Genomic DNA, 70,363 nt, shown 5'->3' with positions numbered 1-70,363 from the left:
TAAATATTTGCTAAAGACATTTAAACAAAGTTTTGTGTGGGAGTTTGTTATATTCCAAATCCTAAATATTGACAGAAATATTTTCATTTTTATTGTAAATGCATATTGGTTCTAAATATCAGCTATCTGTGTCATTAACTGCAATATCGATACCTAGTTCAGTGGGTTAAAATTTAATTCACTTCGACATTAAGAGTCTTTGTCTGGTCTCTTCCTGTAAATAAACTTGAGCAGGAGCTAAGAGCAAAGAGATGACGGATGCCTGTGAGTGCGCAGCCTGCAGGTGGACTGAAGAAAAATGCAAACATGCAGTGAGAGCAGTGCAGCAGCTGTAGGAGGCAGCAGAGCTTTCATAAGTGGGAAAATGTACTTTTACACTGAAATTGTTGGATATTAACCACAGCCTGCAGGCCTCCGTTTATGTAAAAGCTTTTTGTTTTGTCAGCTCCACAGTTACACTTCCATCAAATCACGGGACCAGTGTGGGGACACGCTTCTTCATTTCAGGGTAGATCACTGTGGTGTTTTCTGTTCCAGCAGTTCAGATCCTCCTGGATGTTGAGCGTGCGGGCTCTGTTTGGGATCGGCTTCCTGGTGACCTCAAGGGCCACAGCAGTCCTCGCTCAGAGAGGGACATGCCCGCTGTCCGCTGCAGCTAACAACCACAGGAAGGACTGTTATAGCAGCAGAGCAGCGTCCACCATGGCCCAGACCATCAAATATCTCGGGTAAGGATTTATATTCTGCAAAACCACTTACTCTGTGTGTGTGTGTGTGTGTGTGTGTGTGTGTGTGTGTGTGTGTGTAAAAACTGTCTGAACTAACATGTAGATGCTCCACAGGCAGGAGGAGGCGCAGCACATCGACGAGGAGCTCTTCAGTGAGTACGGCTTCAGTGTGGACCAGCTGATGGAGCTGGCGGGACTCAGCTGTGCCACAGCCGTCACCAGGGTGAGACATCAGTCAGGGCTCTTATTTTGAAATAGAACTGACTGTGTTTCATCTGTAGCTGCAAGAATTTGGCAACTGATTAGTCAATAGACCCAAAATCAATCGGCAACTATTTGATAATCCAATGGTTGTTTCAGACATTTTAAACATTTTTTGAATGTAAAGATTTGATACTTTTCTTTTTCATACATGATTGAAACTGAATATCTGAATTGGGTTTGGGATTTTTACAGGTGTTGTATTTATCTTTGAGTGATAAATAAAACCACAATAATTAGCCGCTTTATCAATTACTCCACTGAAAGAAAATTAATTGTCAAATAATTTGACGATTTATTGTTTTTATTCTTTCTTCATGCAAAAATGTCAACCATTAGCTGGTTCCAGCTTTTTGAATGTGAGAATTTGATGTTTTTCTTCATCATTTATGATTGTAAAGGGAGAGTCTTTAAATGATTAAATTCTGTGAACTAATAGATTAATTGATTAATCATGAAAATAAGAGAAAAATAGGAATAAAATGTAAGAAAGCTAAAAGCTCCAAACACAATATTCTCACTATACAAATATGATCGAATATTCTCATGTTTTTATTTTTCTCTTTATTTCACTAATCAATCAATTTGATGTTAGTTGAAGTTAGTACAGTTCAAATTTCTTAACAAGCAAGTGACTAAAAGCTTTGTAAACTAATGCACAACACATCAAAACAGCAACTTTGGCATGATGATATATTATTATTGACACCGTGTAATGCAGTCTTCCAAAAACTCTCTGCAGCCTGATATATCTAACTATGGATTTATGTTTTTTCAGTGCACATTCACACTCCTTTAAGACATTGTAAATATCAGGTATTTTTAATTTTTGCTATAAAAAGTCTCGCTGTGTTACACAGAAACCAGGTTTTACATTTACAGTAGACGGATGTGTCTGACTCAGATTACTGCCTGGAGAGGAGAATAATCTGATTACTGCGTCCTCTGACTCTACATCACTGGAGGCGTTTCTCTTGAGTAGCTGCTGAAAGGAAAATCCTCTTTTAATTGTCAAATAGCAGCTGTGGTTCAGTGCTCTATTGATTATTTTCTGTCTGTTTCTTCCTGCAGGCGTATCCGCTCACTTCTCTGGTGAAGGACAAGCCGTCTCTGCTGGTGATTTGTGGACCGGGAAACAACGGAGGCGACGGCCTGGTCTGCGCCCGACATCTCAAACTCTTTGTGAGTTTCCTTCACTTTTGTGACAGTAAGAGCTGTCTGCAGCAGAGGTGCAAAGGGATTAAAGTATAAACAGGAAATAAGAAAAATTAACACATTTAAAAATACAAAACCATTCAACTACTTAGCCTTCTAACTTACTTTTTTAAAACTAATTTTATTTAGTGTCAAAAAATACAAAAAAATACATCAGAGCTCACATTTTCAGATACCAATCGAAGTTCTTCAGAGAGAAAATAATATTATTTTAAGAAGACAGCATAAGCAAAAAAGAGAGAAAAGAAAGATCAAAAGAAAGAAGGAAAACAAAGAAAAAGGCGAACATATTCTTCTGTTCAGCCAGGTGGAGAATTACAGCTGTCCACCATCTCTTCTTTGTTTGCAGCTGTTCAGATATATTTATCCCATTAACATTAATTTAACATTGAAAATGACTTTCGTATCATTTTTTAATATTTTCCCCAAATTCCTGCAGTTTTGGGCAATCCTAAAAGATGCTGTATGATCCTCTGAAGTCTCTCCAGCTTGCTTTCTTACTTAAATTCTGGCAGGCTTAATGTTTTGCTTATGAAACACTCCCGCTGTGGTACGATGCCGTGTGGCGGACAAAACTGTGATGCAGCTGTCACGAGGAATATAACAAAAACTGGGATTCATTCATTTCATATTGTGCCAAACTTTAGCGCATCATAACATGTGAGGTAGGGAATTAATCTGCAGATGCTCTATCTGAAAATGAGACCAAACTTTTCAAGGATGTCAGTTTTTGAACGACCACAAAGGCCAAAATGCGTCCTGCGACAGGCGGTGAGGTTTGCTGTTTTTAGCTGAGCTAATTTATGCAGAACTTGTGGCCCTACCAGCTGGTCGAGAGGAGCGAGGAGTCAGCCGGCACTGAGAGTGTAAAACACTCAGGAAAACAGGCTTTTCAACTATTGTGAATAACTACAACCACCAGAGGTCCCTGAACATACAGTTATAGTGCATGTGCACACAAAACATGAGGCTTATCGGCCAGGAGTTTGCTCAACTGGCTGCGGACAGGAAGTTCAAAAAAACAATAAATGCACACACACTTCTGGCTCACGGAAATAATTAAAAACAGATTGAAATATTGCTCTGCAAAATAACATAGTATGAGTAATTCATATCAGCTACAACAAATCATTCTGCCCACAAATCATCATCAGTGATAATTATCCATTATTACAGTATCCATGACACTGTGAGGGGGCGTTTTGGGTTAACAATACTCTTACTTATATAGTTTTACAACGAGACATTACTACTTTTACTAAAGTAAAGGATCTTAGAGGATTAATGTTCCACCAGCTGCAAAGCATTAGTGAATTTGGCAGTTAAGTTGCTTCAACAGAAGACCATCTGAGGACAGCGTTAGCTAAGTAAATCCCCAGTGGCAACTTTGAACCAGACTCAAGACATTCTTTATGCTTTAACTTTAATTGAAGCCATCTGTGCTGAAACCCGAGCAAACAAAAACATGAAGACAAGGCAATAAACAACTTAGTAAGACACAGGCAAAAAAAAAAGGAAGGCACTGTTAAGAAGTTACAAGAAAATTACATTTAAAAAAAGCCAAAGAAAAAGAAGAAATTAAAATAAAAATGAAAAAAATGTATTTTTTTCCTGTAACATATTTAAAATATGATTATTGTAATTATAAACGGAATTACATTTTCCGGACATTTTCCAAGATTTTTTAAAATTCACCCCTAAAAAAAAGTCATAATTTTCGGGGCATTTTCTTGTCACTTTTCGCAAATTTTTTGCAATTTTTGGAGATTTTTTGCAGAGCTTTTCAATGCCTTTTCTCCCCTCGGCTCTGAAAGAAATCAAACTAGTTTGCTCACATTTAAAAGTGTTAAACAGCTTGTGAATGTTGTCTGAATGCAGCAAAAGAAAACTGATGTCGATCCAGGTTTCAAAGGGTTAACTTTGTCTGCTCAAACTTGTGGCTTTCAATTTTCAAACTGTGAAGACTTTGTGTGTCCTGTTTTTTAGGGTTACGAGCCCTCCATCCTGTACCCGAAGAGGCCGAACAAGCCTCTGTACCAGGGCCTGACCACACAGTGCCAGAAAATGGAGATCCCCTTCCTGACCGAGATGCCTGAGGTTCGGCGTTAATCAATTATGCAGCAGCGTTCTCCGCAGCAGTGAAGCAAATTCCTCTGCGTGTTGTGTCTATGAGCATTTTATTTCAGGCTGTGCGAGTATTGTATTACACGTGATTAGATCTGGCTAAATGAGGCTGCAGTTTAGAGGAGATGAAGCCTGAATTATCCCTGCGGGAGAATTAGGGTCGGAGTTTTTACTGCAGCAGACAACACAGTCAATAATATACTTAATAACTAACGATGCAGACTCATTTACTGATGCTTTCCAGTCACACACATGTGCTTTTTGGTCATAAAATGTTGATATTTGTTGGTCTTTTGAGGTGATATAAGAGAAAAATAACAATTTCCGTGGAACATATTGATTTCTCAGGCCGCTGTGATTGATGAGGCGTACAACGTGGTGATAGACGCCATCTTCGGCTTCAGCTTTAAGGGCGCTGTGCGAGAGCCTTTTGGTTCCATCCTGGACGTGCTGAAGAAGACGACCGCCCCCATAGCCAGCATCGACATCCCCTCAGGTCAGCCCTCACGCACACACACTCGGTGGTTGGCTGAGAATTAGTGTGTCATTTATAAAATTATGATACAGATATAATTACCTGTTGATCATTTGACACCCTTTTTTTAAAACTAAAAGGTCCAGTTTGTGGGATTTAGGGGGATATAAAGGCAGAAATGGAATACAATATGATTAGTACAATATGATTAGTATTTTTTCTTTAGTGTATTTTGTGTGTGATTTGTTGTGTTTTTGTCACCTCAGAATGAGGGAGCGGGTTCTCGTCCATGGAGTCCGCCATGTTTCTACAGTAGCCTAGAATGGACAAACCAAACAGTGACCTCAGACGGGGTCATTCGCATTTTTGTGTCAGCCACCATAGTAAGCAGCTCGTCCGCAATGAGATTCTTAGAAAAACACAGATTTTTCAACGTGAGACGGTTTCATTAAGTGTTTTTTTCTTTAAGATTATTTTTGGGGTTTTTCCCTTTATTGATGTGACAGGAAACGTGGGAGAGAGAGGGGAAATGACACGCAGCAAAGGGCCACAGGCTGGAATTGAGCCCGGGGGCGCTGCAAAGGTGTCGTCATATGGGGCGCACACTCTCGCACCTTTTTTGTATCGGTTGAAATCTCCATGTTCTGATTTGAAACAGAAACTGCTCTATTTTGCGTAAATCACTGGGTGTGTCTGTTTGGGAGAGGAAGAAACCTCTGGAGATATTTTAGGAAATTTCACAGGAAAAAACCCTCAACTCCAAACCTCCTGCTTTCAGAATAAGTTTGATCTGGCTGTAATCTACAATGCACACTTCAAGATTACACTCAATCCCCCTAAATCTTACACACTGCTCCTTTAAAGGTGTCTAATACTATACCTAGCCCTACATTCAGTGGGCAGCTTCCAGTGAATTACATTCAAGTCCTGCAGTGGCAAAAATGCATCAATGCACAAAAGTATTTATGCAAAAGTAATACACAAAAAAGACTTGATATGACTGCTTCCATTCATCTGTGTGTGACCACAGTAGTATAGCTTAAAATGTTATCGCTGAATTTGCATGTAAATGGCTGTTCTTGCTCCCAGATGGAAGAATCCTGTTGCTTTCAGTGACCCTTTGACTTTTCCTGTGGTGCTGCTGACCTGATTGTCATGACGTTTACTGAGCATATTCACCGAGAAGAAGAAGAAAAGGAGGCCTGGACTGGGTTGTGACATGATGTTTGTTTGTTTGTTTTTCAAGGTTGGGATGTGGAGCAGGGCAGCGCAGACGGACTTCAGCCCGACATGCTCATCTCTCTCACTGCTCCGAAGAAGTCTGCCTCCCTGTTCGGAGGACGATACCACTTCCTGGGAGGCCGCTTTGTGCCACCGGGCCTGGAGAGGAAGTACCAGCTCAACCTGCCTCAGTATCCCGGCACGGACTGCGTGTTACAGCTGTAGTGGGATGCACTGAAGGGTTAATGACAGGAATGGTGTCACCTTTGAAGGAATAGTTCAACATTTTGGGAAATAATTCTCAGTCATATTTTGAAAGTTGGAAATAGTTGAGAAAAATGTCGCTTTCTTGTCTGTACCGTAATTACAGAACTGGAGTCTGGAGGTAGCTTAGCTCAGGATAAAGGCTGGAAACACGTGGAAACAGCTCGCCTGGCTCTGCCTGAAGTTGGCAGGTATGTCTACAAGCACTTCTAAAGTTAACAAATTTAAGTGGAAATAGGCAAGTTTTTTTGCTTTGATTGTGAAGAAAATGTTGAGTCCACGATGTAATGTGTTTAGAACAGTGACATTATTAGCATTTAAACTGGTTCCCTGTTAGCCTCGCTTCCACCAAACAGGTCTGCCACAGCGTGCGATCTTTGGAAAATGAGGGCTTGATTAAGAGCACAAAGGATGTAATTCAACCATTAGGCTGAATTAGCTGTGGTTTACTTTTTGACTGCTTAGAGCAAAGTTAAAAACCACCTGCTTCTGTAAGATTTGAGTCGGGTACCAATGCAGTCTCTAGTTCTTTGCAGTTACTATCCTCAGTAGTAAAAATGGCAGATGGTGGAAAAACCAAATTAACTGTGAAAAACAAAATGCCATCTTCGTGACAGCGGCACCAACAATAAAATCACTTGCAAACAGCAGTGGGAGAGAAGCTGTCGGTTTCCACTTTCACACCTCTTTTGTCTCAACTACTCACAAACAGAAATGTAAAAATTTGTAGTTGCACAGGGAGTTATGTGCTGTTACAACTTTCATGTCCCAATTCTGGCTCTGTCTTTAACACACAGACATGAGAGTGGTATCAGTCTCCACAGCTAACCTTTCAGAAAGACAAATCCAGTATGATTATTTCCCGAAATGTCGAATTGTCCCTTTAAATATGGGAACGTACCTATTGATTGGATGGTGCTGGCTGTAAATCCAATAAGGTGTTATTATTAATTATTAGCTCTCTGGAAAATTTGTTTTCATGTGAAAGCACGTGGTGATTGCTTCAACTACATGAAGATAAAAAATAAAAAAAGAGATTGTTAAGTCTGCGTTGTTATTTTGGTAACATCATCCATCCATTCAACTCTTGAAAATAATCAGCAGATAAATCAGCAAAATTTCTGTCACGTACATCAACAGAAGACTTCACAATCACGTGCGTTTTCGGTTTTTATTAGTACATCTTAAGTTTTCATTGAATGTTCAACTAGCAACTTGAGAGACAGTCTATCATAGTCCATCACATTCTATTTTTTATAAATTACCATACACGTGTGTCGCATTAATCATACAATAGGTGGTGATGATTTAGTAAAAAGCTTTCTTTTACAATCAGCCTCATGGAGTCCAACAGACGCCCATAGTACCACTTAACATTTTATATAAATGTGTGACTACATATACTTAAAGAAATACTGTATGTACAGTATATGCTCTCGACAATGTGGCTCATTAATGCATAATGGTTCCTCAAATAAGTGCAGGACATGCTTTTGCGGCGCAGAATACTATATACAGTGCTGGTACCATGCTCTCTTTGTATGTCATATCCATGTGGGGTCTTTGTTAAGGAAAAGGTAAAATAGAGGCTCGAGATGAAGGGGAGCTGTTCCTCCAGGTCGTCTACATGCAGGTCAGAGGGTGGAAGGATGTTTTCAGTCCACGGAGGAAGCCTGAAGATTAAACAAACACAAGTGTTAATGGATTAAATGGCACTTATTCAAAACCACAGTGTTTATAGAGAATCCAGTTCATTAATAAACACCAGAACCTCTAAAATATACACTAAGTTGACAGTTTTGGACACACTTAGCTTAAACTAATGCAACCTCATATATGAAGTATGCATTAGAGGAAGGTTATGATGTTCAGTTTTTGTTTAAACTGTTGAAACTAGATTTTCAAATGACTTGTACCTGACTGCTCATAAGTTCTCAAGTTCACCATCATAAAGTTATATCGGGAAATATGTACAACTAAATTTTGCTGGAATATAATGACATTTAGATGAACTCAATTATGTCCAGTAACAAAAAACTACTCAGAAATGGGGAGGTTTTATATTCTGTATGCTTTCATACTTGTAACATGCAGTATTCAGACATCCTGTACATCCTGCAAAATCACACCTTTCCAAGTGAAACGTGTTTTTAGGGAGTTCTGAGTTCGGCAGGTGGTTAGTTTAGCTTAGCATAAAGAATGAAAACGGGGAACACCTAGCTTGGGTCTGTCCAAAAACCCCTTAAAGCTCCCCGATGAACACATTGTCTTGTTTCTTTAATCTGCACAAAAGTGAGGTGTAAAATAACACATTTCTCTCGTCTACCTCATGGCAAGACAGCAAATACTTAATTTTCCAGAGGAAATGTTCAATATTACTTTCCAAAATGTCAAACATTCCTGATAGAGATTAATATTACACAGTCTGAAATTTGCGAGATTATTATTTCAATCAGAAAACTGTTGAAGTGATCAAAGAAAAAGTAGATGAATATGAGTTAGTATTCAATGGCAGCTTTTGGTCCTTGACAGCTTTCAATTGAACGGCGTTGCTAGGCAACAGCTTATTGCTGTGTTCTATTCAAAGTCGAAGGTCGGAATTTTTCAGTTTAAATTTTTGACTTACAAGCGTTTCAGGTGCACAACACCAAATGCAAAGAAAAAACATTACAGACGGTGTTGAAGTGGTGTTTCTGTGGCTAGTCCATGGACAACTGTGCCACAAGCGAGCCGCCTCCTTGCACAAATGAGCGAAAAAGTACGCATAAGGTTACAGAAGGCATTTTTATACTTGAAAATGTATCAAAACATGTCATTCACTGGCCTATGTGCTAACAGCTAGGCTAATGTATTTTAGTACTTCAGTATACTGTGATGTCTAGTACGTCTTGTGGCCTTCATGCATGCTGCCATTGTTGAATGTGTTGACTTCCAGATTGTCTGAAATGCAACATTAGTCCTTTGTTTCATTGTGTCATTAACGAACACTGAAAAATATTCCAACAGGAAGTTGGACCCATTTTAAATGTTTCTTGTTGAGTTTGAAACTGATGAAGCTTAGTTGGGACAAAACAAGTATTAAATTTTAGATACCAAGCCTTAGATGGAAATGGGGTACCTGGGAGTGATGCTGCTGACATCATGAACATACCTGTGCTATTCTCCGACCTGCACCCCTGCACAGTTGTCTTTACTTTCTGATGCTATAGCTAAATACTCAGCATTTCTGAAAGGGAAAGAGAAAAATCAATATTGTGAAACAATGTTAAACCTTTTACTTTAGCATAATGAAAAATGAATGAAAAATGCAAAAACAAAACATCACAGCTATAACTCTATGACAGGTTTTTGTTCCTTTTTTGACTTACAGGAGGGAGGTTTTGGTTTTGGTTTTGGTTTTTACTAGGGAGGAGGATGACAGGACGAAAACATGACAAGTAGACGGAGGGAGCGTGAGACAAAGAGACACAGGTGAAAACACACTAACACAATGGAAACATTGATAATCTTAAAATAAGTGGTTAAGACGACAAGAAAATGAACCAAAGAGAGGATGCCACAAAGTAAAAGTTTAAATTATACTGTAGGACTGAAGTCAGCGAGCAAGCATGAATAACTTTTCCATGCATTATTTTCACATCAAATGTCTTATTTTGAAAACATCAGTAAGTTTGGTCGTCGGTTTTCAGAGTAAAGGCCCAGTCACACCACAAAGTGTCAAAGAAATTAAACAAAATATTTGCTTCTGGAAGCTTGGTGAGGGATTCCTAACAGAAAGAGTCACAGTTGACCTTGTCTGAAGTTCCTGATATGTTGTCAACAGTATTACAGATGTCTCTTTTATAATGGTGGTCAATCAGGTAAATGCTGTTTGGGCTGCAGGGGATTTTTTCGCTGCAATACCACGAGTGGCCTCTGAGAAATTTTGGCTGCAAGGCTGGGCGGCTTCCCTGAGGGTCTGGGCCAAACCTTGGAATTCATGTCCAGGTCCGTCACCTGAAGCCATAAGGCCCAAACAGCCTTTCCCCCAAAGACTTACATTTTGGATGTGTGGAGGGCTAAAACGGAAGTTACCTACTTGGCCGGCTAAATTTGGCGGGTTATAGTCTCTAGTGCGCTTGCTCTTTGTGCCCAACAATCTGGTATACCCAGGAAGTACTATCAAGGTGTTTTTATACATCCATGAGTAAAGTCCACAAAGTGAAACTCCAAATGAAAAATCTTGTCCAAGATGACTTTGGGTGAGTACACCTACAGATCACTGTGATTCAAATTAATAACTTGGCTGCAAAGTTTTGTTGTTTTAAATGCTTGTGTAACTGGGTCTTACTCCAGTTGTGTGTTGTATCAAGCTTTACACGCAATAGAGCTCAACCAATATATCAGTATCAGCATATATTCTGGCCAGTAATTAACAAAAAAATGCAGTGTGGAAAGGAATATGTTTTATGCAGTTTAGAAACAGCATAAGGTTTTCCAACAGTAAACTGACCCACTCAGTACAAATCAACTCTTAAATAACCAAACTGACAGAACCCATTAAAAATAATTGGTTTCTCATGTTAGGCGTCTGTATTGATACTAAAAACTAATAATGGCCAATATATCGCTGCTGGATTTTTTTTAGACCCCCAAATATCAATGCAGATATTTGCCTTAAAAATCCAGCACTTTTAGGCATACCTTTATGATTTTAATGCTAATGCATAAAAACCTTGTATCTCCAAAGTGTCTGCTTTTTAAGAACTGAGAAATACATCAGTTTTTAGTTTAACCAACATTTTTTTGGCTCATTGAAAGGTTTGCAGCCGTCAAAGAAAGAATTCCCAATCTATTAAAAAAGAAGAAGCTCATGCACTGTAATCCTTTCAATCAAACTAAAAACTGAATTTGGAGTTACAAGGTTTTCACATATGAGCATAATGTGCATACAAATGTACGTAACAAAAACACTTACGCTGCTTCTCGTAATGCTTCTTCCCCGGCTGCTGCTATTTTCCTGTAGCAGTATATCATCTCTATGAGGAGCCAGACTTGCAGGCCAATGATGGACACGTACATCATCACCTCAGACACAATGGAAGCCGTTCCTCTGGTCGCTGCACACGTGAAGACCAGGAAATAAGGATATCAGACCAGAGAGAAAGGTAAACTTCCAATATTGGGAAAACACCTAGTTTTCAGGTTTACTTCCTACTGTATAGGCAACAAAAGCATGTGGCTGGTTAAAAAAGAAATGGCTTAAAATGTCGACATTTGTTAGTAACATATGTAGTCACTTGACATACATTACAACCACAAGATGCTACATTCACAATTGCACAATTCTTGTCATTAAAATAACTCTATTTACTTTAGGTTTCATGGGAAATGGACCGTGGTCTCCCTGGTGAAAGTCCAGAGTTTGCTTGACCCATTCATCTCACTTCCCATCCAACCTATTGTGACTTTCTATCTCTTTATACTCTTTATAAAGTTAATCTCAATGTTAAAAAAACGCTGCTGCCCAGTGTGTTTCATACTGCCACCAAAGGTGCCTCTGTGCATTGTATTGACAACAAGGGCCACTGACCGAGCATCGGTATTTGATGGTTTCTGTAAATATTATTTTAGTCTGCCACAATGTACTTAAAGATTTTAACATCAAATTTAGTCATCCATTGATCGGTAAACATCAATCTTTCCAGATTTTCAATGGAATATAACTTCTTTCATTGTAATCCATATGGGATTTACATAAAAAACAAACAAACAAAAAAGCAACAAGCTATAGACTCATACAAACGTAATCCCTCTCAATCATCACTTGTGAACCACAAAAAGTGTGTGGCAGTGTATTTCCTGCAGAGATGATAGGTGGGTTTCCATTACAGATTTGGGAAAAACTTAAGTGATATTTTTCGAAATGTCAATAAATCACAATTGCGAGATGACTGTGTTTCCACTGACTGATGTTATATGACTTCTTCTTTTGCAATGACATTCCAAGAAGCCTGGCGATGGATGTTCAAAACAGCAGGTTTATTTTTATAGCAGCCACTGCACTAGCCGTCATTATTTCCAATCAAAGGCAACATAGCCACGTTATGCGAGCGATGATGAAAAGGCAAGCCCCTTATACATGTTAGCTGCCAAGTATGAAGGATTTCTGGATGCTGATAGTCCACGATTTCACAGAGGAATCGTGGATTCAGAACTACAGGATGATCCGCTCAACTTTTGAAGAGTTAGGAGATGCAATAACACTTCTTGTAGCGCCTGCTGCATCATGCACAAGGGAGCCGGTTCCTACCAAGCACATAGCCATAGCATCACTTCGAACAAAAAAGTGGAAAAAGTGTTTCCATTGCAGTTTTGTGAAATGTGGCTTTCTTGAATCACCCAAAATACATGTGAGGGTAAAAACTTTTTTTGCCATAAATGGGAATTTGTTTCGATTTTGACGTGTTTCCATTGGACGTATTTTATATTAGCAATTTCGGTTTATGCAATTTGAGGGCTAATGGAAACCAGCCTTATGTCGTCTGCCTGTATTTTCTTATGTTCTTCTTATTTTGCTGTGTTTTGAACATTTCTGGGCACAGAGCGCAGCTGAGGCTGGGACTTTAGAGGTAATGAGCAGGTGCCAAGGGGTAAGCAGCACACATCAAAGAGGGAACTTCAGAAATTGTGGACGCAGTGCTGAAAAATGCAAATATAGCAAAAAATGAGAGTGATTCTGGGGTTGGCATCCATTTTCTCTGTCAGTACTGTTTACAAACAGTGACACTTAATTCCTGCACAGGAAAGCCGAGTGGCAAAGTGATTGTGGACAACTTCAGTTGTTAACATCGTACCTTTAGCCACCACACTGAGGTGGACCACCTTGCTGACGACAGTGTTGTACTCATAGTTCTCATAGAAGAGGATGCGGTAGAAGAAGCAGCGGTATGTGCCCGTGTCGTTGAAGGTGACGTTGAGCAGGTATATGGATGCGTCCTGGATGTCGTTACTCCTCTTACTCCCGTTCCAATCCACACGATCCATAAAGTGGTCGTGTTCAATGGTTGGACCCTCCTCGTTGTAGGTGTAGATCTGGAACCGCAGAGACATAAAGATGAATCAAAATGCTGCTGTGACAGAAACTCCTGACGCCTACACTCACACTTTTAATGTTCTAAATAAAATGTATACAGCTTTTGAATGAATTTGAAGAATTTACTGTCTTCTTTTTTGGTAACACGAAAAGGTCTATTCAGCTATTCCGCTAAAGTTTGTATGAGTGTGAATTTAGAAGCTTTACACAACCTAAAACCTAAACATAATCATGAAGTCATCTAAGTCTATCTAAAAAATTTTTGTCAGCGTTGACGTGCATAGGACACAAACCACATTGTCTTGTGTTAATGTCCTGTACTTGACCCATTCATCCAACAAATAATCCTCAAATTGCACAAATTGAAAGTGAGACAAAATATAAAATACGCCTACTGGAAACACGTCAATTGTTCTGGCATGAATTAGTATTTCAGTCGATTCCAAAAAGCCATATTTCACAAAACTGAAATGGAAACACTTTTTTTTTCACCTCTATAGGTCACATGATGCACAACAAAGAGTGTGGGTTTTTTTATCGCTCGCATAACACGCCTTTACCGCTTTTGATTGGAAATAATGACGGCTAGTTTGGAGCATCCATCGTAAGATTATTCGTTTAACTTCACTCAATGGAAACGTACAATTTGAGATGTTTTTCTTGTAAATGTACTTATTTAATCTCAGCATTGTAGGGATGAATGTAAGTAGTCAAATACCTGCAGTGTGACTATCCTCACACAGATGCAAACAGACACTTTGTTCACATTTCCTACCTGCTTTTTTTGTACTGCTGTAAAATGTGGCTTTCCAATGAAGTACTTTTGTTACCTTACAAGCCGTTTTAATTTAAAATTGAATAAATTCTGTGCCATGAGTGCAGACAGGGAAGGCGTGAGAGTCGATGACGACCTTTAGTAATAAGAGCAGATGATCTCATGAGTCCCCAAAGCTTGTATATCAGGGTTCAATGTAGAATTTATTGTCTCCATATATAGTACTCGGGTAATGAAATTGTGTTCCCTCAGTGCAATGATGTACGCAGTAGGAGCAGATTCAATCTTTTAAAAAAGAAAAACAAAAAAGTACAAAGACAGTAAAGTAGGAAAGGGTGATACCAAACTAACTCAAAGTCATTATGATCCTGATAATTTTGTTACAATTTTAATGATACAGCTGTGGCAGTTCCTTATTCTTTGGTACTTACTGCAATTTCCCTTTGCCAGATTATTTAATTTTTAACTTTGTCGTCATCTGGTGTGTCTTTGAGATAATTTTATGTTTTTTTCTGGTTGATTTGTGTGTCTTTGTAGTCTCTTTGTGGCCTTTTAGGTAATTTTATGTTTGCTGTTTGACTGGCCAAGTTCGGTCCCTTTTTAGTCCTTATTGGTCTGTTTGTGGTCATTTGGTATGTCTTTTAGGCAATTTTATGTTTTGTTTTTCTTTTGCTGGTTGATTTGTGACTTTTTATTTTTATTTTTTGTCTCTTTGTGGTCATTTGGTGTGTCTTAAGTAATGTTATGTTTTTTTACTGGTTGTTTATTTTTGGTTATTTTGTGTCTCTTTGTAGACGGTTTGTGTCTGATTTTCATTTATTTTCAGGATTCATTTCAGCTGAATGTCACAGTTGCCTGGAGTTGATTGGAGGGTGATCCAGATCACCTGTTGCTCTTGCTGGGTGTGGAGACTGACTCCTGATTAGGAATTGACAGCAGCTTGATGCATTTCTCCTCTGAACCAATCAGGGTGTGATGACACCCTGATTGAGGGCATAAGAGAGGTGATGATGGATGCACTCTGATCTTTCCTCAACCTAACACAGACCTCATGTTAGCAGACATCAGCCAGATATTCTGGTCTCTGTGTTTTATGCTGTCCTGTTTGAAATACTAAAGCAAACCTTTCCACTGGGTCAACTGCATCAGGGCTGTCTTTGTGTTTTTGTGCAGGATTTTTTGTTTCCTAAAGATAACCTGACGCCCACAGGCTATATTTTATTTTGTTTATTGATTTATTTGAATTAAAACCCAATAAAATCCCTATAGCTACTAGGCATTTGTTTGCATGTTAGATTATTGTTGAAGGGGCATTTGAGGCAAGATCATTGCACTTGGAGGAAAATCACATGAAACATACTGGCCATTAAAAACAATATGTTACCCACATTTATTATGGGCATCTTCTTGTTTTTGGTCAGCCTCCTTGTAACTCCCAGAGTGTATTGTTGGAAGTGTTTGAAGAGGTGACTCATGTTGCTGCTCTGCGGTACTTTTCATTAATAGTGCATCTTGCTATATTTCTATCTACAGAGTAAAAAGTAGCACCACACTGCGCTATGTTTCCTTTCTGCTATCCTCTCATATGTTTCGATGTGGAAGTGTGCGACTGTGCACGGCTGCTCTGATGCCACATGTTGACATGAGCCAGCTGAATATGAGGGCTGCTTTGGCACAAGAATTACAGTGTCAATGTGAAGTAGCCACCAACGTTTTGTATTTATATAATTTTATTCCCAATATGTATTTTAGAGGAATCTATAAAAGAGCCTCAAGTGGCTGTATCTATTTTTTTTTAAATATTTTTTGTATTAAACAGCTACCACCCACATCCAGCTTTTTAATGTTATGGGAAAAGAAAAAAAAATTCACCTGGGTCAAATGACTGCAGTAGTCGCAGGCATTTATCATTATGCCTCGATCGGCATTGCTGGAAACGTAACACCTGGGTTTAGTGATAATTTAAGCCCCTAACCAGCGAGGTGTAATGACGCGTCGTCACAAAATACGGTCCGTCTCCGTACAAGCAGTGCTCAGATATCAATCCAAATAAGTCTGCACCGAGTTTGAAAGACAGACTGAATAAATAAGAGATGTACTAAGAGATGTGACCTACGGGACATTTTTTCTGGCTTATATGCTGCTTTCTGCTGTTTGTTTACCTGTTTTCTGGCCTGTCTGTGACATTGAACATGACACACCACAAAAAAAACTCAAAACAACCCCCCCCCCCCACCACACACACACACACACACACACATAGAAAAGCACACTTGTCTCCTGCAGAGCTGTACTAAGGTCAGGTCTGCTGGCAATGGGAGACGACTATTAAGCGTGTTCACACACATTTAAAAACCTGTGCACACGCTCTAATTTTGTACATGTGATATATAACACACATATGCATGAGAGAGATGTTTTTATTGCCACATAAAGAGGCTTTTAGAAAATATTTCAGCTAAAGTCGTTCACAGAAAGCCAGATCCTTTTTTGTTGGACAGGGTCTTGGTATAATTTGTGGTTCATTTTGATAATAAAACACTAAATTATATGTGCAGCGACACACTGCATCGCTGCATGCTCTCCAGAGGATTTAACACAAGGTCATCTCTGGAGCTTTAATAATGATCTCTGTGGTGTAAAATATCACAATCGATTGCATCTGAACCCCATGATGACCTCAGCACTGGGTGCCGTGATGTGATTGACGCCGTGTGTGTGTGTTTGTGTGAGAGAGACAGAGAGACGGGGGGAGGAGGAGAGCTTGGGTGTGAATCTATGCATACATATTTTGATAGCTTGTGTCTTGAGGAATGTAGCCGAAGACAAAAGTGATTTTAAGGAAGCTTGCGCTACTAAAAGTCCTCTCACAATCACAAAAACATCCTGTACTCCTCGCTGTGCAGATTTTGTGCTGGCATCAGACTAAGAAATTCCTCAGCGATGACTTGCACTCACATGAACGAAGTCGGCTTCTCCTTTCCCTCTAAAGTACCACTCGACGGTGGCAGAACCCTCCACCTCGCTCCTCCTCTTGCAGGAGATGCAGCCCAGTTTGAAGCCCCCGCCTGCCACCGCCTCTGTGTCAGAGTCCACCTCTGCACAGGCCCCATGACAGTGGTACACTGTTAAAATACAAAACAAAAAAGACAATAAGTAGTCTGGATTAACATGATACAGCAACAAATCATGATCAAATGACCAGGTCAACTCACCAAACACGGTGCAAAGGAGCAAAAAGACCAGAAGGTGTGTTGATACCATGTTACCGGAAGTTGAGCAGCTTTTTTATCTGACGAGGAGCCTCAAAAACTTTAACAACAACACTCTTGCACGGAGCACTAAAAGACCCTTATTGGAAGTTCAGATGAACCACATGACACTCATAAACCGAGCACCTTCACGTTGTTTTCTTTAAATAATTGAGCAGATAATTGCAATTTGGTATTGTAAGAAGACTGGCGCTTTAGTGTAAATAAAAGCTGTGCATCAGTTAAGTGCAGGCTGATGCAATATGTATGTGAGGCAGCTACTGATGCAGCTAAACATGCATTGTAAAGTGCAAAAATGTATCTGTCTACAGGCCTTCCTTATACGCCTAAATTTGATGCCTTAACAGTCCTGAAGCCAGCAACCGTTTCCCTTTGGTTGCAAAATTTATTGCCACAATTTATTGCTGCTTTTGACACAGCCTTTTGATTTATCTCTACTCAACAATATGCATTCGAGATGCAGCTTTTAATTACCAAGAAGCACATGAAACAAACCAGATATCTGGTGGCTCACAGTGCTCCCCAGATCAACACCCTGAGATTAGATTATCTTTTTTTCCCTGAGGTCTTAATGTGAGATGCACAGAGCAATCATTAGACCTGCCCGGGGCCACATGCTCTGCTATCTGCTGTTGGCAAATACACAAAAGATTATGATAAATGTGCTTTTATATAATGTGCAACATGCAAGCTACTGACTGGACGTCTACGATACACTTAAATGCCAGTGCATATATAATTAAATTGCATGCTCTATGATAATAAATGGCTACCTCTTACAGGCTACACGCTACCAATATTGAATACAGACCAATCTAATGGCCTAATGTTGATCCTTCATCGGACCTTTGAAATCAGAGCCTACTGTCCTGAAATAGAGGCCTCCTCTCCTCGAGTCGTCTCTCCGGAGAAAGAAAAAATACTGTCCTCTCCTGCAATGACAGCTGAATGTGGAAAGACTTCACCTATCTCATCACGGCGCGCTCGTGGAAGAGATGCCTCGCTCGTGCGGGCATTGCAGATAAAACTGCATGAGCGCACGCGAGCCCACAAAAAAAGAAAGCCAGCCCACCAAAAAAATAAAAAAAAGTATAAAACATAGAACAGATACGTCCTGTGCCGATGTTTCTTCCTACGCCACAGCTACCACAACGGCACCTCTGTCGCTCAGATCAGAGGATGCTGCAGATACACTGCGGTAAAAACGGCCGCGCGTGTATGACTGAGCACATCCAGTGTGTGACGACTGTAACAGCCTCAGTCCCGCTGTTTTCACATCGATAAGAGCTTAGCTTTTCCCAGAGACCACTGCAGGGATCTCATGTAGCGTTTTCAGCACGTTTAATTTAAAAAAAGCAGCTTTGTGGCAGCTGATATTAAGGGTGAACTGGCCCTTTAAGGGACTGTTCTTTACTTGTCCAAAAAGGGGGTGGCTGGGGTCTGTTTGTAGACTGTAAAAAAAAAAGATAATATCTTCTATTATCTTTTGTCTTTATCTATTTAGTCTTTTTTTAATATTTTAAAATATACACAATCTATGGGACTTGTTTTGTGTTTTTTTTTTGTTCTCTTACCCCAAAAGCTACAAATACACCCCTTTTACATAAAAAATAACACATGCATGCAGGTTGTTTTTTCCAGAATTAAAGTTTTGTTGAATTTTTAACAGGAAATCAGAAACAAAATCAGACAACAACAATTAGAAACAAAAACATACAAACAGGCAGGTGAACCTCTGCTGAAAAACAAACAAAAAACAACAACAGTTTGACTATTTTTAAATGGTAAGCTGGTTGCCCAGCTTGTTTGACCAGATTTTCGCATAATTTTGGATGGCTTAGCTGGTCATACCAGCTTGTCAGGGACACTCTGGCTGGTTTATACATTGTGAAACTGAAACCAAATCAATGTCCTTGAGCATAGACAAATGACAGTGTCATGTGGGGGACTATTAAAAGCAAAGGGCATGAAACAGTTAAGTCTGCTGTCATGGTATATGCATAAAGATAAATGTGTGCAGCTTGACAGGCTGGAAACACCAGCATATCCGACTGGAAGCCCACCCAGCTAAACCATCAAAGACCAGCAACAGATGGGTCAGTACCAACTAAGACCATCTTCAACCTATATCCAACTAAAACCAATTTTTTTTTAAAACTGCGTGCTTTTTTTTTAGAAGTTGTGACTATATAATAGTGGCTTGTCTTGTATGTCAGAACCAGGGGCGTCGCCAGGAATTCTGGGCCCCATGAAAACATATCTCATTGGGCCCCATCACTACGGCCCAAGCCAACCCTGTACAATTGTTATAACCACACCTGCATTACCCGATGACCCTTTAAAAGCAATAAACAACTATAACTTTGTTTTACACTCCTGAAAAATGTGAGAGGGGCCTCTGAGAGAGACTCCACATTTTTTCTAGAAAGGAATTCTGAATGTTTGTTCATTAACTCAGACAATTTTAGTTAACTTATTGCAGTCACTACTTAAAGAGAAAAAAATGAAAATAAAAAAAATATTTTTATTTCAGGCCCAATAAGGGCCCCCTCCCCACTTGGGCCCTGGGTAGTCAGTCCCACTTTTCCCCCCACTATGACGCCCCTGGTCAGAACCTGTTAGTTTAACTGCCTGTTTGTATGTTTTTGTTTAAAATTGATATTGTGTCATTTTGTTCATGATTTACTTGTAAAATAAAAAAAATATTTTTTTTCTTTGTAAAACTTAATAAAACATCAATAGGGAGTTAAAATGAATACAAAACGCAGCCATTTAAAGCTGTATGCCCCTCCCCTGAGCCAAAATACAAACAAAGTGCTTTAAAATATATTTGACATGCCTCCCCCTTTTAACATCACCGCCTCCCCTCTCATAAATAACGAACAGTCCCTAACGGAGCTCCTGTGGGGCGGGGTGATCATATCGATTAAATCCTCCTGTCAACAGAATATGGTCACATAACGCTGGTTGGATCAATAACTTCCAATAACCGGCCACACAGTTGTGGGTTCAGCTTTCATAAAACAAGTGAAATACTCTCGCAGCTGAGTCCGCAGGTCACCGTGAGCAGTGTGAAAGCATTTCTTGATAATTTAACACCAAACACCCACTCACGGTGTGTGCGAGCAGCGCTGATGCTGTTTTGTCAACCAGCTAGCATCAGCTACGCCTACGGGCAAGCTGCTGCTGGCGCTTTTTTTTTTACACAAACAAGCGATGGTGCTTTGTGTCCGGGAGTCACGAACAATGATGTGGTCCTGTAAATAGCCGGCGACGTCCCGTATAAAAGTAAAAAGCTCGACACACCGACATATCAAAGGTAAAGTAACGAAGCTAATGTTAACTGCTAGCTAGCTAATGTGGTGACTTCTGGTTAGCAACCGTTAGCTACATGCTAACGCAGAAACGAGCACACACGAGCAAATACAAACCGGACTTTGTGTAAATAATGCTGCTTTTAACGATAAATTTTAATGTGACAGGGCATTTTTAACTACAGTTATACATAGAGGGCTAATATCAGGTAGCTAAATGTGTTTGTGATCATCAGGTGGGAGCTCATTCAGTTCAAATCACAAATCAATACAGTTTGGGAAGTACACAGGCTGGTTATCATGTAATATCTTTATCGACTGTCTGCCTACTTTCATTTATTCTGACTGAAGTTATGAAATAAGTCGATTAAACGTCGAGTAACAGTCGATTGACAGGAAAGTGATCAAGCAATTTCAAATGAAGCTGTTATCAAGTTGTAATTGATTAATTGTCATGATCAAATTTTGAGCTTTTGTTTTTTGTACAGATTTTCAGTTGAAAGGGTTTGCTGCTTTTGTTAATCTTAATATATAGTGAACTTAATATAGTTAGATACTGCTGAATAGGTAAACAATAGGGATGACTGATCAATAGGTCTTTAGGACTTTAATCAAACGTCAAATTTAATAAATAGTACATGTCAAAATGTATGCAATGTGTTGCTGTGAGCTTTGTCTGAGGATAAAAATCATTTGGTATTGTTTGAAATAAAAAAATATAAATCTATTGTTAATTTACCGATTAATCGATAAAGGAAAGTGCTTACAATTTGCAACCCTAGTAAACAAACATTAGATGTCATCACCTTGACAGCCTTGTTTTTACGACATGGAAAATTTTACAACCAATATATTATAGTGCAATGTTTCCATGGCAATGCACAGAGCTGACTGTAAACAAGAAAGATGCTGTGCGTTACAAACAACGATAAAAACTCTAGTTGAGATACATATCCCAAATGTGCTTTATACATGCCCTAAAATGCTCCCAAAATTTGAATAATATCGGCATATCCCACATGTCTCAGTTGGAAAATGTAATTCCATGCAAACATAATATGCTGTTTACAGGGTCCATAACAATTTCAGAATATTGTCATCTTCAGAATGATGGTGGAATATTAGTATGCATGTAAACATACCTGATGTCACTGTTATTGTTTTCTCTATTGTTTACTATATTACATGCTTTTTGTGGTTTAGTATTATCTTAAATAAGATTTATAGACAATAGTTGTCAACACATACTGAAAACTGAAGTCTGTCCTTGATGCAAGTTTCTTACTTTCTGCACAACAACAACAACAGAAAACATTATTTATGACATATGATAAAAATGTAAGCGTCACTGCAAAAGGAAGCACAAGAACAGATGCATAGTTTAGATAAGTAGAATCCTATATACATTATGCACATCTACTGTATACAAGATAAAGCCTAAAAATTGTGAGCACCATTATAAAAAAAGTGTGTTGAGACACACAATATCAGAGATAAATGAACATTTTTTCACCTAGTAATGTTTTAATTCTCTCTCTAGTTTTGTGTGACCATGGATCCGACCTGCAGTGCTTCTGCTGCTCCAACTGGTTTGACTGTGCAGGTGTGTTTTCCCGGTGCCCGCGCCGCTGTTTTGGATAATCTGAACCACCAGCGGGAAGAGGGCAGGCTGTGCGACCTCTCCATCCAGGTGCAAGGGCAAGTGTTCAGGGCCCACCGCTGTGTGCTCGCTGCATCCTCGCCTTACTTTCATGACCAGGTTAGGCCAGAGTACATCAGTGTGCAATACACAGTGTGTACAGCAGTGATACTCAATTTATGGCCTGCGGGCCAGATTTAGCCCTGATAGTGCCAGGTGGGCCACTAACCATTTTCCAATTCACAATAAAAATATAGTGATTCATGCTGGAAGTTGTCTCTGTACTTTTTAGAACGTGCCAGAGTGCATAAAACCGCACCAAAACAGAGCTTGTTTATCAAAAAAAGTGGAGGATCCCCTGTCAGAGGTCCTAGTCCCAGTCCTAAATTGGTGTTTTTGGACATTTTTATGAAATTCTATGCCATGGCATGACTTGGCAAGCTATTTTATGCACTTTTCAGCTGTTTTAAGCTGTTTTTGGGACATGTAATTTTTTGACATTTTTGCCTTACTATAGCCTTGCATTTTGGGTCGTATTTTCCGCATGCCATAATTTGGTGTTTTTGGATGTTTTTGCATGATTTGCAGGACAGAAATGTCCTAAAATCAAAAATTCTCCTAAAACCCTAGAAACACCCTAAAGTCCTGGAAACATGTATGGGGCTGCTGCGACTGGCCCCTGGCCTCATGTTATTTTGCAAAAGTCGAGTATCGTTGCTGTATTGAGTCATTCATTTATCATATGTTGTTTTCACTGAGCCCATATTTCCGCCCAGATCCTAATCTCAGTATGTCTGTGTTCCTGTCTCTCAACAGGTGTTACTGAAGAATGTCACCACCGTCTCCCTGCCCTCCGTTATGGACCCGGTGGCCTTTGAGAGCGTCCTGAGTTCTGCGTACACAGGCCAGCTGAGCATCGTGCATGATGACATTGTTAACTACGTCACCGTGGCCAGTTTCCTCCAGATGTGGCACATTGTGGACAAATGCACAGAGATCCTGAAGAGGCCCCGGCCCTCAGCGGAGGTCACACCTGGAGAGGCGGCTGTCGCTCCACCTGGTACTGCATCTCGCCAGCAGTCGCCCAGCAGCACAGACTGCTTATACCTGGAAAGGGAGGGAAGACGGAAGGAGAGAAAACCTGACGCCTTGCCCCCCTTAGCTACGTGGAGACGCCCGCAGCAGTTTCCCAGATGGGGGCGCCCGCGACCCTCATCAGCCCAGCACTTAGCTGACTCTCAACTGGACACCATCCCCGGCTACGTGGAGTGCGATTACACCAACTGTGAGGAGACATGGGTATCAAGCCAAGCCAAAACTAGCCACTTTGCTCATGACGGACCTGGTCAGAATGGCCGACACCACGGAGGGTTCCCCAGTGGTGAAGCGTCAAAACAGAAGGTTAGGTTTCAACAGCGGGGAGCGCTGCCGAGTGCTGATAGGCTGCCTGATAAGAGCAGAGAGAGCGGAGACGGTGATGAGACTCAAGAGAAGAGGAAGAGGGAGAAAACAGAGATCGAGGCGGATGAGGGAGTCGGAGAAGCTGCGGTGGAGAAGAAGGGAGGCATTGCACAGATGGGACAATGCGGTAAGATACGAAAACCCCATTTCACTTTATACACCAATGATATGTCTATCTAACACAATAGTGTGAAAAAATGCTTAGTGTAACCACACTCAGAAAATTAGAGTTAGTGGCATTTTCTCACATGCCTCTGAGGAATGAAGAATCTAAAAATAAAGAAAATTCTTGATGGATTGAAGTCATAGGTGTCTGCCTTTAACAAAAGCAAAACTACATCAAAACATCCGTTCACAAACTTTCACACAGTCGTGCAGGATAATCCAAGTCTCATTTATCCATTTGTTTGCTCGGTGATTCCCAAACAAACGTCCTTTTGTGATTAATTTAATGTTTAATGTAATTTATATACATGTATTCCACACACTCAGAACACAGGTATAAAGTTAAAAGTTGCCCCTTTTATCAACTGCTGTTATGAATGTGAAGATCAGTTATTTAAAGCCCCCTTCAGATCAAAGATTTTTATTTTGATATTAAACTATTTTAAAATATTATAGAGAAAAGCTGCAGTGGTGGCCGGTCTTATTTCAACTTAGGCCACATTTAGACAAGAGCAGGCCTGCTATTAACGGAAAACAGCGCAGGTACAGAGACTTGTTTGCTGTGCACTAAAACCAAATGTAACTTTGATTTGACTTTGTTTTACATTTCTCCAGCAGACTTCCACCCAGTTTCAAATGAGAATGTAGCTGCAGGACAAGCAGCAGGGAAGGCAAATGTGGACGAGATGAAGGAAAAAACGCAGAGAAGTTTGGTTGGAAGAGATCCCTCCTCAGAGCTGCCCAGTGGTCACGCTTGCCAAACAGGTGAAGAAGTCCCGGGTCCTTCCTGTCCAGTCTCAGGCCGGCTGCAGTGGCAGGCGGCTCCCTGGTCTCAACAGGAGCAGCGGCCGCAGGAAGGAGAGGGCGGCAGCTGCAGCAAAGACGAGGACGAAGATGATGAGGAGGAGGACGTGGATTTTGAATGTTTCACAGAAGGGACGTTTAGCAGAGACACATATGATGAGATCGAAGAGGGCACGGGACAGGTTTCCCAGAGGCCTTTGGTGCCTGTGTCTCCTGACTTCACCATGGCGGGCTCGGAGGTGAACTGGCCCTCCACCAGTGTGGGACAGGGTGGCTCGTTGACCCCCACCTCAAGTCGCCATCAGTCTCCATCCTCTGCCGCATTCCCGCCACCTTCTTCGCCCCCGACACCATCTTCGTCATCCTCAGTGTCCCTCGCTGGCGCCCCCTACACCGGCAAAGTCCACTTCTGCCACTGCGGCAAAGCCTACACCCTGAAGAGTATGCGTGACCGACACGTGAAGATGCAGCACCTCAATCTGCGGCCGTTCGGCTGTCCCGTTTGCACAAAGTCCTTCAAGATGAAGCACCATTTGACCAAGCACCTTAAGACTCACGGGGGGCTGCGGCCCTACGAGTGCGGCCTGTGTGGGAAGAAGGTCATCTGGAGAGACAGTTTCCTCAGGCATCAGGCTCGATGCGAGAGACTCGCCTCCAGCTCCTCGGCTAACAGCAACAACACAAGCACCGCCGCAGCAGATATAGATGACAGCTACAGCTATGGGTTTGAAGACGGGGAGGCTTTCCTCGCAACGGGCGGACAAGTGAAAGTGGAGGAGGTTGATTTTCACGGGGAGATGGAGGACGGGATGCGCGGCCTGTTGGGCAGCGTGTCTGGGATTGTGGACGAGCTAAGAACTCAGTCACAAGATTTAGACACGGATCATGTTTTCAAAGAGGAGGCGAGTGAGAGCTTTAGCGGAAATTAATGTGAAACTGCATCTACGTACACAGGAAAGATAATGGATTACATGATGACTTTAAAAGTCTCTGGACAAAAATCGTCGAAGGCTTCTTTGAGCTGCCGCTTTTGTTTCATCCTTTTTATGTGCATTCTTTTCATGTCATGAGTATTTTGACAAAAAAAGGAACAATCATGCTTCAAGTGATCCTTTTTAATTTGCGCAGTGCCACGTGGCCTCAGTTCTTTTTAAGTGATGCTGTGAACTGTACACCTGTGCTGTGAATGTACTTCTTGAGCCTGAAAAAAAGATCATTTGCATTTTGCACATAAATTATTTGCCATTGATCTGCATTACAAAATAAATACAAGGGTATACAAATGTTTTTTTGGGGCCATATTGATGTCTTTTTCTCAGTATGTAAAGGATTCTTGGTATAATAAAAACAGTTGATTTTTTTCCGATGGATTGTGGAATGTTGGGATTCATTCTAGAACACTAATACTAAAAACTTCTAGAACACTGAGGCTCATTTTTGGGAATATTTCTAAAACATACATATTCTAAAACACTCATTTTTATTCCGGAACACCAAGGATTATTCTTAAACACGTTTTATTCTAGAACACTGAGGCTTGTTTTTGTTGATAATTCTGAAACACAGTTATTCTTATTAACACTGAGACTTACTCTATATTAGTGGATCCCTGTCTTTTTGGTCTGAGGTACCCTGTCAGATGAACTCACATAGCCCCTCACAGATTCCCAATGGATGTTCCAAATGTCTAACTTTTTAAATACAATCAAACTGTCAATCTTTGATGTCACATTTTGTGCTTCATAATGTTACATATTTTAATAAGGAGACAGGTCTAGACTGCAGGCAGGTCAGTTTTGTACCCTCACTCTTTTACTTTGTATCATGCAGAATGTGGCTTGGCGTTGTGTTGCTGGAATGAACAGGATGTCCCTAAAAAAGATGTCGTCTGGATGGCAGCATATGTTGCTCCAAGACCTGTACACTCACAGCTGTGCAGGTTACCCATGTTGCCATGGGCACACCTTTTTCACAGATGCAGAGTCGTGAACTTTGCACTTGATACAGTCTAAATGGTCCTTTTCCTCTGTAACCCGAATGACATGATGTCCATGATTTCCAAAAAAAACCCAATTTGAAACGTGGACTTGTCAGATCAGAGCACACCTCTGCACTCTGTGTTGGTCCATCTCAGATGAGCATGGGCCCCGAAATATGTGGCCTTTCTGGATGTTGTTGATATGTGCCCCTAACTATGCGTAGTAGAGTCTTAAATTGCATCCCTTGTAGATGCAACGATGAACTGTGTTTTCCAAAGTGTTCCTTAGCTCATGGAGTAATACCCTTTTTACACTCATGTTGGTTTTGTAATGCAGTGCAGACTGAAAGATCAAAGGTCACAGGCGTTCAGTGTTGGTTTTTAGCGTTGCCCCTTACGTGCAGAGATTTCTTTTTTAATCTTTTGATAAAATAGATGTTAATTGGGGAAATCACTAAATCCCTTGGTATTATGCATTGAGAAATTTCCTTGACTGTTCGACTATTTGTTCACACAGTTTTTCATAAAGTGGTGGACCTTGAGTCGTCCCTGCACATCCGTGAACACTGTGGCTCATTTCAGAACAGTTCATTTGCAGCACAATGACGGAGCACCAGAGGTCTCTCTTGCTCAACACTGCGGCATCCCTTTACAGCGATCAAACTGTGCAAAGGGTCATCAATATGTTTGAAGAATGCTTCCTCCATGAATTGTAAAAAAAAAAAAAAAAAAAAAAGACCCGGAGGCCCCTGAAAGATGCCGAGCTAATGAATGGGACTGTCATTTAATGTATTCAGGTGCATTCAGGGCTGGCAGCCTATAGCGATTTCCATTTCAATGGCACAAGATTGTGATGATCAAAGTGCAATAGCACAAAGAGGAACAAAGGTATCACATGCTGTATGACACCATATGTAACCAGTTAAATTAGGACACAGCACAGGGAATAATACAACAGTGTGTTGATATTTTTTCAATCAAAGAAAGGTGATGCAGGTTGATCTGATGCTTAAATCACACTGAAATGATCTATTTGAGGTTGAGATTTTAATACATTTGTGGGGATGTTTTCTCATATCTGTGTGGCCAGAATCAGTGAAAAGACAAACCATAAAGGCAAAGGCTATATTTAGCCATTTGTGTGACTGCTAAAATGCAAGAAAATTGCCTCTGTATGATGCAGATTTTAGACCAATGAGCCAATTATCACAGGAGCATGCAGGAGAGACGGAGCTCTTCGCTAATTGTGGTCTTAGGGGCAGTTGTCCTTGAAAAGTTCGATCTCAGCATCATTTCTAATGATGTGAAACATTGTTTTTCCCACTTCAGAGTATCATCCTCCGTGTTCAATTAACTGTAGGACAAAATGTACAGCTTGACGTAGTTAAGATCTTGTTTTCTGTAATCTGTAGAACACTTTGATATTGGGATTACTGTCTGAGATAGATGATTGGCCTCCAGAGGATATTTCAAGGGTGTGTGGGAGTCTTAAGTTATGAATCATGGGTTGAGCTAGGGGCTAATACAGTACATACTTTACTATTTCACTCTGCAGTCATGTTGCTGCTTAGTGAAAATGGAATAGTTCACCCCTCAAATGAGCATTTGTATATCAATTACTCATCCCATGTTATGCTGACACTTTTGTTTTTTACACCTTGGTTTTTATGGCCGTTGTGCTGGACTGTTGTGTTGAATTCACTCTGCAACACCTCTGACTTCACTCGCTGACAGGCTTCTCTGGGTCCACCACCAATTCAAAATGTGAAAAAAACAGCCGACAAAGGCTGACAAGTGCCATCACTGCTCGGCACACCGCAAAAACTACAGGGTGCCAGACGCTCACTGACAGCCTGACATTTACTGTCAGCTCGGTGTGACAGGGCTCTTAAATGAGCTGCATGTTCAACTATTTCTATAATTAAAATACCTAGGTTTGTATATGTGTCTCATTCAATTTTTGCTTAAAAATAGATGTAATGAACACAAGACGTTGTCAGATTTTAAAATATTTAATAACTGAGAAAGGACACATGTTTATTTCTAGTTAGGCTGAACATCAAAAACTGAGTTTTACATTAAGAGGAAACAAAACATTGTAGCACCACCACATCAGCAAGAAAACAAAAACAAAACAAACAAACAAAAAAAACTAATATCTTTACAGTTTTCAGTTACAGTGAAACAGATCATGTACAAATGAGAGTGGCAGTATAATTTATTATGAACAAAATGAAATAACAATAACCAAATTATGCATCAGAACATTTGAAATCAACATACTGTCCTTCAGTGCTCCTCATACAATCTCATTGCTTCCGCCATAAACCTTTGAACCACTTACTATCTGACCATCGGATAAATCAAACTGTTTTCTGTCATCTTTCACATTTAACACAGATAACATTAAAAAATCAAACTAAATTTAAGATGCAAACAAATACCTCACAATAAATGAAATGCATGCAGAAGCTACCATGTAGAAAAAAAGAGCAGACCAGTTGTTTTTAGGACATTTATAGTTATGTAACAGTGCATTTGAAAAGGGCATTTTATTTTATTTTTGGAATTAATTACAATGAAGCATAATGAAACAAAAACTGTTACATCAAAATAATATTAGAGTTCATACTAGGATACTGGAGGTTTCCAGTTGTGTTCTCAAATGCTTTGCAACATACGTTTCACTCAGCCACAAACAGCACCGCTCTCCATCTGGATTTCACATATGAAAGAAAAACATGTTTGGCGTGTGAGTTTCTTAGAAAGCAGCGAGATACACAAAGCGTCACTCAAGTACAAAACGACGGGAGACAAATAGAAAAACATCTGCCATGAACAAACCTGCAGACAGCAGACACTAGCACCATCAGACCAAGATACTCGAACGGGTGATTTTTACAGTAAGATACTAAAAGCACGACCAAACCTCTTATAAACAGCTCGACAAGATATCTAAGATTAAAACAAAAACAGGCACAGTGACCATCTACATCCCTGGAGAGTGGATTTAATACTCAGTGTCTAAACATACAGGAGGCCTTGTGTTAGTCAGTTAACATTTCTTGAGGTTGTGAGTCCGCCGCTACTTGTCCCCCTCCTTTGTCTTGTCCCATCGGGGTTGGATCTGTGGTTTTGTCCTCGGCGGAGAGCTCAGAAAATGGTGCTCCAGCGTTTAGTGGGTGGACGGGACTTGGTGTCTCCCTGGAGAGAAGAAGGAGGATGATGAAGTGGTTGAGAGAAAACATATCTATCCCCAGAGGCGACGTTTATAAGAGCATTCTGGGGCGATGTAGCTTTCAGTGCTGGAAGTTGATGAAAGATTTGATTGTCGAATCCTTCACATTTGTTGGGGTTCAATGGGATCATCCAAACTGAAAATAAACCCTCACAAAGCTTGAGGTAGATGGCATTTGCAGAAAAATAATCAGTGGATATGTGAGTGAGAATTTTAATATTTGGGTTTACATGTAGTCACTGAAAAAATGAAAACTTGGCCCTTAAAAAGAAACTTTTTTTTTTTTTTTTTTTTTTTAACTTGGACACTATTTTCCCATGTTTTTGTGTCTTAGGCACAGAGACAGAACTATAGGTGCACCCAGCTGCTCTTCATCTCCAATAAAGCCAGTAGACTCGGCTCACCTCTGACCACCTCTCCTCGTCTCTGCCCCTGGTAAACCTAACAGCCTTCTGTCTGTGACCACAAGTTTTGCCTGTGCACTTCCTGGTTCTCATCTACCTGCTGCTATGCGGTGTTCTACTGTTTCAGCTCTGTCGAGAGAGATCGCCATTCTTCCTGCTGTCTTCAGAGCCCACTGCCGAGCAAAACATCTCTTCTGTGTGAGTGCCTCTGGTGCTTATTATCCCTGTTAATCCTGCTTCCTGCTCCTACTGGATTCATCTGCTCTGCTGCCTGCCTGCCTGACAACGACTCTGCTTCTGCCTCGAGTCCTGCCTGCCTCTCTTTGGAGTCCCTGCTTTTCCCATAGGCTCCCTGCTCCCTACTGCCACACCCTGTTACACATGGAGAAATTGGGCACCATCTTTTCTTGCCACTGACAGGATCAGATTGTTATTTTTAGTGTTTGACAACAGAATGCTGCAAAGCATTTGATGTGTTGGAGTACAGAAAGTGTCGCTTAGTGTTCTCTAAAACAAAATGAGATTTTAGCACTAGACTTCTCCCTGAACAAGACTTGGTTACACACAAAAATATGTTTAATTTCTCTTTAGGGATTCTTTCCATAATGTCAAACACCTCTAATAGCAATCTAAGCCCGTAAGTGGCAAAAACAAGCACTTTGTGTGTACAAATTGATGGTGCAAACATGCCCTGAGTGTCAGCAGTCTCAATACTGGACCAGCTTAAAAAATAATGTCTCCAACTTCTAAACAAAAACAGGGGAAAATAGGATCCAAGTTATAAAAATACAAACGTTTCCCTTTAAGCTTGTTAGTTTATTATGATGAGATGCTGCTGTAAAAGCGTATTGATGAAAGATGATGAATGAAACTGAAATGAATCATTTAACTGTATTTATTACTCACTGATCTCTGGTGAGAGCATCACTGTTGCGTTTGGGCAAACAGACAGGAAACAGTGTTTATGAGGCCTGGTTTTACAGATAGAGAGAGAAAATGTTGAGTAAAGGTGAATGTGCAGTAGAGCTCACCAGGTTGAAGATCCTGGACAGTGTGCTTTGGTCTCTGCGTCTTCTGACGGGCGACTTTGTGCTCTCGGCACGTGGCGACGAGGCCTAGAAAAAGACGCTCTATAAGCACAGATGGAGACCTGAAACCATGGCCTGCTGCTCTGTCACTGTGTAACCTTTAACTCTTTAATTTAATTCATTTTGCATTGATGGGCTTTTTTCTCTATGAGATGAGACACATTTCACCTCAGAGCATCACAGAGATGTCCCACGACTTTAACAAAAGGCCAAAGACAATTGTGGAAATTGTGTAAAACACACTTATTGCTGTTGGAGAGAAAACATATCCACAGATAACATGTGTTTTTGCACTTCTTTCAAATTTATCTTTTTGTTTACGATCATCCTCTTTAACTGCATTGGGGCTGACTGTTTGAGTTTTTAATGTGCTTTGCTACTAACTGAATTTTCCTTGTGGACAATAAATGGGGGTGCATTTGTGGTTTTTGTGATATAACTTTTAGAGATTATACACATGTTTAAAGGAACAGTTTGTAAGATTTAGGGGGATTTAGTGGCATCTAGTGGCGAGGATTGCAGATTGCAGCCAGCAGAAACTTCTCCTGGTTAGATTTTACCAGGAGCCGAATTATCCGCAGAGGTGTCCTCCTCTACAAAACAAACAGACCAGGTGTTTTTCACCTGTAAAAACACTGAATAAAGCAGTTTCATGTTACAAATCAGTGTTTTTCCAATGATGTTTGGCACGTTGCAGATGGGCTGTTAGCCCAGCACCTGCTACTGTGGACTCGCCATTTCTCTCTGATAACTTAATTTGTGCTCACTTTATTTCAGACTTTCACGAAGTTTTTGCTGGGAGCCGAATTATCCACAGAGGTTTCTTTCTCTCCAAAAAAAACTGACCCTTTGATTTAAGCCAGTAAAAACACTAAATAAAGCAGGTTCACGTTACAAGTCAGCGTTTCTCAGACACTGTTTGGCATGCCGGAGAAAGGTGGCTAACCCAACACCTACTAATTTGTGCTCACCTTTTTCTCTGATTAAAATCCAGACTTATCCACTGAGGTCTCTTCCTCTCTCAAGCAAACAGACCCAGTGATTTAAACAATAAAAATACGGAATAAAACAGTTTGCATGCTACAAATATGTGTTTTTCTGATGCTGCTTGTCATGGTAAAGCTGTAAATGATGGTGGCTGATGCAAAGTTTGTCTGTTCTGGGCTGCTGTTGAAACATGGCAGTGCAACATGGCAGACATGAACAAGGACAGGCTCCCTATGTGGATATGAAAGGCTCATTCCTGGGTAACAAAAGCTCAAAATTGTTATTTTCAGATAATTATACACTAAAGAAAACATGCTTATTATATTATGATACATATATACAAATATATTCCCCTAAATCCTACACACTGGACCTTCAAAAACCTCTTAGAAATTGGACAGCCCATAAAATGGCATGTGATTTCTTTGCAACAGCAACAGTGTAACGTGGGAGAAACCTGTTCTTTAATCTGTTATTGTGAGAGAGTAACATGTCAGAGACGTGGGGAAAACATGAACATGCGACAGGACCAGATAACAGCAACCTTCAGGGGAAAGAAAAAGGGCAAGGTGAGGTCCATGCTGAGCTGACAGACACAGAGGACAAGTGAATAATCACCGTCACACGACACACATATGACACGGTGGTCCAGGGACGTCTGACAGATGAGGAGACACAAAGAAGGTGGGAAGCCAAAACAGATGGATCAGTGAGTCATCCCTGGCACAGAGGGGATGGAGGTGTTACTTAGAGAAAGAGGTGTGAAAGAGGAGGAGGAGGAGGAGGAGGATTCAGGCCAAGAGGTCCTAAGAGAAAATGTTTACCGGTTGTGGTTCATAAATAGCCGAGCAGTTTCAAAGTCATCCAGAAGCAGCGAGTCGCTCTGGATTGAAGCAAAGAAGAATTTATTGAAATGTCATGAATTTACCAAAGAGCCAATACTTTGAATAAATCAATCTTTTTATCTGATCAACCAGTAAATAAAAGTGATTTTCTGTGGCATCCGTCAAGACTGAACTTTGCCTTAGATGCTGGTGAATCAGCTCTGCTCTTGAATAAATGCTCAGGTATAAAAGATATTTCTCTTCAGGGAGGAAGGCAGTAAAACACAGAAAAGAGACAGAGAGAAGGTTAGGTAACAGGTGCACTGCAGACAGAGGACACATTGCGGATGAGCTCTCTATAGAAAGATTCAAATGGGATCACTGCACGCACACACAGACAGGTACACCCAGCAGTCGGGCTTTTGTTTGATTTAGGTAGGGAAGACTGTGTGACGTACCAAACCCAAGACGTCTCTCCACTGAAAATGAAAAAGAAACAGACGGTGACATGATGAGATGCACTGAGAGTGTATTTGCACCTGCATCCGCCTCAACCTCAACATATCAGAGAATCATCCAAGTAAAAAAATATTATATAAAAAGATTAGCGGTGTTGTGGTAAAGTAGCAGAAAAGATGGGTAATTTCCACTGGTGATCATCAATATAGTTCCATCTAATTTGCTCTATAGAGTTGACCAGTGTTTGAGCCCTGAATATAAAGCACAATTTGTTGTACAAATACCCCTTTTTGGTGGTCCGAAAACTATCCAAATTATGTTTAACATGAGAAAAGATTGGCAAAAAGTTCAGCAATGTTTTGATTCATTTTTTCCCCCAATAATCATCTTGTGACCCTCAGATTAACCTTGTGGCCCATAAGAGGTTCTGACCTATGCCACTTATGTTAAACATGCATTTACAGCCTAAAGGTTTATGTCAGTGTTAGGCAACTGTAGCTGCATAGAAATGACACTTAAACCATGAAATACAGTAAAGATATGCCTTATTTCAGCCTGGTTTCACTCTCAGGTTGTCAAAATATGCAGCTTGGACAGTTTTCCTGATGTCACTATAAACAGGCACAGGACTTTGACCCAGGAGACAGGTGTTCTTGTCCATGTGAGACAAAATAGTCAACAGTAAGCTATTTTTACATGTCAGTCAATAGTCACAGGAGTTGACTCACATAACTGGTATCAGCCACGATGTTTTCCTAACTTTAACCATATAGTTTTGTTGCTTAAACCGAGCCACCTATCCCCTTGTAGTTTATTTTTTGAATTTCTTTGTCTTTAGTGCTTATTAACAAACGTTGGCATGGCAACAAACAAAACAAAGATTGTAAACGTGGATAAAATCATTCTCATGTGAACATGTGACTCAATGCACTGCTGTGCCCATTTAAATGATTTTGACGACATGAAATATTTGTAAAATATATGACAATGCAAGTATTATTGCAGTTTATGAGTTGTCTGAAGTGTCTTAAGGCCGGATCCACTGAAAGAAGTTAAAAAATCTCGCATAATGTCTTAAAAGATGGATATTTCATAAAAAGCTTAAAAACAAGTTGTCTTAAAAAAGATGCAGCTGTTGAATTTGACATTGAGAAATATGACGGAGGAAGTCTAAAAAGTGATCAGAAGTCAGTGATCAATGCATCTCTGCATCTTCACCGTCTGGAATAATCAACAAGACAGATGAAATAAATGAGACTCACCCTGGATTTAGGACGAGGAGAGGAAACCTGAGAGACACCAAGCAACGACAACAAAATGACAAGTTGCACTGCATAACAAACTCTGTTTCCAAACAAACAAATGATTGTGCTGCTGATTGAAACTTCCCCCCATTCCTTCTTTTTTTATCAGTATGTAAATGAATGCAGCTTTGTAATCAGTGAGAGAGCTGAGGAACAAATGCTAAGGATGCCGAGAGCTGGTGCCAAAGAAAATCAAGAGAAGATGTTGACAGCTCAACACTCACACAGTATGAATAGGAGGTAATTGGTTTGTTGTGTGTTCTGGCTTACGCAAGTCATGACAGTCTTAAAGTGATACATAAAACTCTGCTGAACTGAAATGTTAAAATTTGAAATAATGTTAGTAAAAATGACTTCATGTATTTAGTTTTAGGTATGTAATCACTTACAATGCTCCTGAAGAAATGCACCACAGCGTTTTCATTGGTCCGGCGGCGAGAGGAGGATTGCTGGGGCGATGAGGCCAGGTGACCTCGGAACGACCCCTGTGAGGATCAACAGATGTCAAGCGTTCGCAATTTAAACAACATCGAGTCACGTTACTGTGAAATCAAATCAAATGGCATCAGATTTTTAGACCTTATAGTGATGTCTAACTCCACAGTGTCTTTATTCAGTGTATGCATGATGGAGTTGTTCGGCGTGAGCTTGAGTAGACGGATCAGTTCTTTCCTGAAAGTAAGTCACAGCTCTGCTATTCTCCTAATGTTATAATTACAGTAATTATGGTAGTTCTGAAGCCCTGCTGGGCATCAAGTCTCACAATGTTCAGGAAAGGACTGTAATCATGGTCGACATTTGGGAAATGTGCAAAAAGAATCAATTACAAGCAATTAAAATACTTTAAGGAAACAGCGTGACGGCTGACACACTGTTGGTGACACACCCTCCAGAACAATTTCACACATTTTACTCAATGTGCAGTCTGCAGTTCTGGTTTTCTTTTGGCAATTTGTATGATATGAAATATCATATGAAAAAGCCTGTAACACATAATGGATAAGATGGAAGCACAAAAAGCAGAAATTCATAAAAATCCCCAAAATCTGAGACACTTACAAGATGTCAGATAAATAGATTGTATAAATGTATGTAAGGGAGCAGCTCTGACTCCTGATGGCCCCTCTCTTCACACAGTTTTGAATCTTTAACCCTTTGAAACCTGAATAAATCGGCTTGATTTCTTACAACAAATGAGAGGAAAGCAACAAGCAACTTAAGAGGAAATTACCCAAAAACTAGCAAAAAAAGTTTAAAAAAGTTAAGTAAAGAAAACAAACAAACAAACAAGGAAATTACCTGAAAAAAGTGCTAAAATAAAATAAAATAAAATAGAAAAAAGATGTACTTTGTAACATACTTACATATATAATTTTAATAATCATAACCATTTTTCCATTTTTTTGGATATTTTTCTATATTTTCGTGTTTTTGAAGAGAATTTAACCTTTTTGCTCAGGTTTCAAAAGTATACATACTTGTGAAAGGCACCTGAATGCAGCATGAGAAATACTGACGTCCATCCAGGTTTCAAAGGGTTAACTTGAAAGAAGTTTTGTTTGAGGTTTTCACCACCAGGGGACACTTTCCCATCAATATGGAGGAAGGTAAACTGACTTGAGCACAGTTTGTAATCTGGAGTTTAATAAAAAAAGAAAAAATAGGGCATTGAAACAAAAATTAGGTCTACTAGCAGAGGTGTAGATTTAAGGGAGGAAGCAGGGGACACGGCCCCCTCAATATTTTCAGCATGCATTCTTAAACATTTTGGTCTTGACAGTCCATTAATAACATTTTCATGATTTTAAGAACTTTGTTGAAGATAAAGAAAAATACTAAAGAAAAAGAACAAGTTGACGCAAAGAAGTGACTCATATATTCAGAAAAAAAGTTTTCTGATCATAAATTCTTTGTTCCAGTAACATCAAAATATCATCGCAATTTGTTTTTCACAAAATATAGTGGACACCAAGTAGAATTTGGTGTCAATATTAATATTCAGGCTCAAAATCAGAGAGAATACAAATCTCAGTTAAGGAGTGTCCAGTTTGGGAAATGAGCCATCAGTGCTGGCTGCTCCTTGAAGCAAGTACCGTCAAAAACCCCAAATTATATTTCTCTCCTTAAAAAAGTACTTTCAGGCTGTCACTGTAACCTGGGAGTGTGAAAAGTTTAGTTAGATTTCTTTTTATTATTTCCTAAAAAAAAAAAGTCTCCAGAGAGCTCTGGAGACGAGCTGATGGGAATCAGAAATATGTCGTCCACTTAAAACCATGCAGCTCCAGATTTGGTGGATTTTGTGATTAATGGACTGAGAATTTTCTCCTACATCTCAAACTTTATTTAAACTTTTACCAACCCAGTAGTTAAGAAGATGCATTATCAAAAAGCTGAAAACAGGGCTATTATTTCCAGTTAAGAGGACATTGACAAAACAATGCTTTTAATAATGGAAATGGAATTTTTGAGTCCTGGTTTAAACCTGATTGCTAACACTGGAATCACTAACAAATGTTTACAAATTCATCACAGTGCTAAAAACAAGTAAAATACAGCTTAGAGCTGTCATGTGAGAAATGATTTAATTTGAGTTTTCTCACATTAAGTTACAGTTTTGAGAGGCGCTGAGAGTCATGAAGTGCAGCTGAAATAACTCTGAACTATCCCTTTAAGGTGCAGATGCACGGATGCTCACCTTGCTCCTTTTCTTTTTGTCTCCTCCAAAGAACTTAGTAATCTGATCCATGAGACCGGGGTTCTTCTTTTTCCTCCCGAGTCCGAAGGTGCTCTGCCCTGAGGTGCTCGCTGTTGCCATACTCGCTGAGGTTGGGTGGAGTTGACCTTTTCTATCTATCAGTAGTCCTCCTCCGAGTCAGTCCACAGCCCACAGTGCCAACAATCGGATCTGCTGCTCCTTCAGGTTGGTTTCTGACGCGCAGGGGCCGTCTTTGAAGGTGTCGTCCCCTCGGTCGAAGGGCACCATGGGACATGAGGAGGGTCAGGTGGGGCGGGCAGTGAGGTCCACGGCTCTGGCTCGGCTCCAGGCATTCTTCAGAGCTTCAGTGGCTGTGTCAGTCACTGCCGCCCTCCGCATGGGCCCGGGCCATTGTTCCTCTCCCCATCTGCTTCACCCCGGCCGCAGGGACAACAAGGGTTATCTCTGAGTCTGCACTCACACCCCGATGCAAAGCAGCCCGCTGCTCTGTGGGGCCATTGTTAAAATCGGCCTCATATATTCTCTCAATGGATTGTGTTTAAATTGGATGTACAGTCACCCAGATTAACATATGGGGCCCAGAGGACAAGAAAAAGCTTGTTGTGTGAAAACCTGTGAACACCAGCCAAGTATCTGTGTCTGCACAGTGATAAAATAAACTTAATGGTGACTTTGCATATTTGGATTTTCTCCATTTTTTGTCGAAACATACAAAATCCAAACAGCTCCAGCTGTTACTGCATGTTTATGACAAACAGGGCTCAGAGGCTGGATTTCTGACATGAAAATGAGAAATGTAACTGAACTTTACTGTAATGTAATGGCCATTAAAGGTCAACATTTTGTATCCCAGCAATCTAAAACCTAAAGTGGGCAAAATAAATAAAGACAATGTCAACTGTTTTGAGACCAAAAGAATAAAATATCATGCTCAACATTTATGCAAACACTGAAGATTTTTTTTTTCAAAAAAGGGCTCAGAATAATGAAAAGTTAGAACATCTGCAGCTGAGCAGACTTCATATGTTAATTAAGTGTGTGTTACACAAAAAAGCTTCAGAACTAGTGAGTAAAAGGATCTGGATTAATAACCCAACCACCAAAATAATGTTGGCATTGTACATTTCTACGAACCACAAATATGCGACACATCTTCATCCCAGCTTGTAAAACACAGCTGCTTTGTCAGTGAACCCTCATATCTAAATATGCAGCGTCAGGTACAGTCCTGCATCCGTTACTGATATTCAGGACGTTTATTTGTTTCTGCAACAAAAGCACATGATTTGATTTAGAAAGAAAACATTATGGTTTGGCTTAAGGTGTCTCTTTGCACCATGTCAGACACTGACATCATTGATAAAGTGTCATGATCTCAGGTTTTGAGTTATATGTTTGACGTTGTTTTGGGGGTTTTCTGTTTGAGTTTCCTTGATTCTTGTTACTAATATTCTGTTTCCTGTTTTATTTTGTATTATCACTCCTCATGTGTCTATGTCTTTTTTTCTTTCTGTTTCAGTGTGTTTCCCTGATTTGTTTCACCTCTTCTCTGCACACCTGTTCCCAGTCACACCGTCACTATTTAGCCAATCCCTGTGTTTCCCTCCTTTTCCCGTCCACCTACCCCAGCTGTGTGCTGTTGTCCTGATTAGTTCCCTGTGCATACATACCTGTGTGTTCCCCTTTGTCCCTGGTCAGTTTGTCTGTTCCCTGCTGAGTTCCTGCCCTCATATCTTATGCCTGATATCCTCCTGGTGATCTGCTCCAGTCTTCACACGAGTTTTTCCCTGTGATCCTGGTTGGTTTCAGTTTGGTTTATTATTCATGTTTCACTTGCGTACCTGCTTGTTTGTTGTGGACATTTTATCAGCATTAAATTTTGCTTTTTGTTTGTATACCTGCTTGTTTTGTTCCGCGTTTGGGTCCTCATCCTGACCTCACCTGTGACACAAAGTGGCAGTATATGACAAGATGGGAGTGAGAACAGGTTCAAAATCTGTATGTTATTATAAATCATACATACATTATACGTGCATAAACCGATGCCAAAAGCGTTCTTTCGTAGTGGTATAATATACCACCGGACAGTGTCAGTATGTAACTCGGTCAGATGGCCCCATTGCGGCGTAATGATACGCAGACAAGTGGCATCAGTTCATAAAAGCTTTTGTCACAGGCAGCAGTATGATACGCTGCTGGATGGCATCAGTTTGGAACTCTGCCATGGAGGTGGATGAGTCACAAAAACCCAGGACTTTTTGGTGTTTGTTGGTCTTGAACAGTGATCTGCAGCTTGGCAGCTGTCTCACCATCATCAACTCCTCCTTCCGAAAACAAAGTCAGCTGGTATGTTTGTTCTCAGAGCTACGTGACTTTAGAAACATTGAAATGATACAGATGAAATGCACAAATATAACATATGTGTGATTTGCATAAATGTACAAAGCCAACATTTTCTGCTGGTGACTGGACTAGGATTAAAGATTGTTTTGTAAACCACTGTTCCCAAAGTCAAGTAGATTTTTGTCATTGTCTCTGGTGCATAATTTCAATTATCCCTCAGTGTTTGGCTGTGCAACTTTAGATTTTGTTTGTACCACATTTCAACACTAGAAAGATTCCTGGATGTGTTGTTTCACCCGCAGCGGCTGCAGCAGCCAGCGAACAAAGCGGGATCTGTTGCAGGGTGAGTTGTGTTAGAAAACACCCATGCAGCATCAGAATATTAATATTTTAGAACAGTTGACTTGTTGTTACAGCTGCTTCGTTTTTCAAGTTAGAGAGTAACTTTTAGAGTTCAAAAAATAAAACTGTGTGGCAACAGATGAATGAAGTTTTCATTTGGCAGAACATATGACAAAAGCAAGCTTAGGAGCATTTTAGAAAGTGCAAGAATCTCAGGAATACGATTTTGTCCTACTGCCTTCATGATGTAGCAAAAATCCAGATGAGCATTATAACAAGAGAAATTTTAAAGTTTGAAAAACTGATTTAGGTTTTGCTTTTGCATTTGAGAGGCAGCAAAACATTCAGATGTATATTGGACAAAAAAAATAAAGGCCAATTTGTCAGGAGAAAATGTTGTCACTGTACGTTTCTGCAAACCATGGATATTTACGCCTGAAGCGTTCATGCTTATCATATCGAAAAAGTGATTTAGTATATGAGCTGACTTTTTAACAAGTCATTGCTGTGTTTTTACTACCAAATGTGGGTATTTTTAGTGACCCATTGCTGTTTTTCCGTTGAGGAAAGTGCTACGAAAGGCAGTTGTAATTTGAGTCATTGCTGTGTTATCCAGCAGCTTTTTACCCGGTACATGTGGGTGTTTTAGTGACCTATCACTGTGTTTCCAGTGGCTTTTTAGCCACCAAACACAGGCGACTTTTAGCAAATCAATGCTGTTTCTCCACTAGAGATGGTACCACAAAAACTGGTTGATTTTGCTCTGACATTGATGGCCTCTCTAGCTGGAACCGTGCAAACAAATTGTGTTATTTGAAGCCCAAACATGATTCTTTCCTAACCATAACCACGTGTTTTTTGTGCCTAAACTCAACACGTTAACCACAATGCTGCTGATATGCACAAAAAAGTTTCTATCCATTACATAAAAAATACAAATGCATTGCCAGTGCTAACATTTTGTCTGGTGATTAGGTTGAATAACAACCAGAAAATATGTAAATCCTCCAAATACTAATTTAAAAGAATATATGTAGAATATTTTTTATATTTCTCACAAAGAAAGCAGACAATATGAGATAGTTATAGAGGGACAGATTCCTGAGTGATTTTTATTCGTGACTGACCATGTTTCCTCAGATGCAGCGTATGAACAGCTGCATGATGTGAGACACATAATGAAAAATACTTGACCTGCTTTCCATTTACGGACCTTCACAGAGGTACAGTGTGTGCTAAACCTCGAAATGAGAGGATGAGAAATGCCTCTCCACTTTCATGCTGGTATCACTCAGCTTCATTACAGGATAATGCTGGTGGGGTCTAATCATGTTTCTCTCTTTTCCCTCCTGCTGATGTCTGCACACAGTCAGTTAACCGGACACATAGGGACCTATTTTTCTCCCATCAGATTAAACTCTTTTTTTAAGTTTTCCTATTATGCATGATAAATGCCTGAGATGAAAATGAAAATCCACAGACAGAAAATGAAAATCCCAGAAATCTCTGAGAGAAAAAATCTGAGCAGAAAACATATCGCATCCACATCATCCACAATAATTTTCGTTAGTAAGTTAACAGAACATAGTTTTTTATTTAAAGTTTAACACTGAGGTAAATCTACTAAAATTAACCATTTACTGTAAGTGACAGTAAGCTAACAATCAAATGTGGTTGTGACATGTTTTGCAAATGGAGAATTTAATAGACTTTTACAACTATGATCTTCTTTAATATTGCTTATATATATGTTCAATATATATATATATATATATATATATGTGTGTGTGTATATATATATATATATATATATATATATGTTCATTGCTATGCTGACAGCTTTTACAACAAAGTCAGCCTCTTTTGTCAAGGCTGAAGTATCTCAACAACTTGTATGGATTGCCATTAAATTTGGATCAGGCATTTCTGGTCCCCAGAAGATGAATTCTAATAAAAGTTGGGGATCCCTAATTTTTACCTTTCAAGCCACCTGCAGGTCAAAGTGCCTTTTACTTATTTAGCGAAATGTGTCAATATCTACCATATGCATTAACACATTCATGGTCGCCAGAGGATGAGCTCACATGTTTTTATGATCCCTGACTTTTCTAACAGTGCAATCAGAGGGTTTCTTATTTGTAGTTTTAAAAAAATATTTAATATCTCTTTTTTGATAACTCAATGCATCTCTTCAGGATGAATTGTAGGCCTATAAAATTATCCTGTGATTTCATTTAGTGCCATAATCAGGTCAAAAATTAATTTGTAAACATGATAACATTTAATTGTGAGATTAAATTACATTTTCTGAAATGACTTGTGTGTGAAACAGCAAACACATTCTGAAGTTAACATAATACTGAGCAAATTATGTTTTGTTTAAACATAAAGAGGAAATGTTGCTAATTAACATATCTGGCAAGTCCCAAAAATGTTAATACTGAATGTAGAAGCAATGTAAAACAGACAACGGTAGTTCATTTGTCTTCCGCCAAAAACAGTCTTGCATTACAGTATTCACATGTAGAGACCAAAGCAATTTTTTCTAACTTCTCTATTAAAATGTAACCAAAATCACGATCTTCCCCTGATCTTGACCAAAATACTTTTGTTGCCAAAACCTCAGACAGAAGTTCAGGTATCTAATTCCTGCAATTTGCACGCCCACCGCCGTCCTCCTCAACCACCTCCCTGTGAAGCCTACATGGTACATGAATATAGCGTTTTGTTACCAGAAAGAAACATTGTCTCCAAATGAAATCCAGGCAGCAATTACATCTCCACAACACCACAATTATGCAAGTCAAGCAATTCAAATTATTTCTTGTTATACTTTAAAAGCTATTGACAGTACAGCACTTGAAGGTGTGCATTTTGAGTAAATGTCAGTAAGTCTCCTGAGGAGAAATCTAAGTTAAACATAAAGTGAATTTAATGGACTTGAATAAAAAACAACTATATTCTTCATTAACATTGCTCACATTGAGTTTTAATACCACAGTTTGGTGAATCATTTGAACCAGATCCACTGAGCACCAGGTGAAGTGATGGTATTTACACTCATACAAGATTATTCATCTTCTGGCAGCTTCATGTGCTTTAAATAGAGAGCATTCAGCAGAACGTAGACATGATGATTCAGAGAAAAACTAAATCCTCGTAAAAGTGGAGAAACTCAAGGCCTTCGTTTGAACTCGTCCGCTGAGGAATCCTGAATATGAAAGTGGGAGAAACATGAGCGCTCATATCATTGAAGTATGGAAGCAACATAGCTGCAACATAGTTCCCTGTATAAACACAGTAAAGTGGGGATAGACTCAGAGGGAGACATGTTTGTCCACTCTGCCTTGGACACAGAGCTCCTCCTGTTCGTCCCGCAGGGCCGAGCCTCGGCGCAGCACCCACGGGCCTCACAGAAGTAGGGTACAGGAATGCAGAGAGTGGGCTGACCACACTGCTTGTGCCCTCGTGTCCAGAAGAGTCTTGGATTTGTTCCTGAGGCTGGAAGGTCGAGGCAGAGTGCACGGCGAAACAATAGCGGCCATTGCGAGAGAGCTGTGGGACACAAACACGGGAGATATCCTTGAACCCCGGCAGGAATGTCGATCTAGACCAAAGACGCCCACTGGGAGAGGCAGCTGAATATCTATCTGCCGTTGGAGAGAGAGGCCGAAAGAAAGCCTCTCTCTGTTCTGTCACATGTGCAGAAACTGGACATAAAGTCAGTTTTGGCTTTTACTGTCATTAGTTAAAACTTTTTAATAACTTCTGTGAGAGTTCAGACACAGCCATCAGCCCGGACGCTCTCTCAATGAGTTTGATATTCTCATGTTTTCATCTACAGAGAGGGCGACTTGAGCTTAAAGATTTTGTTTCCCTCTTTGTGAGCTGTTACTAACCTGCGAGACTGAGAAATTAAGCCAGCATGGAAGTGCAAAAAAACTGCAGTTCCTGGATGTTTTGAGAATATAGTAACATTTTCTGTTTCATAACTGAGAACGCTACAATAGAATAATATCTATTTTGGCTCTAAAATAGCAAATAAACATTCTGTGCATCCAAAAAATCAGGCTCCTATTTATTGTCTGTGGCTCCAGACTTCATACTTTATGAAATCACTCATTTGAGAGTCTTGTTTCTGGCTTTGAGCAAGAGCAGCTTGTGTTCACAAATATTGATTGAACTTTCCGAGTCCATAGAATAATATATTGGAACTGTTACTCGTTGAGGAGATTTAAGGTTGGAGCATTCATCACTTTTATTGTGTCTCATAGAATCACATACGGTTCGAGGAGCAGCCATCAAAAGCAATGAAACCATTTGTCAAAGAGTCTTGAAATGCATCAAAACTTGTTATTCAGTCAGAATAAATCCTCCTGACCCTGAGAGCTGCTGTTACACAACAACATTCACTGAGATTTGCTGGCACTCAAGAGGAGTATTTGTTTTATGAAAGCCTTGAAATCTACAGATTTCATCCGACGGTATTGCATAAATTGATTGCTGAAGTGTCAAATTGCTTTGTTTGACTTATTTTTCTCAGATCCAGCAGGGATGAAAAAGACTCACTAAAACAAGAGTCCGTCTTGATCGCGTCCCCCTAATTGTCTGTGAGAGTGAAAAGCCTTTGTGTTGCTGTGTGTCTTTGTCACCCTGCATGACCTCTTCACATCTCATCCAGTCCCTGCAGCCTATAGATGACAACATATCTATGATGCTCAGCGGCTGATGTCATCAGTCAGTAGACGCTCGGGCCGAGAAAAAGTCTCTCCACTTCCTCCTTTTCATGAAACATCTAGTTGTGTCTGAATTTACACTCTGTATTCTATAAATAAAGAGCAGCGCCTTTAAAGCCGACAAAACCTCGATGCTCTGCTGATTTTCTGACGCACTTTGTGTCTTCATTGTCTCTGATAATTCCCATTGTTTGAACTAATAGGATCAGCTGTAAGATGTGAATGGTTTCTTTTCCCACAGTGCGTCCTCACAGCGATCCTTTTGGCCGGTAAACAACTCAATGCAAATGTCTTGGTGGTAGAGAGCCAGCGATTCCATCAACATTTGGCAGGAGCCGCCGCGCAGCGCTCGGGCATAATGCTATCATTTGTTTAGCATCTCAACAATATCATGCTCTCTTGTTTCAAACGGAGGCCCAGAGGATATTTTTGAGCCACGGCTGCTACAAATAAAAGATTGTTGCAAATAGGAGAGTTTTACTGATTTTAGATGTCAGAAAAGAAGTTGATTATCATTTTACTTTTCTTTTAGTCGTTTTTTCTTCATTTCTGTCTTTGCAGTCATCTTTCGAGCTTCGCTGCACCATCAGACATGTTCAAGAAAAGTATGACAAACTACAAATGGATGTAATTTCAGGCATTTTTAGGTAATATGGGCATCTCAGCCCAGTCCGTCATATTGGGCAGCCAGCTAAAAATGGTCACGACTTTCTCTGTGTCATTTTGACATATACTGACCAAAAATGTAACACTTTTTTGGTTTTAATTCGCTTTTTTTCCAGGTTTAAGTTAAAGACATTTTCTTTGCACTTAATAGATATATTTCCCTCAAGTTTTGGTCACAAATTAGTTAAAATTCAGTGTCAGTAAGAAGGTCTCACCTGACAGATGTGACGCATCGAGATGCTGATTAAACAGCTTCATTAGAGGACAGATGTGTCATTAGAGGACAGGTGTGTCTCGGGAGGTCACACTAAAAGGCTGCTCACTCTTGAGGGAGTGTCTTGTTCAGCATTTTATCTTGGTGCAGAAGGGGTCTTCAGTAAAATGGGGTCACTGGTTAGATTTAGGCAACAAAGGGACTTGGTAAGGGTTAAGAAAAGGCTGTGGTTGACATTAGTCATGTTATGTGGCTTAGATGTTCTGGTTCAGACAACAAAGCTACTTAGTAATGATTAGGAAAAGATTGTGGATGTCCCAAAAAAACATCCAGCTTTAAGTGCCACAGACGCCATGACTGATAATGTTTTTGGTTGGTTTTGAACACCTCTTTTGTGGGTCAAAATCTGGAGTTTGTGTGATCCATAAACCTCCACCCTGAGCTGACTTTTACACTTTTTAAATTACCTCTGTGGCTCTGAGTGTCTAATAATGATGTGGTAATAATGAATGAAACTGTTGGAAAACCCTGTGTGTCTCACATGGATGCTACATGTTACATTTTGTGTCATTATAGTGACAAAAAAAAAGGATGTTTGAAAGATTATTCTGGCAAAACCTTTAGTTCACCTGTTCTTGAGTCAACAGCAGAGAAAACAGATCAGATTCAGATCAGAATTAGAAAATGAATCACCATACTTCGTACTCACTCTTCTGCCTTACACCTGTGAAATAATGTGCTCAGGAGATTTTCTCACAGAAATTCACGGCGTTCCTTTGATTATCACGCAACATGTGGCACCGGCAGAGATTAAAATCATCCACGCCGCTTCATATTCATTAGATTCGCAGATGTGTTCTCACACAAAAATGGCTTGTTAGGCAGCTGGTGCACCCACAGACAGTATGTGCTTTCAGAACGTGGATCAGATGTCCAATTAATATCTGAATCTTTGTGGCCATGATGACTTTTGTTTCAGAACTTTCTGTTTTAATACAGTTTGGCAGGAATCATTTCACAGGTTTCTCACTGTGCTGGGGATGATTTTCAAGGCTCATGTGGAGTGTAGTTTGAGTTACGGGGCTAACATCTGTTGTTTTTATTGTTTTCATTAATTCCAACACAAAAACATCTGCAGCATCCAGGCATAAGTCATTCTGTCTGAAAAGAGGAAAATATATTCAGGGCCATGTCCAAAAAATATCTGCATGCATCAGCATTTATTGTAAAAAATAAATAAATAAATAAAATTGAAATTAGCAAAAACAGCAACAAAACAACAAACAACAAAACAACAAAAATAGTAATAGTAACAACAAAAAAGACTGCAGATATAAATGTTCATCCAGTGAAATATTATTTACAAATTGAAATGACGCCTTCATTTTCTGAAAATAAAAATAGTTTTGTTTGTTACCTTAGAACAGAAGTTTCCAACCGGTGTAGCCACATGGTCCAGATTTCTCCTCAGTCATTAGTTCAGTGTTCACACATTTGATAAATTACCACATATTCAATTTAATTTCACAAAATGTAAACAGTTGGCTTAGAACACACATGAATAAAACACTGAGAATAAATGGAAACAGCATTTCAAAATAAAAGCTCTGTGCCAGAAATTCACGGCTCTTCAAAACGGCTCTTGACAAACTAAAGCATGTTTCGAGTCGCTTGTGGTCCATTTAGAATGGGCCCACGACCCACCAGTTGGGAACCACTGCCTTAGAATGAGCTGTTTATACTCATATTTGCATGTGGAACTTCTGCAGCAACTTACATGTTGTTCTTCAGAAATAAACAAATCAAACACTGGCTCTAGATATGGCTACGAGGCATACACAGTTATCTACACAAACACACGGCACACTGGGAAAGTTTCAGTTCTGCAGCCTCACTGCTAGATGTCACTAAATCCTACACCACGGCCTTTAAAGACAGATGTTTGATTTGATACATCTGTCTTTAAATCTTTAACTCCAGGCACTCCAAAAGTGCAAACGAGAACATTTAAAAGCCTTTATTATGGTGGCTAAATTATTTTCAAAAAGCCATCATGTTTCATAAATATGAGGTATGCATGTATTCATAACTGAAAAGGATGAATCTACATGCACAAAATGCTGCAGCATGATAATATTTTCTATTATTTCCTTCTTAATGTCCCCGTGGATGTTTTCCTGATAAGGACCTTGTAGGTTAAAACAATACATCAATAAAAATATCAGTTCGTTGCACAGGCAACCTCTTTTTTCCTTAAAAATGTTTTTTTGTTGATGAAACCGTGAACCTGCGACAAGTCTGCACTTCAGACTTTACACTCCTGCTGATGAAATGAACCAAGCTTGTTATTTTCTTCCCTGTTGAAGAGCGCAGTGCGTTATGTTTATTTACTGCATCAACAATCTCATGGGAGAACATGCTGCTCCCTTCACTACTGAATGAATTTTTCAGCTGAAGGTGTGTTTGACATGCAGAGCAAGTGACTTCAGATGCCATGTTTGCAAAAAGCACGTTCCCAGCACAAATTAATATTTCACCTCAATATTTTATGGACTGCTATGTTGACTCCTACATGTACAGTATGTGGTCACGTGTACATGTGACTGAGTAAACAAATGTAATCTGCGTTTTCTTCAGATGGCAGTCAGGCTCAGGACGTGCTTGGTAGCTGTGTGTGTGTGTGTGTGTGTGTGACATGTTGAACATATTTATCTGCAGTAAATAAAGGTTAAGAAAGAAATGTCCTCTGATAACAGAGCTGTTTGTCTTTGCACTTCTTGACACGGCGTCATTTGAAGGAGCTGAATCTCAATCTGATGACTGAGGCAAACCTCCCTCACTCCCTCTACTGCCGGTGTGAGGAACTGCCACGTTCATACAGCAGGTGGACAAAATACCATAAACACCTGATGATTTAATCAGATTCAAAAGCCTGCAATTGACACTTATGGCGCACCACCGAGACCGTGTTAGAGAGGTGTTAAAATAAATTAACCAACGCCTTTTTGAGTCACAGCGTAAACACAAAAAAATCAACATAATACTTCACAAATACATAATTCTCGTGCTGTGTCGTGCAAATATCTGGCTCTGCTGAATTTGGCTTAACAGCAGATTGTCCAGTGGTGGAAAGTAACCTAGAACATTTACTCAAGTAATCATTATCTGACCAAAACAGAGCAAGGCGAGCACCGTGGACTTTCAGCGTCAAATGACATTCTGTGGCTCTCAGCCCTTTACCCCGTAAGGTGAAATGATTGGAGTAAATGGATGTGCTGCTGCTGTGGTCTCCTCTCAGGGCTTAGTGTCATGGTAACAACAGGCCTGAATTTGGATCTGAGGTAAAGAGCTAATCACCTGAGAGGAGGAGCAGCAGGGTCCAAAGCAGCTTATCTTCTCAGGTCCTAAACAAGGTTGGCAGGAAGACCACAGAGGTGGGAGGAGATGATGCAGTGATACTTTGTGCTTTGACAATATGATATTATGACAGCTGAAACAGAAAATCTAAGACTTCATCAGTCCGCTCCAAGAAATAGCTCACCCACAGAATGAACATTTGTACATCTATTATGTTGAATGAAGATTAAAAAAAAGATAAAAATCTTCATAAAAGAATTCTCATTTAACAACAGCAGAACATCCCTTAACAAACTCTAGCAAATCGTGTAGTTTAATCCAAGTGTCATTTATCCAGATATGTGCACAACACTTGCCAAACACGTTTTTGCTAAATCCTTTGTTTTTCAAGATGCTTCCACATTGCAGCTGCACTTGTCCTCTGTGCGCAGGCTAATTATTAAAAACACTGCATGGCAATGTATTCTCATACAAAGATTTGTATGATATCCTACAAAAATTCACACACAGCAGTTCAAATGATCCAGTAAATGATCCTACAATTAATCACCTCCGTGACTCTATGTACTTTACGTGAAGTTATGTAGTTCACATTAAATTCTGGAGGTTGGGTTTAGGAAAAGAGACATTGAAAGCACAAGGTTTCAAACATGAGTCTCCTGGGAAAATCGTGTGTTTTGTGACCCCAACCTTAGCTTGTATGAGACTGATTCTTCCTTTTTACTATATCAGTGAAAGTTTTAGCCAATTCGCACATCTGTGGGAAATACTGAGGGTACATCTGGATAAATGATTCCTGGGCTATACTGCGCGAGCTGTGTGAGAGTTTGTAAATGGATCTTTGATATAGTTTTGCTGTTGTTTTGGACCCCTATGACTTTGACCTTTCTTTTTCTTTAGATTCTTGTTCACCGTGGAAGCATGCATGAAAAATGCTTTTCTCACAATTTCAGTGTAACACAGGGTGAGTAATAGATAAACTAAGAACCTTTTAGTGTTTTTTGAATTATGCGAACTGAATGACAATGTTAACACAATAAAATAGCATGGCTGAAAAACAAAAACAACAACAAAAAAACCCCAACAGACTTATGGGCCATTTTTACATTTGGAATCTTTAAAACGAATCAGGTATTTCCCTTTATATTATATGCTTTTTTCCCCCCTCTGTTTGGAAAATCAAACGTATTGAGTGTGGCTGCGTAAACAGCAGCCAGAATCTCTCAAGCTGTGTTTGTCAGGAGGGACAAGTCTCTGGTACAGGGTGCATACCAGTGAGGGGTTTGAACTGTCACTGGCAGGCTATTTTGGTGGTTTAAGGAAGGTTCTCCACCACTGTAAGATTCAGGCAAAACTTTTACCAAATAGGTTCAACCTGTAATAGACTGCGAAAACGAACAGATTTGTACTGTTATCTGCTCTTCACTGAGTTTGTCTCCTATTGCTTTATGTTCATATTATATTGGAAAAGCCCACATAAAACCCATAAAACCTTAAATTACAAAAAGAAAAAAGAACAAACATATAGTATTCAATAAATAGTAAGTGAAAGCGTTTTTGAAGACTGAACAGAAAAATAAATAAACCTTCAGACAGTCAGGACCAAAACTTTTACATTAAAATCTTTTAATTAGTCAGACATATTGGTGTTGACCTCATTGGTTCTTCACAGGGGCCGAAGCAATAAAAAAAGGCAGATTACACCTGACACTACACATGTACACAATAAATGAAGAGAAATACATGAGAAATAAATATTATTCCCTCATATAAGACAAATGAGTGCCTGAAGAATTTTTATTACCCTTTTTAAGAGCACTTTCTTTCCACCAATCTCCAGATTTTAAGGGATCTTATTCTCAGAAGGGGATAATTCAGCACCACGGACAGCGCCCAGAATGCAACAGGACAGTTTATAATATCTCTAAAACAGATGTGGCATTGTTACGCTTCTGCAGGAATAATTGCAGTATTTCTCGGAAAATAGCCTGCTGTCTCAAGGCTTCAGTGTGCCTTTCTTCTCCCCGGCAGAAAGATGGATAGCATCTCGGTCGATGAAGTAAAAAGTTGCCATGGAAACTTCAGGCTGCTTCAGGACATGAACCAATTACAAAACAACTGCCAGGCTCTCCGAAGTACAATAAGCCTGCAATATAATGACTGTCATTAATTCTTAAAGTTCAAAACCATCATCTACCATATCATCTTCATGAAGCTTTGGGTCTGATAGCGTCTGTGCTGATTTCACCTGATTGACACAAGCAAATTAACAAGACGTTTATAAACAACAACAGCTTTAAATGTGTACAATCGTCTGAGGACAAGTGGACTTCAAGATAACATCAGCTTCTGCTCTCAGGTTACATAGCATTTGCATCATCTCCGTCGTCATTTCCAGATGGTTATCCCTCAAACAGATCTCTCGGCATTGGTCCGGCTGAGATTCACATGCTTGCATAATGACAATACAGATGTTCTCAGACCTGTTCAGAGCAGATCAATAACACAGGCTGAAGGCCAAAGATGATCAGTGGAGATGAGAAAAATGATAAAGATTTTCTAGCTGAGTTTGTGCATTTTCACTTAGAAGAAAAAGCAATTTTCGAAGAATTATATCAAAATATTTCTATCAGGAAAATATTATCTATATATTTAATTTTAAATCAGAAAAATTAAAGGTCCAATCCACTAATTTTATATTGCATTTCCATAAGTTTTGGAGACTTCTGAAAGGCAGATTTTCGAATCAGATTTTTCATTATATGTAAACATACAACAACATTATTGACAGCAACTCTCTGTCTGTTGCAAAAACAAACAAAAAAAGCATTAAAGAGCCAAGCAGTAAAATAGTGCAATATAAAAGACAATCATAATAAATAAGAGCACAGTTAAAAAGCAACACTGCTGATAAATAAATGACAGTGAGGTAATTACCTAATAACTTAAGTAGTTCATAAAACCAGAATTAAAATCTCACTGACATTCAAGTCATGGTCAAGACAGGTATGAGCAATAAAATCAAGTTTAACTGTGCTAGGGAGCTTTTAATATTCCAATTTAACTATTATTGGTTGTATTGTCATGAAATTTTGTTTGTGAATTTTCTAGAGATAATTCTGTAACTTTAAAAAAAGTTACATTGTGAACACACAAATGGATGAGCGGGGATCTAAGTGGTACTGGACTATCTCACCTGCACATGTATATGTTGTATCCAACATGCATATAATAACTGTCAGTGTATTATGAACTACACTGAATTAGGTCAGATCCCTTGTCTATTCCAATAGACATAGCTTTTGTAGGATGTCTATATCTATGATTACTGACATATGAATCCACCCCAAAGCACAAACTTATAAATTGGGATGTCTGTAAGCCAATCACAGTGCTCCACATCATCTAAAGTGGACTGCAGTGGAGCCAAGTCCCCTTTTTAACAAGCATGGTCAACTATGTGGACAGGAGGAGGAGAAAGGTACGTTTCAGTCTGTAAATCATAGTTTTAAAGTACATAATTTGTATTTAGACTGTGTTTACAGTAAACATAAGATGTGATATTCCTTTCTGTTTTCTTTAGTAGCATTTAAACCGCTGAAACCTCTGAAAGTATGTATGAGGATTTCTGTTTATACCGGTTTCAGTGGCTGCAGGTCACTGGAAACACTGGAAAGGTATTGGTGGGATCTGCTGCGCACAGTGTGGTGACGTTGACTCTGAAGGCAGGGAGCAGCCTTCAAATGCATCCATCCAACATTTATTCAAGAGCACCAACCTGAGCTTCACGTGGAGGATGCTCCATTTACATCAACATGTAAATTTTGGAAAATAGCCGAAAAAAGATGGAGCAACAGGTGGAAAACCAAAGTCAGCCTTTTAACAACAACACCGTGAGGCTGCCAGCTAAACCTATCCTGGGGATGGGTGTAGATAACTTTATTTCTCTCCTGATATTTGGACTTATTTTCATCCTCGGGGTGCTCGGGAACACCATGGTGATCGCGGTGCTCGCGCGCAGCAAACCGGGACAGCCGAGGAGCACAACCAACATCTTCATCCTCAACCTGAGCGTGGCGGACCTGTCCTACCTCCTCTTCTGCGTCCCCTTCCAGTCCACCATCTACATGCTGCCCACATGGGTGCTGGGAGCGTTCATCTGCAAGTTCATCCACTACTTCTTCACCGTGTCCATGCTGGTCAGTATTTTCACGCTGTCGGCGATGTCCGTGGACCGGTACGTGGCCATCGTCCACGCCAGGAAATCCTCTTGGATCCGGGTGGGGAGGCACGCCATGCTCGGAGTGATGCTCATCTGGATCCTGTCTCTGGTCATGGCAGCGCCCGTTGCGCACTACCAGAGCATCGTGGAGAGGGAGGACAACAGCACTTTCTGCTGGGAGGTCTGGCCGGAACACCAGAGGAAAGTTTACGTGATGTGCACTTTTGTTTTCGGATACCTGCTGCCGCTCACTCTGATATCTGTCTGCTATGCAAAGGTGAGTGCGCATGAATGAGAGTGGATGGATGCGCGTAAATCTGAGGTGTTGATGGATGATTGTCACAGTTTGGAGTCATTACGCAGCACATTTTAATGGAAACGTGATGCAAAATTCTGCCTTTAATCCCCAAACAGTGGTTTGGACTTAACAAATGAAACATTAATTGTCAAAGCAGTTGCATGAATCTGTGTGCAATGTTTCATTGTGTGCAAAGGTGTTAAAATAACGCTGATGGCAGGTGCTGCATTGATTGATTACCCCTCTTTAAAAAAGGAGCCAAATAACAACCATTTATCGAACTGTCATTGTTGCAGGTTTTAAACCATCTGCGCAAAAAGCTGAAGAATGTCTCCAAAAAATCCGAGCTCTCCAAAAGGAAGGTTGGTGAGAGCTTGTTTTGTCTCCATTAATGTGCAACATGTTATACATTAATGATAACAGTGTAGGGTTGTGACTAATTTTCATTGTTGATTATTTTCTCGATTAATCAGTTGGCTGTTTGATCTATAAAATGTCAGAAAATGGTGAAAATGTTGATCAGTCTTTCCCCAAATACCAAGATGTCTTCAAGGGTCTTGCTTTGTTCACAATCCCAAAATGGATGGATGGTTTTTATTACCTTTTGCCCTTCCATAGACTAAATGATTAATGATTAATTAATGAAAAATATCTCTCACCAGCCCAGTTGCCCAAAGAAAATGATGTGCATTTCTGCAAACCGCAAATATGTTACATTTGTACATGTCATACTTATCATATCAACGTGTCTAAAGTGACGTAATGTTTGAGCTGACTTTGCCACTGGGGGATGGTGGAGGATGTGAATGGAGTTAGCAGCTGTGTTTCCAGGTTAGGCGTTAAATTTGGGTATTTTATAGTGTCCCACTACTGTTTTTCATCAGGACTATTGGCATGAAAAGTGATTTTTTTGGTGTGGACACTTTTCTGTCCTTTTCTCTAGAAAACAAAATATGAGAGACATTGCCAGGCATTATGACAATCATCATATCTGGATATCAGACATATCATGTCATGAGTTGTAAGCAAGAGGCCTGTTACAGTACTTAATAAATTACACATAATTTACCTTAATTGACAAAACCAATAGCAAAAAGTGGGAAAATTACATTGTAAGCAGTGAGGACGGGTGGAGCGATTTGGCAAACACATTCGTTATTCCAATAAATATGTTCTCCATTTTTTTCATCTTGCACTATATATGTCCTTTCTCAGTTTTAGTAGGAAAGACCGTTTTTCCATGTCATGAATCTCAATCATTTCAAGCCAAAAGTGAATGTTTTTTTACATTGTCACGTTTCCTGCTGAGGAAGTGGCACGAAAAGCGATTGTATTTGTTTTTACCAAGACATGGCTGCCTTAGCAGCCGAGATAGTGGCAAGAAAAATGGTTGCTTTTTGCTAAGCTGCATCTCCTGCTGGAATTTTGACACAAAAAGTGTTTTTTTTTTATACCAAGACACCACTTTTTTTTTACTGCTGGGATGCTGCTGGGATAGTACCTTAAAAAGCAGTTAATTTTCTGAAGACGTAGCTGCTTTAACACTGGGGAAAGTGATGCAAAAAGTGGTTGTTATTACAAAGACATTTCTGATTTACCAGCAGTGATAGCAGCATGAAAAGTTTTTTTTTTACAGTGACATTGCTTATATGACCACCAAACAAGTGGTTTTTGTGCCTAAATGTAACCACTTGCATCTATCATGCAACAACATGAAAATGTAACGTATCAATGCTTTGCAAAATTATGCAGTAATGTTTTTTTCTGGTGATTGGGTTGTGCTTGTAGTACTATTTGTATAAATTCTGCTCATCACTGAAACTATGAGTGAGGTCTTGTGCTAAGTGACCTTGTGTGTAAACTCAAGTTGGGAATGAAATGGAGTCTATAGAAATGCACATTTTGTCATCTTGTATTTGAGTATAAAGGACATGGACTAACCAGAAAATACCAGTTTTTCATTTCTCATTATCTTATCAATCATTATCTCATGTTTCTGTTCTTCACAAGACTGCCGAGCTACAGATGTATTTGATCACATTTCGTGACATTTTCTCCACAGACTGCTCAGACCGTCCTGGTGGTGGTCGTGGTCTTCTGTCTGTCCTGGCTGCCTCATCACATCGTCCACCTTTGGGTGGAGTTCGGCTCCTTCCCTCTGAACCAGGCCTCCTTCCTGTTCAGGATGGTGGCTCACTGCTTGGCCTACAGCAACTCCTCCGTCAACCCCATCATCTACGCTTTCCTGTCGGAGAACTTCAGGAACTCCTACAAGCAGGTTTTCTGGTGCCGGCTACCCAGCAAGTGTCCCGTGAACGACACCAGGGAGCCGCGCAGCAGGATGGAGACGGCGCCGTCTACCAACATCAGCGTGACGTACAAAGGTCACGACTCTCAGATCAGTAAAATGCTTTGATATGACTGCTGCTTAGAACATCCACTGTGCTCTGTATAGATGCTGAATTATTAAGGCCAACAATACATATATATATTGATCTATTTGAGATTTTAAAATACAATACTGATATATAGTAGAATTCTTTTTAAAATAAACTGCTGTGGTTGAATTTGGCCACTCATTGGAACAGAGTTTTATCAAACTCAGCAACATTACTGATTGTTTATTTTTATCGCACTTTTAAAACATTTTATTGATAAGATACTGGATGTAGCTATTGTCAGTGTCAGGCACCTTTCATGCTCCAAAGAGCCATGAGAGGAGGCTCACTCACACTCTGCAGCTGAATGAGCAACAAATTATGCTCGAATTCAATAACAAGCAGTCCCTCCAGGATTTTGCAGGATTTGTTTTGGGAAGTTTGCAGTCTAAAAGGACTTATTTCATGAGGGGGATTTCCAAAAAGTCAAAATACATCTACTCTTTATTTTAGTCTTTTTTTTTTTTTTTTGCAATGCAATTGTGGGAGCAGGTAAATATTACGTGAATAGTTGTGTGGGTTTTTTGTATGTTTTTTTTTGTTTTTCACCACAATATTTCATGTTGTGCATCTCTCAAATATAATAAAACTGGATGGCACTTGGATTTTGGTCCTCAAAGCACCAAAAAATACATTTTAAATTTCAACAGCAAAATCTCTTAACAAAAATCATGACGGTTCTCAAGATAATCTACTTTATTGTAAACACTTCCATGTGGGAACTATTTTCTTTGCACCTGAAAATCATATCACCACAGAAGGCAGCATGCATCCACTGATAGTTCATCTAGCACCATTTAGCCATTTAATTATACAACCCAGCCGAGATAATGTAATTTTTTTGGCACTTTGAGCACCACAAGTCGAGTGCCGTCTAGTTCCATTTGGAGAGAAGGCAGACATCTCTACGGCCGATATCCCCAACAATCGGCAGCTCACACCAAAACAATGCAGATTGATAACTAGCACTACAGGTAAGAGGAAAAATATGCATTTTTAATTTTGAGGTGGATCCCCCTTTAAAGTTGGGGCTTGATCATTGTTCAGCATCGGAAAGTAGCCACAGTTGAGCAGCTTTAGTCAGATTAAGAGGAATGAATCACCTTCGATGTCAAACCGATGCACTCAATTATTTTCCGTCTAATTCAGGTCTATTCAAACACAAAAGGCACTGATCTCTTCCTGTGTCACGCTCATCAGGAGATCAGACTCCGATTGTTTGATGTATGTGTAGGTTGAGTTACTATGTACATACTGTATGTTGGCTCTATACCAGAGGACATCACGTACATGTAAATGATAATACAACATTTAAATGTCACAGCAGATAACCGTTCAAATCAAAAGGTAAAGACCCCTCACACCTGAGCTACCACAGACTGTTCACAGAAGGAAAAACAAAGGAGTCGAGGAGGTCTGTATTGTCTGATTTCATTCAAAGAGTTTATATCTGCAGGGAAAAGACATGGCCGTTTGCAAACGTTGTCCTATTTCTCTTTAACCCTTTGATACCTGGATCAACATCACTTTTTTGTGCTGCAAGATGCCTTTCACAAGTATTTAAACTTTTGAACCTCGAGCAAATTGCTTTTATTTAAAAGATGGGAAAAGGGCAATGGGCAACTTTCAAGAAATCAGTAAAGTTAAAAAAAAAAGCTAGAGAAAGTGTCATGGGACTCATGTTTATATTTATTATAGGCACATATTTTTCAGAATTCTTACATTATTATAGATACGATATTTGATTTTTCTGCTGATATCTGAAGATAACAACGGATTCGGCTGATACTCATATCGATTTATATCCATTTTTTTTACCACCTAATTTTGGTGATCATAGGGTTTCTTCTGTAGTGGAAATAACACAATTTTATGTATACTTTTATGCGTACCCACCAGCACACTGAGATATAAAATATAATGTTTTTCAGTGTTTGTAATATTCATTCATTGTGCAAAATAAGAAAAAATACTTGAACTTAGGGTTGATATTTTGTACACGTTCACTTTGTCTATAATTATAAAACATTGGATTGTGTTATCGGCAGAAACCAGCATGTTCAATTTATGCTGGATTCATTTCAATATTTCATTTTACAGCCAATATCTGCCAATACTGATGATGTGCCGATTTATCATGTATCCCTATTTGTTGATGGTGTTGTTTTACTTTCCTGTTTGTTTGTTTGTTTGGGGGGTGGGGTGTTTTCTGTGCTTTTTCAGGTAACATTCTTGTAATTTTTACTGATTTCTTGCTAATATTTGAGGCATTTCTTCTTAAGTAGCTCACTGCCTTCTTGCCATGTTTTTGAAAAAAATTAAGCCAATTTTCCCAGTTTTTTAATATAACCCCATCCACATTCACACATGCAGATACAAACCACAAACCTTCTTTATGCTTTCTGATATTCCCCATGTCTGTTAATAGGAAGCAATGATTTTGCGTCTGTATTCTTAACGTCGCTGTAAAATGTTTTCCCTTGTGCTGATTTTGTCCTCTTAATATGCCATGAATGAATTATACCAAGAGCTGAATAAATAAAATTGCAAACAAATCAGTTATATTCTCTTACATGTATGACCCGCAGCTGCAATCCCTGATATGGTACAGTTTGTTCAGATGCAATCAGTGTTACCAGAGGTGGTTTACCTGCTTCTCTGATCTGCACAGATTGTTTCCTGTTTACCCCCAGGGCTGAATTTAATCAAGATGGCTTTTTCAAAAAGGTAATTCTGCATGTTCCTCTCCACCCCTGCAGCAATCATATACTGGAAAGCAGCGTAGCCTTTCATACTCTCTCAGAAAAGAGAGAAAATGGATTTGCATATCAATATTAGGATTTTATACAAAGCATAAGAAGATTTACTGTAAAGAAACAGTGCGTATGAAGCCCGCAGGGGTGTCTCTTTAATGCAGGTACATTACATGAGTATATAGACAAGCTGCTTAAAGCACAGAGTATGTGTCTCATTTTTATATTCTCTGTCGCATCAGACACCCCGCTGTTATTTAGGCAAAAGCTCTGACTTGTACATACTGAAGAGGAGTTGATAAAACCAACAGATTGATGACACAAAAATTGGATTTTTTTTTTGGATTTTGAATGTGTGATTTTCTTGAATATTTGTGCTAGAAGTTCAAACGTTTATTGTCTTCAATACTTCTAAATAAAGATATTATACGTATTAATGATGAAACTTGGACTTTAGCAACACATTCAGCAAAATTCCAATGTTTTTTTAAATCCAATGTCATGTCTTTAAAATATGAAAATGAAGAGTTACCTTATTATATTATGAGATGAAAATGTACTTTGTGCCTCTTCTGCTTGATAAATACCTCTTATGTAAATGCAATCAGCACCACTGGAGGTAGTGCTTAATTGTGAGCTTGTAATTAAGGAGAAATTAGAAAATGAGGCCTCTTGTGAGACTGATTATTAATCTGACGTAACATGTACTAATTGATATCAATAAATAAATAAATGTATACAAATATCAAACATCCAAAGCATTTACAGTAAACACAGGCAGTTAAACGATGATTAATTTTTTGGCTTTAAATAGCCGTGCTCACCTCACTCTTGGTCACAAGAACTTATTCTTACAGAAATTTAAAGTAAAATTGGCCTCATCTACCACTTTAAACTAGAGAAATAGTGTACGTATGAAAGAAAATTTAATGAAAACTTTCTGAAACTTCAAAAGTTTAGTTTCAACATCTGTTTTACACCATCAGAAAAAAACCCAATAATTCAGCAGTTTGTGGTGTGAGCTGTTGTTTTCTTTGTCTGGATTGTGATTTGACTTTATTTATACAACTTTCCCATTAACCCTTTAAAACCTGGAGTAACATCATTTTTCTTGTGCTGCTTGCAGACACCTTTGACAAATATTTAAATCTTTGACCCCGGAGCAAATGGATGCAATTTCCTTCAAAAACATGGGATAAACACCAGGGATAAACTAGATTTATAACTACCATAAATGAATATTTGATTTTTTTTTTTTTACAGAACTATTATAAATTGTTTTTTTAAAAACTCCACTTTTAAACTAATTTTAAGATAATTTTCCTTAAAACAAACAAACCCCTAATGTCTTCCTAATGGCTTGCTAATTTTTTCATTGTTGATTTATTCCCATGTTTACTTTTTTTAATAAAAAAAATCTGACTGAATGAAGTTTATATTCTGTGATTTTTAAAACATGTTGTTTCTAAGTTATAATTTCTATACGTGAAGATAAATTAAAAGCCAGAAGTCTGTTGTTTAACTTCAGTTCACTCTTTTTTTTTTTTTTTTTTTGCATAAAGGACGGACTCTCACACACGTTAATGCTATCATTTTTCATCTGGTAAAGTATTAAAGTGAGGCAACATCAAAGCTGGGAAACAGTAAAAGCCTCCAAACATTCAGAAAGAATTTCATATATAAAAGGTGATAATTATTACTGTGCTGTGTTTTTTAGGTAATTATTTCTCTTTTATTCCTTAAATACATTTACACTTAGTTCTTCGACACTATTACTCAGGGGTGGGATTACATTTGCTCTCGTTGCTGTAATGCTCCTGTGTGTACTTCTTTTATGTTATTTTTTCTTTGGATCTTTGGAAATCTCATAATAAGCAGCTGAGAATGACACAAGAGAAAGAAGAGAGACAAGCAGCACAAGAGGCTGCAGGTGCATCCGTCCACCTGTCTGTGTGGAGCTGCAGGTGAGCCTGCGGCCACAGGAGGGCAGCCTCGTGCAGGAGACACTCAGATCACTGCAGGATAAACACATGTTGCATGTTTACTTCAGCGGGTGTGTGCAGGGCGGGCCTGGACTTACACTTTGTCAACAGTAGCTTTAGAAAATGCACAACAATGCAATAACTATAAAGATGATGTCTTTAGCATCACTGTACCCCGGTCATTTTTGTCTTTAAAGTTTGCATCTAACCTGCCTTTAATTACTCACTGATCTAACGGCACCGCCCGCTCAGCATGCCAAGTGACTCTAATCAAACACACCCAAGATGCTGCCGCCAGGTAGCCCGCAGGCAGGTGATGCTAGATGCTAAAGTGCTAACATGCTAACATGCTAACATGCTGCTGAGCCAAAGAGATGCTTCCACGAAGAAACATTAACCCTCAGTGGACTGGTTATACTGGGACAGAGAAGCTGAGTGGACTGGTTATACTGGGACAGAGAAGCTGAGTGGTCTGGTTATACTGGGACAGATAAGCTAAGTGAAATGGTTATACTGGGACAGAGAAGCTGAGTGAAATGGTTATACTGGGACAGAGAAGCTGAGTGGTCTGGTTATACTGGGACAGATAAGCTAAGTGAAATGGTTATACTGGGACAGAGAAGCTGAGTGAAATGGTTATACTGGGACAGAGAAGCTGAGTGAAATGGTTATACTGGGACAGAGAAGCTGAGTGGACTGGTTATACTGGGACAGAGAGGCTGAGTGGACTGGTTATACTGGGACAGAGAGGCTGAGTGGACTGGTTATATTTTGCTCTGGGAATGAACCAGCACAGCAGTTGGACCTGCGGCAGATTGAGGAGGACTTCATGAGTACAAAACTCAGACTGACGTTCAGACAGGTGAGTTACACATTATTGATCAGCACAGTCAGAACTTCTTACACACGGTGTGAAAACTGCTGTTTGCTTTGCTCTTGTGTGGGTGCAGAGGTGTTCTGCTGAAGTTTCATGCACCAATTTGTGCAGTTTTGGCAGAATTTACAGTGTAAGTCTTTAATCTTGTCAAAACAAAAACTTGAATGCTGTAATTTAGGGAGACAGATGCACATGCTTTAAATAGTGAGGGGGACATGTCCTCTGTGTCCCCAGAGTTTACTTGTGTCTGTGTGTGTGTGTGTGTGTGTGTGTGTGTGGCTGCAGTAGCTGTGGCGATTTTAATGTTAGCCTTTATTCATTTTGTGTTGTTTCTTTTGCTATTTTTTATTCCTCTGATGATACTGTTAGAAGTGTCACCTTGTTTAATATTTGTGGCTGAATGATGCTTGTTGTTGCCTCTACAACAAGTTCTGGTTTTCTGGTGAATTGAAGCTGATGAGGAAGGTGTTTGTATATTTATACTTATACATATAGGCTGGGGGTATGGGGGTAAAAAGTCTTTAAAGGGAAGTGAAAGTACTTTTACCTGAGTATATTTATGGGCAGATTACAGCCCCCTGGGCGCAGATTAAAAAAAAAAAAAAGGCCCCACAAGGCCTCTTTTTTTCCGTCTCTGTGTACTAATTTTGTGTCTCTCTGAGGTAATTTTGTGTCCCTTTGTTGTCATTTTGGTTGTTTTGCCTTTTTTTTTTTTTTTTTAGTTATTTTGTGTCTTTTTGCAGTTCCTTTGCATCTCTCTCTGGTCATTTTGATCTTCCTGGTTAGTATGTGTTAATTTGAGCAAAATTTTGCTCGTGGAGCCCAGGGGCCCTAAACACTCTGGGCCCCCGAGCCTGTGCCGGTCTGGCCTGTTCATTAATTCATGCATGTATAAAATATTTTAGTACTGTTTTCATCCCGTCTGCTGCTGCTGCTGAGGTATTTAATCCAAAATTTTATGTTTTTAATAACAGGATAATGTGAAGGAGCATTTCATTTTCTTTTTTTTGTGTTATGACCTCAGTTGAACAGCAGATGTCAGCCTTTGACAAGTGTTGAGTATTTTTTTTTTGTCTTTTTTCAGTTTGTCTTCCTTCCTTTTTCTCTTTTTGAAATATTTGATTTTCTTTCTCTTTCTTTCTTTGTCTTTCTGTCATTTGTTCATTTTGTCGTCCTCTTTTTTTATTCTTGCTTCTTTGAATTGCTATCTTTCTTGCATTGGCACATTTTTTGGGGAAATACTTGAAGGTTTGATGTATATTTTTAAATCACTTTCTATATAAAAACATGCATTTGTTTAAATGAACTTGAATTTGGTTTCTGGGACTCAAAGCTTCCAGAATTTATTTTCTAATATCAGTCACTTCTTGTGTGATTTTGGTGGATCGGTTGTTTTCTTGTCTTTGTCGTCTAAATCAGCCTTAATTTCTTTCCCCCGTCGGTGGGAAATTAATTTCTCGATCTTCTATGCTAATCAAATACACAGCTGATAACCTCTCCTATTTCTCATCTCCCTGTGTGGCAGCTGAGGTCTCTATCCCTCCCCCCTGAGACTCCCTCCCCACCTATTGAGAGTGTCATAAATAATATGGGCTAATTAGATATGAATTGATTGTGTGTAGGTTGCGGCCGTTTTCATCCATCACTCTAAAAGCTGTTTAACAATAGATTACCACAGAATAATTCCCCGTGGAGCCACAGTGAATGGAGCAGGGGGCTACTTCAGCCTTGTTTGAAGTGTGGGGGGGCGTCATAAATCTGCTGAATAATAAATATTACTGCAGTCCATTCTTTCAGTGCTGGAGGTGTTATTAATACAGAGGAGGTTATGAATCATCACGGGACTCACTGGAGGGCTTTCAGAGTCACTTGTGACTGTTTGTGTGAATTATTTGATGTTTTTGTTTGTTTTTGCTCTACATTTTTCTCTGAGATCAGGGGTGCTCCACCCCTCTATATGATATTTTTTTCAATTTTTTATTTATGTTGTAAATATTTAGGTATAATATATATGTCAGTATCAAAAAGATCGTATTTTACAGCCAGGGTTCCCGTCATTAAATTAATTCATCTAAAAATAAAATAATTGGGCTTAAAATGTCTTAAATCAGTCTTTCAAAAGTCTTAAAAATAAATGTTAAGAAACTGGAAGGATGTTATGAATCATTTTTTTAGATGTTGCATTGTAAAATCTCAAAAAAAAAAAAATTTATATATATATATATATATATTTATTTAAAAAACAATTTACTGAATTTTCATTAATGTCATGCAGATCAGGATAAAAGAAGATTTTTTTCTATCATTTAAAATAGATCCTCTGATTTTTTTAACTTTATGCTTTATGTGAAACATTTGGGTAAAATTGTCCTGTACTCTGAGTAATACCTTGAATTTATGTCAGTTCATTTTTTTTTCTCCTTCAGTTTTGGTTCTCATAAAATTGGTCTTAATGGCAGTGCTTAAGGTAATTTCCTCAAATTTGGCACAAACGTCCATTTGGACTCAAGAATGAGCTGATCAGAATCTGGTGGTCAAAGGTCAAGGTCACGGTGACCTCGTACAACATGTTTTTGGCCGTAACTCAAGAACCCTCAAGAAGAACCCTGAAACAGCGCTGATTATAAAGATGTCCTGTTTGCGTTATGTCTCTTTTTTTTTGTTACGTTTTTCTAGTTGTAGGCCATAATTATCAAAATTAAAATAGAAAAATGCTTTAAACATTTTAATTTATACGTAATCAATCTAGAATATATACAATTTTCACTTGTTGAATAACTGATGAAAATATTGAACTTTTTCACAATATTCCAGTTTTCTGGGATGCACCTGTATATTAAGTCTAATTTATATATCTGTATTTCTAATTTCAGGATTTGTATTTTTTTTAGTGTTGTGTTGTATGTGCAGAGCATTAAATGTAGCTCCTTTGTAGTGCTTTTGAACTATTGTGAGTTGCATCTCCCATGTGCACCTGCATGATAAAGCATAAGGGCTCTTTTCTCTTTTTGAGGTTATATTAAGATTTTCTTTTGTCAAACATTCACCCTGATGAATTTCTAGTTTTATTCTTGCATTGGATCCTACTTTCTTTTTGCCATACATTTCTAATTTTGGTGTAGGGGACATTTTTCTTTGAGTAAAAACTTCGCAGAGGTTTTGAGATAGAAATTTCTTTGCCGTGTTGTGACAGAGGGCCTGAGGTTTGATCTCTATCCACCTGCCCTGGTCTCCTCAGTTTTCTGAGTATGCGCTGCGGCTCTCCGGGCTGACGACAGCCACAGCAGGTCTGCCTGTCACCCCCTCTGATTAATGGCCCTGCTGAAACATGTCCAGCCACATTAGAGCCCCATGTATCTCCCAGAGTCCACACAGGCCTGGCTCTTTGTTCTGATGGGAAATGGTGTCAGCCGCTCACTGCTGCTCGCCCAGAAACAGATAAAGATTTACTGTCATCAGAGGCCAGATTAAAGCGCACAAACGCAGACATTGATTTCTGAGAGGGAGAGAGAGGGAGGAGGAGGGAGGAAAAAAACGACACATTTTGGGGTAGGAAACTCATTCCAGGGCCGGCGGAGATATGATCAGCTTATTTGGGAGGTGGATAATATGGAGCCCTCTCCCAGAATGAACTTTGAAAGAAGTAAATTGTAAATATTGATTTCTGAAATGAACTGTCAATCTCACTTGCCGAGATTATTCCTATCATCTTGTCGAGAGGGGGCCAATGGATTCAAAACGGTGGACAAAGGGGGGGGGTGGCGTGCCGGATTTCTGTTAGGGAGCGCTCAAAAGAGCTTTATTCGCTTAGTAATGGTTGTTCAATTTCATCAGATAGCAGCCGTAGATCTCATCGCTGCGGAAAAATGAAATGAAGTGCTACTTCACGTCCAGATCGCTGCTCTTGTCCACGCTGAGATCACCGGAGACGAGCTCAGTCCTCTTCATTACTGGTCCCTGCTGGTGGGAACAAAGACCTCTTTCCTGTCCCATCAGAGGTCAAGTCTCAGGGCCAGTTTGACAGAGTGCTGACAGCTTAAAGGGACAGTTCACCCCAAAAGCACGAAACTAAAATGTTCAGACTTAACTTATATAGTGATATCAAGCCTTGTAGGGTTTTAATTGTCCAGGTTTTCAGATTTTTGTCTCTGAACCTTTAAAAAGGAGGACTTTTTGTGGTGCTCAAATCAATTTTCAGTGGAAGAACTTTCCACTGGAGAAATGTTCCCACTTTTTAATAAAGTAATTTTGTAATTTCTTTTTAACTGTTTTAAGGGTTGCAGTGATATACCACTTTTATATCATGGTATGAAAGTTGATGGTTATCATGCTGTGTAATATCTGCCGTATCTAAAAAAAAAAAAAAAGCAATCAGACGGGGAATCTTTCCTGCGCATGTACGTCTCCTTTCCTCCTCAGCTGCCTTTTTACACGTTTTTATTAAAAATGGTCTCAAGTTTCAATTATAATGAAGTTTTTGTTCAACCCCCTCCCCCCAAAAAATCTGTTTTAATTACGTTAGGCTAACTGTAACTGATAACTGTAATAATACTAATTATGTAACACTGGATACCTTGATACAGTGAAACCGTGATACAGACAGTTAATGTCCTACACTTGCAACCCTAACTGTTTTTAACGCTTACAGGTCAAGTCAAATTTGCACAATAACTGAAGCATTTTGTTGTTATCATTTATTCAAATCTCCTTTTTTCATCTTTAAAGTTGCACTGTTCAGGATTGTTGGAACAGTTTTACCAGTGAAATAAAAACTCAGACCCAGTTTTTTCTGCTTGACGTTTGTTTGACCGTCCACCCTCTCTTCCACCCTCCCTCTCCGGATTGTCTCACTCTTTATGGCAGTTGCTTGGACTCAAGAAATGCCAATGTCCGCTGTGTTTCAAAGCAGGTCTAAACTTAACTCTGAGAGTGATTTGATGTCAAGGCCTCCAAACTCTCTGAGATTAGTCTTACAAAGTCAGACACTTCCATTAAATACACACAAAAGACTCTTTTTTTGTATATATGAATGAGCAATTCTGCATGAACTTTCTTTGTTTGTGTTGTGTCTTGTCGCTTTTTTCTAAATAATTCGATCCATCTTTGATCACACCTTTCTTTGGTTTTCTGTTGTTTAATTTACATGTTTTTGCCTGTTCTGTAAAAGATACAGGTTTACAATAACAGAGTAAAGAAATAAGATATAAACGTAAAATAACTGAATGATTTAAAAAATACATACATAAAAATCATCATTAAAAGTAGCAAAGTGATGATAAGAGGTGCAAAGATGGAAAGGTAATTTAAAATTATTAAAATCAAGTTTAAAATAAGTTTGTAGTCATTGTAGGTAAGGCATAAACTTGATTTCTTATTTCTGTGGTTTTGCATATGAACTCTCACTAGGTGGCAGTGCACTTCTATGCAAATCATCTGCAGCTCTCCTCCTTGTCTGTGTTTGTTTAAAGAGATAAATCAGTGAGAATTGTGTGCATCTGCAGCTGTCTGATGTCCCCCTCTCTTCTTCTTCGTCTTCCCCTCCTCACTCTCGTCATCTCAAGTTTCACACGGCCCCGTCTTTGATTACACCGAGAGCTCTTTGAGTTAAAGTAAAACTAATGACGCTCATTTTCAGCAGCTCACCGCAGCACTCTGTCCGCTGTCTCCATCATTTATCAGTGTTTTGTTCAGGATGTGTGGAGTGGGCTCGAAAGTTTGGCAAAGAAAGTCATTTTGTTATTTAATTGGTTACATATGCATACAGGTTGGGTTGTGAACTAATCACTTTTTCCGTTAAACGTAATTGATTTAATGCAGAGTGCCAGATTTTCCCCCCTCTGCCTCATTTTGACAAATGAGTGTCAGAGGCCAGAGGCTTTCAGCAGCTGGGTGTGTTCCTATCAAAACCAACCGTGAAATGCAAGGACAACGCCTGCAGCACTTAGTGTCCTTTAATTGCCATTTACATAGTAGGCTAATCATTATTTTTTTTATGTCCCCTATTATCACCACTATCACCACTGTGTGCTCCCTCGCTCTGTCTCTCTGGGCTAAAACAATAAGCTGTTTGTCAGAAGTGATGCTCTGATGGTCGGCTCACTGATGGAGGACGAGTTTAGAGCGACACACAGTCACAGCAGCTAATGTTTGGATCAAAGCTGCAGTTTTACCTCCCACAGAAGGCAAACAATTCATTTTCTTTGTATTTTTTATTTATGTTATTTTATTTTTACAGTAATATTCCCATTTAGATTCAAAATCTCTTTTAGTTTAAACAAACAGGATAAAATTTTCAAATAAAAGAAACAAGCAATAGATTTAATACATTTTACAATTTTGTGAAAATCGTATAAATCTCCTCATCTGCAGCTTTTCTTACATTAAAGATATTTAAGATTATTTTTTATCTTTTTAAAAAAAACTGTAATAATATCTTAGATGGTCCCATTATTTCACACACTTTCTGTTGACCCCCACCTAAACCCTGCTTGGATTTAATTAACAGTTAAATAGATTTTTTTTTTATTAGTCTATAGATTATTTTTCAGCTTCGTTTTGTCTAAAAAAATGACAGAAAGTAATGGAAAAATGTCCCTAGGTGACATCTTCAAAAACTTATTTTATCCAAAATTTAAATAATTCACTCTATAAAACAAAAAAGCATAACGAATAAATAACTTTAATAAAAAAAAACATTATAAATGAATTAATCTATTAACTGCTCAATACTTTCCGTTCTATACACAGTGTCAGTGGATGATGTGCAGTCTCTTGTCTCAGGCTGCATCATGTGGAGTTCAGATGACTTTTACTTTTTTTCAGGTTGTGTCATTGATGAGAGATCATAGGAGGCCTGAAGGCTGGAAACCATTTAATATTTCATAAAAGAGGATAAAAGTACTCTCAAAAGGGACATTTAAGGGCTAATGGGGATGACATTAAACATGACAAATAGTTTTTAAACACCCTAGTTCACATTATGATCCCTTTATCTTGTGAACTGCTGTGGTCACCCTGAACTCCGGAGTCTGATTGTGTTATCCGGTCCAGTCTGAATCCAGACTAAACTAACATATTCATTCTTCACCTTTTGAAACAGAAATTTCACCAACAAGCAAAAAAACCCTTAAATTTCAGGAGAAAACCACAAAGAACTAATGTTACGTTACTGAGCACCAGATGGAAAAAATAATACCAAAGATATAGTCAACAAAAAATGATTCAACAAAAGTATGCAAAAAGTTTGGGTCGAAAATCACAGACAGAGCGCAACAACAACTTTCAACCAACTTGTTTTAACAAATAAGCAAGAAGAAATTGAAAAAGCAGTCATGATTTTTGGTTATTTAATATATTATTTCTCTAAAATTAATATGGCAGTACTTTTAGTGAAGGACACGTTTGGACTTTTCTGGGACTCGAAACTAGAAGTTTAGGACTTGAGTGCAAAGACTTGAGACTTACTTAAAAAAACAACTCGGTCTCACCTCTGTCTGTAACACCAAAAATCCTAAATGTCACCCTGAAAGGAGACAAGATTTCAGACTTGTGAAGTTTCTGTAAAGAGGCCCCAGAAATTCCTCAGCAGATGGAGTTGTCAAATCGAAGTTTTTTTGGGAAAATTTGGGCTGATAGCAGAAAATTTGATGTAAAAGGTGTAAAGCACTCTTAAATAAAGTCAACCTGCTCTCACTCCCAACTTGTCAAATACTGCCACATTTTTCGACATTTTCAGTGATGTTGGTGTCAGACATTGATGCATTTTCTGCAGAATGATGCACTGAGCGCATTACTTTTAGTGGCAATGGGCAACAACCCAGCTCGTCTGTTGGCGTCAGGCACGGACGCATAGAGGCACCCTTCACAGTGGTATGATACGCACCGAGAGGCAGCAGTCTGTAACATACAAAAATATAAAGAGTAAGAGAGTATGCAGCAGCAGGATGGGAGGGTGTTTGGGTCAATAAAACTCCAGTCTTTCATCCAGGAGCCTGCTATTAACTTCCTCTGTTTCTTTTTCTAACCGTGCACTTTTCCTTAAAAAAACCTGAAAACAAACACAACGTTGTGAGCCTATGCTCCCATAAATATTTCGGGCTTCATGCTCTTCATTAGCTCTGATGAATATTGTCTGAATGTGAGTGCTTTTGTAAATGTTGTGTAGTTTGAACAGATGCAATGCATGTAACTAGCGTAAATTGACATGCTGTCCCTGAGTGTCCAAAACAGACGCAGGAGGGTATCTCTATGTAGATGTGTAGCTCCATTGCCAAAGTGGTGGCATTTGAGGAGTCTGCATGAAAACAGGTTGCTATAGTGGAATAGAGGTGCAGGATCTGCATAA

At 39.3% G+C, this 70,363-nt stretch overlaps 5 protein-coding genes across 15 annotated transcripts in view; 3 read left to right on the top strand and 2 right to left on the bottom strand.

The window, feature by feature from the left end:
• naxe (NAD(P)HX epimerase) overlaps window positions 1-11,352 on the top strand; it is a 12,824-nt gene extending 1,472 nt beyond the window's left edge. For 2 of the 5 annotated variants that reach the window (XM_042506945.1, XM_042506947.1), the window contains exons 2-7: window positions 541-728; window positions 843-951; window positions 2,061-2,171; window positions 4,191-4,301; window positions 4,677-4,824; window positions 6,050-7,332. In XM_042506945.1, the coding sequence (XP_042362879.1) occupies window positions 556-728; window positions 843-951; window positions 2,061-2,171; window positions 4,191-4,301; window positions 4,677-4,824; window positions 6,050-6,249 (852 nt within the window). In that variant the 5' untranslated portion in view covers window positions 541-555 and the 3' untranslated portion in view covers window positions 6,250-7,332. Of the gene's footprint in view, window positions 1-537; window positions 729-842; window positions 952-2,060; window positions 2,172-4,190; window positions 4,302-4,676; window positions 4,825-6,049; window positions 7,333-9,694; window positions 9,760-11,293 lie in introns of those variants that run through there. The other 3 variants (XR_006106813.1, XR_006106814.1, XM_042506946.1) reach the window with 3 other exon arrangements.
• On the bottom strand, window positions 7,446-18,790 carry scn1bb (sodium channel, voltage-gated, type I, beta b). Its single transcript, XM_042506948.1, has 6 exons — window positions 17,354-18,790; window positions 17,097-17,263; window positions 13,125-13,362; window positions 11,246-11,387; window positions 9,440-9,514; window positions 7,446-7,961 (listed from the first exon to the last, which is right to left on the bottom strand). The coding sequence occupies exons 1-5, from the start codon at window positions 17,400-17,402 to the stop codon at window positions 9,445-9,447; spliced, it is 666 nt and encodes a 221-aa protein (XP_042362882.1). The 5' UTR covers window positions 17,403-18,790; the 3' UTR covers window positions 7,446-7,961; window positions 9,440-9,444.
• On the top strand, window positions 11,359-26,158 carry zbtb22a (zinc finger and BTB domain containing 22a). 3 transcript variants are annotated; one of them, XM_042506942.1, is made up of 4 exons: window positions 11,359-11,435; window positions 22,265-22,483; window positions 23,180-23,951; window positions 24,605-26,158. In XM_042506942.1, exons 2-4 carry the CDS (start codon window positions 22,277-22,279, stop codon window positions 25,720-25,722), a joined length of 2,097 nt encoding a protein of 698 aa, XP_042362876.1. In that variant the 5' UTR covers window positions 11,359-11,435; window positions 22,265-22,276; the 3' UTR covers window positions 25,723-26,158. The 3 variants fall into 3 exon arrangements, with proteins under 3 accessions (XP_042362876.1, XP_042362875.1, XP_042362877.1); XM_042506941.1 differs by lacking the exon at window positions 11,359-11,435 and adding an exon at window positions 20,367-20,729; XM_042506943.1 differs by lacking the exon at window positions 11,359-11,435 and adding an exon at window positions 20,368-20,729 and having other exon boundaries at window positions 24,608-26,158.
• A 2,624-nt stretch (window positions 26,159-28,782) lies between these two features.
• Window positions 28,783-38,014, bottom strand: mbpa (myelin basic protein a). 5 transcript variants are annotated; one of them, XM_042507236.1, is made up of 7 exons: window positions 37,771-38,014; window positions 35,465-35,560; window positions 35,034-35,060; window positions 33,771-33,791; window positions 33,313-33,371; window positions 31,445-31,528; window positions 28,783-29,975 (listed from the first exon to the last, which is right to left on the bottom strand). In XM_042507236.1, the coding sequence occupies exons 1-7, from the start codon at window positions 37,888-37,890 to the stop codon at window positions 29,819-29,821; spliced, it is 564 nt and encodes a 187-aa protein (XP_042363170.1). In that variant the 5' UTR covers window positions 37,891-38,014; the 3' UTR covers window positions 28,783-29,818. The 5 variants fall into 5 exon arrangements, with proteins under 5 accessions (XP_042363170.1, XP_042363171.1, XP_042363172.1 ...); XM_042507239.1 differs by lacking the exon at window positions 33,313-33,371 and adding an exon at window positions 31,320-31,340 and having other exon boundaries at window positions 29,934-29,975; window positions 37,771-38,013; XM_042507237.1 differs by lacking the exon at window positions 33,313-33,371 and having other exon boundaries at window positions 29,838-29,975; window positions 37,771-38,013.
• A 15,219-nt stretch (window positions 38,015-53,233) lies between these two features.
• On the top strand, window positions 53,234-56,438 carry LOC121958170 (galanin receptor type 1-like). The gene is made up of 3 exons (XM_042507040.1): window positions 53,234-53,948; window positions 54,266-54,331; window positions 56,032-56,438. The coding sequence occupies exons 1-3, from the start codon at window positions 53,295-53,297 to the stop codon at window positions 56,383-56,385; spliced, it is 1,074 nt and encodes a 357-aa protein (XP_042362974.1). The 5' UTR covers window positions 53,234-53,294; the 3' UTR covers window positions 56,386-56,438.
• The last annotated feature ends 13,925 nt before the right edge of the window (window positions 56,439-70,363 follow it).

The sequence above is a fragment of the Plectropomus leopardus genome, chromosome 18 (genome assembly GCF_008729295.1).
Source record: "Plectropomus leopardus isolate mb chromosome 18, YSFRI_Pleo_2.0, whole genome shotgun sequence".
Lineage (NCBI taxonomy): Eukaryota > Metazoa > Chordata > Actinopteri > Perciformes > Serranidae > Plectropomus > Plectropomus leopardus.
The sequence above is the reverse complement of the archived record's forward strand: the minus strand, read 5'-3'. Positions and strand labels throughout refer to the sequence as shown.

What these genes read in the sequence shown, in the direction of transcription:
- scn1bb (XM_042506948.1), bottom strand. Translation starts at nt 17,402, where the DNA reads ATGGTATCAACACACCTTCTGGTCTTTTTGCTCCTTTGCACCGTGTTT. An exon ending in GCTCCTTTGCACCGTGTTTG is followed by an intron (nt 17,264 to 17,353) that starts GTGAGTTGACCT and finishes GTATTTTAACAG; the next exon opens with TGTACCACTGTCATGGGGCC. An exon ending in CCTCAGTGTGGTGGCTAAAG is followed by an intron (nt 11,388 to 13,124) that starts GTACGATGTTAA and finishes TCACGTGTGCAG; the next exon opens with CGACCAGAGGAACGGCTTCC.
- zbtb22a (XM_042506942.1), top strand. Translation starts at nt 22,277, where the DNA reads ATGGATCCGACCTGCAGTGCTTCTGCTGCTCCAACTGGTTTGACTGTG. An exon ending in CGCCTTACTTTCATGACCAG is followed by an intron (nt 22,484 to 23,179) that starts GTTAGGCCAGAG and finishes GTCTCTCAACAG; the next exon opens with GTGTTACTGAAGAATGTCAC. An exon ending in TGCACAGATGGGACAATGCG is followed by an intron (nt 23,952 to 24,604) that starts GTAAGATACGAA and finishes ACATTTCTCCAG; the next exon opens with CAGACTTCCACCCAGTTTCA.
- mbpa (XM_042507236.1), bottom strand. Translation starts at nt 37,890, where the DNA reads ATGGCAACAGCGAGCACCTCAGGGCAGAGCACCTTCGGACTCGGGAGG. An exon ending in ACAAAAAGAAAAGGAGCAAG is followed by an intron (nt 35,561 to 37,770) that starts GTGAGCATCCGT and finishes TGATCCTCACAG; the next exon opens with GGGTCGTTCCGAGGTCACCT. An exon ending in CTATTTATGAACCACAACCG is followed by an intron (nt 31,529 to 33,312) that starts GTAAACATTTTC and finishes GTCTTTTTCTAG; the next exon opens with GCCTCGTCGCCACGTGCCGA.
- LOC121958170 (XM_042507040.1), top strand. Translation starts at nt 53,295, where the DNA reads ATGGAGCAACAGGTGGAAAACCAAAGTCAGCCTTTTAACAACAACACC. An exon ending in TATCTGTCTGCTATGCAAAG is followed by an intron (nt 53,949 to 54,265) that starts GTGAGTGCGCAT and finishes TCATTGTTGCAG; the next exon opens with GTTTTAAACCATCTGCGCAA. An exon ending in CCGAGCTCTCCAAAAGGAAG is followed by an intron (nt 54,332 to 56,031) that starts GTTGGTGAGAGC and finishes TTTTCTCCACAG; the next exon opens with ACTGCTCAGACCGTCCTGGT.